Raw genomic sequence first — 70,414 nt, forward strand, 5'->3', positions numbered from 1 at the left:
AGCAGCAGGAGGCCCCATTAGCTAAAGTGGTGCTTCAGGTTAAGAACAGTTTCAGGTTAAGAGCAGACCTGCGGAACGAATTAAGTATGTAACCAGAGGTACCACTGTACAAGGCGCCATCCAACCGCCTTAGGGACTTCACTCTGGATTTGTGTAGGGTTTAAAGGTAAAGGTAAAGGGACCCCTGACCATTAGGTCCAGTCGTGGCTGACTCTGGGGTTGCGGCGCTCATCTCGCTTTACTGGCTGAGGGAGCCGGCGTACAGCTTCCGGGTCATGTGGCCAACAGGACTAAGCCGCTTCTGGCGAACCAGAGCAGCACACGGAAACGCCGTTTACCTTCCCGCTGGAGTGGTACCTATTTATCTACTTGCACTTTGAGGTGCTTTCAAACTGCTAGGTTGGCAGGAGCAGGGACCAAGCAACGGGAGCTCACCCCATCGCAGGGATTCGAACCACCGACCTTCTGATCAGCAAGTCCTAGGCTCTGTAGTTTACGCCTTAGCTTTTTCTTCTCCTAAATATATCCTGCAAGACAGCAGTGCTTTAGGAGTTTACCTTCTCCTAGACGGGCTACCTTCTCAGGTGAGCAAGCCCCATCTGCCCCAACTATCCCTCTAGAATTTTTTTTTTTATCTGCTTGGAGCCTTGTGTTTAATTTAAAGGGTTTAAAATTAAAACAAGGATTTTATTACGTATAGCATTTCCTGGTCTACTGCTTGCTAACAATAAAAAGCATTCCATTAAAAAATAATAATCTGTCATGGATGCTTTAGCTGAGATTCCTGCATAGCAGGGGGCTGGACTAGATGACCCTGGGCGTCCCCCCCAAACTGTACAGTCATGTGATTCTATGTGGTTTTATTTCTCAAACAAATATTGAGGCACGTGGTCATTCTGCGCTGTAAGTCCCTGGCTCATTTAAGACTATATTTATTCTTAGTAAGGACGAAATTCGCAAGTGAAAAATATTGTGTTTTTAAAAAATAAAATTGTAAACTGGATTTTGTATGAGTGAATATATTATTATTCTTTTGGAACTGTGCTGCAATTTCGCACGCGTCTTTCCAGGCTGTAACGCTTTATAGTTATTTCCCACCCACCCCTGGGTTGCCTTTCTTTTTGCCATGTTTGCACTTATATATATATATATAATGCTTTCGTATTTGAAACGTGCACCACTAAAATCGATCGGACAAAAATTAAAGGCTTTTGCTGTCGTCTGCTTCTCCATACGCGAGATCCTTTAACCGGCCCGGGTCTGACGTCGCACTCGCGTACGCCTCACGCCCGTTGCCCAGGCAACCAGGCCGCCATCTTCCCCGGGCGCTTCCTGTCCCCGCCCTCGAAACCTCTCCATTGGCCAAACCCGTCTTTCTGGACGGACGGAGACTTGGACCAATCGCAGCCGTCCACGAACACGGAGCTTCTCATTCCTCCTTGCCCGCCCTCTCCAGCGGAGGGAAGGTTGGCGGGGCGGGATAGCCAATGGAAGAAGAGCCGATGAGCTGAAGGCCTTGTCCGCGGAGGCGGGACAGAGGGAGAAGGGCGTGCGCAGGGGCCAATAAGAGAGGAGGGAGGAGGCTAAGGGACGGCCTGGCCTTCCAATGGGCGGAGACGAAGTAAAGGAACTGGAGGTTGGATTGGAGGGAGAGGAAGCGATGCGCCAGGGACGACAGGAGGGAGGTAGGAGGCGGGGGGTGGCTTTGGGGGAGGGGGGGCTTTTGGGGGGAAGAGTATTTGGGGTTTTAGGGGGAAGGGGTCGAAATGTGGGAAGGGGATTTGAGGAAGGGGGTTAAAATAGTTATTTAAAAAAATATGGGGGTGAGCAGTGGGGCTGCCCCTGTTTGTGTGTCGGGGAGGGAGGGGGAAAGTGGGGCAGACTTGGGGGTCAGGAAAGGGAAGAGAGTGTTGTGTGGGGCGAATCGGTCTCGTTTGAGGGGAAGAGGGGCAGGAGGGAGGGGGCCTCGGGCTTCGCTGGTGGTCGGGGGGGGGGTCCCCCATTCGTTTGGGAGAAGGTAAAGTGGGGCGTGTTGGAGGGAAAGCTAGGGAGGGAGCAGAACTGGGAGAATGAATTTTTTTTTTGGGGGGGGTGCCAGGCTGGGTCTTGGTTGAGAAGGTCAAAAGAGGGAAGAGTACTGTATATTTTTTGGGGGTGTGTGTGTGTCTCTAGTGGTGGGTAAGTAGGTGGGTGAAGTTGGTGGAGAAGGGGAAGGTTGGACGTGAAGAGAAGAGAGAGATCAGGCCATCTCTCATGGATGCTTCAGCTGCAGTTCCTGCACTGGAGAGGGTTGGACTAGATGACCCTCGCGATCCCTCACAACTCTAATAATAATAATAATTTTTATTTATACCCCGCCCTCCCCAGCCAAGACCGGGCTCAGGGCAGCTAACAAGCAATAATAAAAACAAGTTGAATGAATACAACTTAAAAACTAGATTAAAATACAACATTAAAATATTTAAATATTTAAATGCAGCCTCATCACAGGAGGAGAAAGGAAAAAGAAACAGTCCTATGATTCGGTAGTGGCAGTAGGGAGATCGAGGGTGGTTCTTGGTGGCTCTGCCCTAGCTTGATGTTCACGGTTGGTTGGATGGATAAGTGTGTTTGGTATTTGGTTTTTTTTAACTGAACACTTTATAAATTTGCCACTGGGCTGGTTTGCATACTGAGCCTTCAGACTTCCTGCCTGCAGAGAAACAGAATGGCTTCCAGGTGAGCAGGCTCAGGTGCTGTTCAGGTGGGCAAGTAAACTGTACAACTTCTGTGGGTTTGCTCGCCAAGCTAAGTTAAGGCTGACCTGTCACAAGCAGGGACAGCTGGCATTGGACGGCCTCTAGAGGCGAAGACCTGTTTTGCATGTTTAGGTATGAAGGTCCTGAAGTGGTAGACTGGACTGTACCACTTTGGTTGGTTCATTTTAAAATGCTCCCCTGTCTAAAGAGCTCTGTGCCAGATGATCGTAGTCATCTAGTCCAAACCCCTGCAATGCAGGAATCTCAATCTAAAGCATCCACAACAGATGGCCATCCACACTCTGCTTAAAAATCTCCAAATAAGGAGAGTCCACCATGTCTCGTGGGAGTCTATTTCCCTGTCGAACAGTTCTTATAACCATAAAGTTCTGTATATTCTTAGATGTTTGTAACTGAGAATTGTAGAGTTGGAAGGGGTCCCAGGGGTCATCTAGTTCAACTTGAATCCATTGTTTTGGGTTTTACCCTCCAGAGCAGGAGAAAACAAGCTTGCCCCATCTTCATGTGACAGACCTTTAGATACCTGAAGATGGCTATCATATGTCCTCTCAGTCTCATCTTCTCCAGGCTAAACATACCCAAGGCCGCGGGATCACATTCACCCAGTGCTTTACCAACTGCACTGGCTGCCGGTGGAGTGCAGGGTCAGGTTTAAGGTGCTGGTTTTGACCTTTAAAGCCCTATGCGGCCTAGGACCCACGTACCTACGGGACCGCCTCTCCTGGTATGCCCCGTGGAGGACCTTAAGGTCCGCAAATGACAACATTTTGGAGGTCCCAAGTCGCAAGGTGGTTAGATTGGTCTCAACTAGGCCAGGGCCTTTCCAGTACTGGCCCCGACTTGGTGGAACGCTCTGTCACAAGAGACTAGGGCCCTGTGGGACTTGACATCTTTCCGCAGGGCCTGCAAGACAGAGCTGTTCCGCCTGGCCTTTGTTTGGACTTGGTCTGACCCTTATGTTTCCCTCCCCTTATGGTTTTGATTTATGGGCTACTTTTAAAATGAGGCTGCATTTTAACCTGTATTTTAAATTGGTCCCCCCCCCATTATGTTTTTACTGTAATTTTACTGGTGTTAGCTGCCCTGAGCCCAGCTCTGGCCAGGGAGGGCAGGGTATTAATAAATTATCATCATCATCATCTTTATTATTAACTGTTCCTCATAAGGCTTGGTTTCCAGACCCTTGACCATCTTGGTCATCCTCCTCTGCAGATTTTCCAGCTTGTCAGTATACTTCTTATATTGTGGCGCCCAGAACTTGACACAGTACCCCAGGTGTGGTACAATCCATTCTACCACCTCATTATTGTTCATGGGTAGGCCTACTCTAAAAGTGCCATGAACATTGGACACTACAGCCTAAGAAAATGGGAAAAGGGGGATTCGAATGGCTGGACAAGACAGGTGGCGATTGCTTTTAAATTGTAATTTGCCTAGCAGGTTGTAGAATCATAGAATTGTAGAGTTGGAAAGAATCAATCTAAGTGACTTCCAATCAGGTTTAAAAACATTCAAAAATGTTTTTTAAAAACCGAAAACAAATGGCAACAACCACAGACTCCACAGAAAACAGAGAAAAACAAGCAATCGCTCAAAATAACACTAATGAAGCTATGACACAGTAGGATCATATTCAGTCAAATATCAGGGAGAGGAGAAATGTTTTAACCTGGTCCGTGTTGGTGTCAGGCAAGCTTCACTTTGGAGAGGGTTCCACAGGTGAGGACCCACATCCAAAAAGGTCCTCTTCCTTTTTTATTTCCTCTGAGCCTCTTTCTGAGGGAAAACTCAGGGAAAGGTCTCTGGGGGATGATCTTGGGGTGTGAATAGAGTCATGCTGAAGGATGGTATTTGGGTTCAGAGAGAAAGAGGGTAGCAAGAGGGCCACCCGCATGATGCTTCTTTGGCAACTTACCTATTTCCATTCCTAGGTGAGGCCCGCAAGAGAAGGAATGTGCCTCTTGCCCTTCCCTGAGGCCAGATGAACCTTGTATCGATGGCAGCTGTGGTGGCAGTGGCAGAGCCAGAGCTGAAATGGGTGTCCCTGTGGCTCCGTGTCCGCTGGGCAGCGGTGCTGGTGGTCCTGCTGGCTGCACTCCTCATGTTGCTGCTCCCGTTGACATCCGTGGAAGACCAGTACCATGCCTTTTACAAGAGCTTGTCTTTGCTGAAGAGCAAGCTGGGATTGGGCTACACAGGGATCACCACGTACACAGGGCAGACGACGGACCTCAGCGTGACCTCAGGTGGATTGCAGCTGCTGGTGTTGAAGCCCAAAGCCTCCCAAGGTATGGAAGGGGGAAGGGGAGTTTCTAGGCTCCAATAAATCTCTGTGTTGATAGCAGTTCAAGTCCACACAACAGGGTGAGCTGCTGTTGGTCTGTCCCGGCTCCTGCCAACCTAGCAGTTCAAAAGCATACCAGCGCAAGTAGATAAATAGGCACCGCTGCAGCGGGAAGGTAAACAGTGTTTCCATGCGCTCTGGTTTCCGTCATGGAGTCCCGTTGCACCAGAAGCGGTTTAGTCCTGCTGGCCACATGACCCAGGAAGCTGTCTGGACAAACGCCGACTCCCTCGGCCTGAAAGCAAAATGAGTGCCACAACCCCATAGGCACCTTTGACTGGACCTAACCATCCAGGGGTCCTTTACCTTTTTTTTAACCTTACTAATTACTATTATTATTATTATTATTACAATTATTTTATTAATCACCTCCTAAACTGCTACAGTGGAACCTCAGTTGTTGAATGCCTCCATAGTTGAGAATTTCGGCTTTCAAACGCCGAAAACCTGGAAGTAACTGTTCCGGTTTTCGAACGATTTTCGGAAGCTGAACGTGCTGCGTGGCTTCCATTTTGAGTTGCCCTATTGTATTGAGGGTTCCGTATTGAGTTTTCGGTTTTTGAACGTTTCGGAAGTCGGTCTTCTGGAACGGATTACATTCGAAAACTGAGGTTCCACTGTATCTCAAGGTGATTTATATATAAAATAAGTAAGAACAGTTTAAAAACAATGCATTTCAAATAAGACTCAAGGCAACAAATGGACATTCATGGTAAAGACCCCTTTATCCAGCTGGGACAAAAATGCCTTTCAACTCTTTCTGGAGCAGGTGCCTGTCATATCTCAACAGGAATGCTGTTCTACAGATCAGGGGCCACCACACTAAAGGTCCTGTGGAGTGGGCTTCTGAGTTCTTAGGAACTTGCAGAAGAAACACTCTCACAGTGATCTACTGGGTGTGTACGGGATAAGTAACCTGGTCCCGAGCTATATAGGGACTTAAAACAGCACCTTGAACTTGTCCTAGAAGCAAATTGACAGCCAGTGCAAATCCCACAAGCAAGGTGGTTTATTTGTAATATTCTGTGGTATATTTCTATCCCTGTATTTGATATTTGAAAAGCAATAGCTCATGCGTTAATAGTATAGTGCAACTTCAAAATACAATTTCGCCCCACAGAGGTTAAGGAAGTTGGAGTGAGTTGAAAAAGAGTACATCAGATGCTAAGACAAGAACGCTCTTGCAATAATCCAAGAATCAAACATCACATAAAGAACAGCAGTTCCAGCATCCATACTTCCATACAAAAAGAGCTGAGTCTTTGAATAACCAGGTAGACAGGAGGGTAATGTAGCAGGCTGGAATTCCTTTATCACAGCTCTCATCATCCTTAACTGTTGGCCATTCTGGCTGGCAGCGATAGGAGCTGGAGGAAAACAGCAGCTGCAAGAGCCATGGGTACCCCACCTCTGCTCCATAGCACACCTTTCTGCAATGCTAACCCTGGTTGCTTTGTTTCAGAGGTCAGGTTAGAAGCCAGAGCAGCCCTGAACCAGGCCCTGGAGATGAAGAGGCAAGGTAAACGGGAGAAAGCTCACAAGCTTTTCTTGCACGCCCTCAAGATGGACCCTGATTACGTTGATGCCTTGACCGAGTTTGGCCTCTTCTCTGAAGAAGAGAAGGACATAATTCAGGCTGACTACTTGTATTCCAAAGCCCTGACCATCTCCCCCCGTAACGAGAAGGCTCTGATCAATCGCGACCGGACTTTGCCCCTCGTTGAAGAGATTGACCAGAGGTACTTCAGCATCATTGACAGCAAAGTCCAAAAGGTCATGTCCATCCCGAAAGGCAGCTCGGCTCTCCGCAGGGTGATGGAAGAGTCTTACTACCACCACATCTACCACACGGTGGCCATCGAAGGGAACACCTTGACGCTTTCTGAAATACGGCACATCATCGAGACGCGGTACGCCGTTCCCGGCAAGAGTCTGGTGGAGCAGAACGAGGTCATCGGCATGCATGCCGCCATGAAGTACGTCAACACCACACTGGTGTCCAGAATTGGGTCTGTGACCCTCACGGACATCTTGGAGATTCACAGGAGAGTGCTTGGCTATGTGGACCCAGTAGAGGCTGGGAGGTTTCGGACTACCCAGGTCTTTGTAGGGCACCACATCCCCCCGCACCCTTGCGACGTCGAAAAGCAAGTGCTTGAGTTTGTACAGTGGATCAACTCCGAAGACGCCATGAGCCTGCACCCGGTTGAATTTGCCGCCTTGGCTCATTACAAACTGGTCTACATCCACCCCTTCGTAGACGGCAACGGCAGGACTTCCCGCCTCTTGATGAACCTCATTCTCATGCAGGCAGGCTACCCGCCCATCACCATCCGCAAGGAACAGCGGGCGGAGTACTACCACGTCTTGGAAGTGGCCAACGAAGGCGACGTCAGGCCCTTCATCCGTTTCATTGCCAAATGCACCGAGACCACTTTGGACATGCTGCTCATAGCCACAACTGAGTATTCCGTTGGGTTGCCCGAAGCACATGGCAGCACCACGGTTTGCAAGCAGACCATCCCCGTCAAAACCCGAACATGAATGCCAGTGCCGGGGTCGGAACCCGCTTGGCATTATCAAACACATGACTACTGGCACTTTCTTTTAAGCATTTCATTTATTTAAATAAGTTTTAAGTTAAATCTGGGGAGGGGGGCAAGAATATTTCAATATTTATTATTCCCGAGATATATATATTTTTCAGTTTCACCGGCTTTATTATGGAGAGGGGAGCAGGGCAGCGCCCTGAGGTGGATTCAGCCAAGGACATCTTTGCAAATTGACATCGCTGTGTTTAAGGGAAACTGTTCTGCAATGGACTTCTCAGCCAGCGCTCATTGGACAAGAAAAACCTGTTGTTTGTTTGCCTAGGACATTCTGGCTGAGGGGTCCCTTCCAACAAAGCAGTTCAGTTTGGCTTGAAGGCATGGTGATGCCCAAATTCAGTGGCGGAGTGGGGGCTGCATTTGATTGAATTCACCCCAGGCTGTATTTCAGATCAGGGAGTGGCTAACCAGTGGTCTCTAGGTGTTGTTAGACTCCAACTCCCATCAGCTCCAGCCAGGACATCCCATGGCCAGGAACGATGGGAGCTGTAGTTGACCCACAGAGCCACAGGTTAGCTACCTCTGCTTTTGACTGCCTTTTGCTTTACCCCATTTTTGTGTCAGTTTGTATTCCAAACCTGAAACCCAACATATTTCCTCTTTACCCCGTAACTGTGGGACCTAAGTTGTTCTTTCTTCATAACACAGGCTTGCCTATTTAGCCTTCCCTGCCCTTCAAAAATTGGGGGGGGGGGGAATACAACACTCCTGTGAGACATTTTGATTGGGGCACTGAAAGGATACCACAAGTAATTCTGCCAGTGCTGGAGCCTGTTTGGAAAACACAATTTGATGATGCAGCAGGGAAAACATGGGATATGTGGGGGATAAGGAAGGTTTGTTGTTCAAAAGGTGGACCCCCTGTGTACATACATGTACATGTATGTAAGAGCCCTGCTTTGGTACTGTTCACTTGTACAGAGTTGATTTCATGACCTGGCGCATATCCACTATTTTTTTAAAAAAGGTATCTAAAGAAAATTTGAACAGATAACAGATCTGTTATCACCCCTTTTTGATAGCACTTTACAAATTCACTTGACTTGCCAATAAAGAAATGGTGCTAAGCATTGCACCCGATTTGCGAAAGACAAATTTGTCCATGAGTGATATGGCTAATATCCAGCACTTAGACATACATGCAGTATTAGCGGCAGAAGAGTGGAGTCTGAAAGCGTTTGCCCTTTTCTCCATCTCACACCTCATTCTCTGCTCCTCTATCTACTGTCCTAGTCTTCCCACTGAAAAACGTGATCATACAAAGCACTACGAAATAAATGTATTAGAATTGAATGGATCAAATTTAAGAAATCAAATTTAAGAACTATACTGGGGATGCAGGTGGCGTGGTGGGTTAAACCACAGAGCCTAGGACTTGCCGATAGAAGGTCGGTGGTTCGAATCCCCGTGACGGGGTGAGGTCCCTTTGCTCAGTCCCTGCTCCTGCCAACCTAGCAGTTCGAAAGCACATCAAAGTGCAAGTAGATAAATAGGTACCACTCTGGCGGGAAGGTAAATGGCGTTTCCGTGCGCTGCTCTGGTTTGCCAGAAGTGGCTTAGTCATGGTGGCCACATGACCCGGAAGCTGTACGCCGGCTCCCTCGGCCAATAAAGTGAGATGAGCGCTGCAACCCCAGTCGGCCACGACTGGACCTAATGGTCAAGGGTCCCTTTACCTTTTACCTTACCAGCCTGAGGTCTGCCAGATGTTTTAGGCTGCAACTTTAATTCCAGAACTCTTAAATGCAATAAGGTTGATAAAACTTTTAATAACAAATATGAACTATACTATGCTTGGATAGGCTTGCTGAAATAAGGTTTTCAGCAGACACAACTTCTGGCTGGCTGGGGCTGATGGAAGTTGTAGTGCAGAACATCTGGAGGGCCCTACATTGGCAAGAGCTGCTATATGGCATTGTGAATTAAGCATTCTCTGTTGCACAACTCTTTTTGAATAGTACTGGAGTGCTATGCACTATGGCAAAGATGGGCAGAAGGAAGATTGAGATCTGGTAGAGCTCTGGCTGTTCTGCAGATGGGCAAGGTCTCTGTCTTCCAATAATAGGGACAATGATTTTTGCACCAAAATAAGGCTTCTGAAATTAAGAAAACTAATAGTGAACTGTTCAGTTCAGTTCTAGTACTAAAAATGAATTCTTTATTTCAAATTGTGCTCAGTTGCATTGTTCTAACTGTATGACTTTTGCACCTGGTTCTGGTTCGATCTTGGAGCCCTAGTTTTAAAAAAATCAAATCTGAAGTCTGCCCATGCCTGCACTATGGTATCTGGTTTTACACAAAGCACTGTGTGACTGTAGCTGAGAGTACGATCCTAATCACATTTATGGAGGTTGCCTCATTGACTTCAGTGGGCTTATGCAACAGTAAGCATGCAAAGATGTGAATTAGGGAGGAATCTTCAGTTGTGCAGAGTCTCCAAAAAAAACAAGGCAGTTAAAGAATTGAAGTTCCATTTATAAGGGGGCCTGCCTTTTATAACCCCCCCTGAGGAGTGTTTTCTGTTGATGGTGGGGGCATGAGTACTACCAGAGAACAAGAGTAGGCGAATTTGAAAGACCTAGCATACACACACACAGTTGAATGGATGAAAATTCTACACTTTGGCTATCTGTTAAGATAAAGATGAGAGATAAGGAGATACACTTCAATAATTCTTGACAGTGATTAACCAGGCTGAGGTGCAGAAGTTGTCGTCAGAACCTGGCCTTGAGAGACTTGCAGCCTGCTCTCACATATATTTCAGAGTCAATTCCACTGCTTTTAAGGGATTTTATGCTCAAGAGCTGAAGATCCCGGCCTTAAGAATCAAGTTGCCTTCCTTTACCTCCATAAGAGATTCCATTTAGGGGTAATTAGCCACTGACATACATAACGTGAAAATCATGACCCGCAAGTCAGGAGAAAGCAACATTCTGGAAAACACTTAGAACGTGAAATTGTGACCCACAGGTTTAGGAGGACGTGAAATTATGAAAAAACATGTGAAATCACTTCTGGGTGTTTTTAACTTTTTTTCTGGGCCTCTGTTTTCTTTTACAATGCTGTCTGTTGCATTTAGGCTGCTTCCCATTCTTTTTAAGTGGACAGGAGCGGGTGGCTGGTACTTAAATGAGGCAAGCCAGGCAAATATGGAGGAGGGTGGCCCCTGTTGCATTTACACACATTCTCCTTTTTTTTTACCCTATCCTTGTTTTGGGCACGACCAGCCCTTCCACACGAGGCAGCAAATTCCGAGGGGCGGAAATTGACTCAAAATGTGTGTCACCTGCCCTGCCCTGCAGACCCTAAGCTCCCTTGCTGCCCGCAGGGTGTAATGTAGGACCCCATTTAGTCACGATTTTGTGCAGAACGGGGAATGCAACATCCCAGGGATGTCCAACAGGTCGATTGCGATCTACTGGTAGATCCCCTTCATTTTGGTAGACCACAGTCGATCTCTGGCTCCCTTTTCTCTGCGTTGGTAAATCGGACTCCTGTCCCACCCTCCATTGTTTGAACTCAGGAAGGGAAGACGGACCTCCCTCTGTGTGGCTGTTTTCATCCATAGCGATGTTTTTGTGAATGACTTAACCCCAACTTCCCTTGCCTTCCTTCCCCCTCAAAAACGGAAGTCCCCTCCCCCAAAAAGGCCTGCTCCTTAACCACCCCAAAAAACAGGGCTTTCATCCTCCCAAAAAAGCTCAACAAATTTGAGCTGCTGAATCCCTAAAAAAAGGGGGTAGATCACTGCCAGATTTTAGTTCTGAAAGTAGATCGCAGTCTCTTGGGAGTTGGCCACCCCTGTAACATCTTGTCCTTTGCCTCTGGCGGCAAAATGTCTTGGGCCGCTCTTCGTTGTGGGAGCACAGGGTGGGGTGGTGGGCTGTCCTTGCCTCAGCTCACCGTTCTGCCTGGACACTGAGGTCCAGCACTGAGGGCCTTCTGGTGGTTCCCTCGCTATGAGAAGCCGAGTTACAGAGAACCAGGCAGAGGACCTTCTCGGTAGTGGCGCCCGCCCTGTGGAACACCCTACCACCAGATGTCAAAGAGAAAAATAACTACCAAACTTTTAGAAGACATCTGAAGGCAGCCCTGTTTAGGGAAGCTTTTAATGTTTAATAGGTTATTGTATTTTAGTGTTTTGTTGGAAGCCGCCCAGAGTGGCTGGGGAAACCCAGCCAGATGGGCGGGGTATAAATATTATTATTATTATTATTATTATTATTATTATTATTATTATTATTATTATTATTATTCCCTTTCTGGTACATGCCTGTCCTTGATTTGCAGCTGCCTGAGACACCACCACAGAACCTGAGCCAAACCCCCCAGTGCCTCTGTCCCTCAGCCACTTCCACACGGCAAGCAATTCTGTCTTACACCCTTCTTTCCAGGGCTCCGTTTTGAATACCGTGCTGTTACAACTTCACCCTGCCACGACATCACCCCTTCCTCCTATCCTCTTGTTCCTTGGAGGGGGCGGAAATCATAACACTCTGATTTTCAAAATGGGAGACCCTCCAGGAAGGCACAAGAGAGCCAGGATGAGAGCCCAAGGGCAGGTGGGTGTGATGGCAGCTTCTAATCAACCTCCAGCTGCCGCCCATCTCAGGTGCTTCGCTGAAGCAAACCGTTTCGCTTTGCTTTGTGGGTGTACCATCCGGAGGGAGGCAGAGACCTGGCTGAGCCCAACAGAGCAACTTTTTCCTTCCTCAATTCTTTGCCTCTAGAGCTGGGTTTTCTTTTCGCAGTTTTATAGCCAAATTTAGCTTTCTTCTCCACTGCACCGCTGCTTTCAAGCATTGTGGGTGCAGCTGCACGTCTTATGTTTTTCCCAAGGGTGGCTCTAAGCTATTAGCTTCCCTCTGAAAGTCTGTGAACTAATCACAAAGCAGGATGAGTATCTTTTAAAGGAAGAACAGAATTGCCCAGAAAATATCATCTGTTTATTGTGAGACTCGTTCATAACCGTACAGAACTGGGTTCTCTCACTCTCAGCACATCCATCCTTTCAAGTAACCTTTTTCATTTTTCTTGCGGAGTGGGTGATCTTGGGGTAAGGATGGGGGAGATAGCCCTATTGCAAATCACACACACACACACACACACACAGCCCAGATGAGCTTTCTCATTTTGAGGCTGGTGCAGATTGCTACAATTTCCAGTAATTCTGGCATGGAGGAGGGACACATGACAGCGTCCAAATCACAGGGGGCTCCATTCTCCTTGCAACTCTGTCCACAGGAAATACGGACACTTGGGCAAGTACAGGCGGCACCATTGCTCTCCTTTCAACAGAGGAAATGGGACCAGCACATCTGGGCCAATCAAAGAGGGAAAGAACTACCTGATTCCTAACACCCCACCCACCCCCTCCACAGGAAGATGCTCCAGGGCACTAGTGGGGGTCTCAATGCGTCAAGATGGACCAGTGGCATAGTGTTTGGTTTCTGGCACCCGGGGCGGTCTGTGTACACCGGATGGGCAGGGGGCACATGCGTGCCAGGCGAAGGGGCAACCCAGCCCTCACCACCCACGCCGCTGGAGTGACCCCACCTCTACTGGGGCAAAGCAGAGCCACGCTGAGCTGTCTGCCCACCTGGCTGATGCAGGACGGCTGGCCTGGGCTGGGGTCGCCTGGTTTGCGCCCCCACAAAAGTTGTACCAGTCAAGGCCTCCTCTTTGGAATTCTTCCAGAGCTGTAAGGAACCTCAGCCGGAATCCAGTTGCCAACCAGGCTCAAAAACAAAGCCCAGAATGGCTGGCAGGAAACACGCCGGTCCCCTCATGGCAATGTGGCATAGCCTGCCCCCATCTCGCGCCAGGAGACGGACCAAGCCAAATCTAGCCCATCTGCAAGCTTTCAACTCAGGTGAGGTACAACTCTTCCCACTCCCAGACAGGTCTCAGATTTTAGAGCTGATGGCTGGCAAGGGGGGGGGCACTTCTCTTTCTATGGAGGGGCACCTGACCGACTCCTGCCTCCACCTTGGCAGCAGGTAACACAAGGACTTTAAATGGAGGAGTGTGGAGTGTCGTTTCCGGGGTCTTTTGCCAAGCGGGCAGCAGCGGAATGAAGGACAGTGTAGTGACCAGTGGAAATAAATAAAATGGTCCCGTACCAAGGGAAAGCGCAGAAGAGGCGCCTCCGTCTTTCATGTCCACACAGGCATGTGTGTCTGCGCCCAGCGTCACCTCAGGACAGGGGTGATTTGGGTGGCAGCGGCGGTGGCAAAGATGGGTTCGTGGAGCGGAGGCCACAAGGGCTGCTGCTGGCTCAGCTCCTTCTCCAGCCGTTTGAAGAGCTTCTTTGGCGACTTTTTCCCACACAGGTTCCGGAGGCCGTTGAGAAGCCCGTAGTCCAGGCAGGTCTGGAGAGGGCGGAAGAGAGAGAGAGAGAGAGACCCTGAGAGGCTGGCCGCCCTGCCATGCCCACTGCACCCAACAGCAGCTCCCACCACAGAGGCTTCTCTGGCGAGGCTGCAAGGCAGCAGCTCCCTCTCTGTGGCCTGCTCCCAACCTGGCACACAGGGGTAGACTGCCCCTTAACATGCAGGTTCAAGGATCATGGTTATTAGCTGCAGGTGGGCCCTTCCTCTCAGATTTGCCTAACCCTTTTTAGAAAGCCAACTTTCATCAGGAGCCGTCGCTTGTCATCTGAAGGACCAGGTGTGCAGCCTGGGAGTCATTCTGGACTTACAGCTGTCCATGGAGGCACAGGTCAGTTCTGTGTCCAGGGCAGCTGTTTACCAGCTCCATCTGGTACGCAGGCTGAGACCCTATCTGCCCGCGGACTGTCTCGCCTGAGTGGTGCATGCTCTAGTTATCTCCCGCTTGGACTACTGCAATGCGCTCTACGTGGGGCCACCTTTGAAGGTGACCCAGAAACTACAACTAATCCAGAATGCGGCAGCTAGACTGGTGACTGGGAGCGGCCGCAGAGACCACGTAACACCGGTCTTGAAAGACCTACATTGGCTCCCAGTACGTTTCCGAGCACAATTCAAAGTGTTGGTGCTGACCTTTAAAGCCCTAAACGGCCTCGGTCCAGTATACCTGAAGGAGCGTCTCCACCCCAATCATTCTGCCCGGACGCTGAGGTCCAGCTCCGAGGGCCTTCTGGCGGTTCCCTCACTGCGAGAAGCCAAGTTACAGGAAACCAGGCAGAGGGCCTTCTCGGTAGTGGCGCCCGCCCTGTGGAACGCCCTCCCATCAGATGTCAAAGAGAAAAATAACTACCAGACTTTTAGAAGACATCTGAAGGCAGCCCTCTTTAGGGAAGCTTTTAATGTTTAATAGGTTATTGTATTTTAGTGTTTTGTTGGAAGCCACCCAGAGTGGCTGGGGAAACCCAGCCAGATGGGCGGGGTATAAATTATTGTTGTTGTTGTTATCTGAGGTGCTTCTCTCCCATCCCAGAGAGGTTCAGAGGGTGGCAACAAGAGAACAGGCCTTTTCTGTGGTGGCTCCCTGACTGTGGAATGCTCTCCCTAGAGAGGCCCGCCTAGCGCCATCACTACATGTCTTCAGGTGCCAGGCAAAAACATTCCTCTTCACCCAGGCCTATGGCTATTAAATAATCTATGGCCTGTGAAAGTGTGCGGGAGAAGACAGTTATTATGGTGATTATTTTACTATGAGGCTATCTGTCATTATGGGGGGTTTTTTACGTTTCTATCACTGAGGTTCTGTAATGTGTTTTTTAAATGTTAACCCTGATAAAGTATATCAATTGAATAAATTAACAACAACATGGCTCCTCTGCCTTACTGTTCCCTGACTGCCAATGGTTACACTCACTCTGGCAATTCCCTCACTGCGAGTAGCCAAGTTACAGGCAACCAGGCAGAGGGCCTTCTCAGCAGTGGTGCCCGCCCTGTGGAACGCCCTCCCACCAGATGTCAAGGAATTAAACAACTATCTGACTTTTAGGAGACATCTGAAGGCAGCCCTGTTTAGGGAAGCTTTTAATGACTGGTGTTTTAATGTATTTTTAATGTTTGTTGGAAGCCACTCAGAGTGGCTGGGGAAACCCAGCCAGATGGGCGGGGTATAAATAATAATTTGTAGTTGTTGTTGTTATTCAAGTGTTTAGGGAAGGAGAGCAGGAGGAGGAAAAGGAAGAGGAGCAAACTCCCTTCTCCCTGTTCCTCCCCCCTCCATCCTTTTCTCAGACACCATGTCCCTGGCCTCCCTCTTGGCCATGACTTGTAACTCTCTCCCCCTGCCCACCCAGTACCTCCAGCATGAAGGCTGTGAAGAAGTGGAGAGCAGCCATCCCCAGGAGAGCGAGCTTGAAGTTCAGGTCATCGATGGCCTTCAGTTTCAAGAGGTATCTCATGAAGCCCAGCGGGTAAAGGGTTAACCAGATCATGAGGCCGAAAAGGATGATTAAGGCTATCAAGAACACCACTGCGGGGCGGAGGGGAACAAGGAGAAAGTATTGAGAGGCACGGGAAAGGATGAGCACTTACAACATGCTGGGAGGCAGGCAGGCAGACACATATGCCGCAAGTCTAACTGGATGGCTCAGTTGGTAAAAGCGCGAGACTCTTAAATCTCAGGCTCAGGGTTCGAGCCCCATGTTGGGCAAAAGATTTCTGCATTGCAGAGGCTTGGACTAGATGTCTCTCGTGGTCCCTCCCGACTCTACAATTCTATGACTCTTAAGGTAGAGCTTTCCAAGTGGGTGATCCACTTTTTAGACATTTCGCGAGACAGCAGTTCCCTTTTGCTAGCCAACTGGAGGTTAAGCTACCGCCTTCCCAACCCTGGGGAGCGTTCGTGTGACACACCTACACACTAACATGTCACGAGGCTCCGTTCTAAGGCTGACGATGTAAAAATGGGCACTTTCAAGAGCATGAGCCCCTTGTGGGTCTCCCCCTTCCACAAGCCACAGACAGCCCATAGGTGTATTCCAACCCCTCCAGCTCAGACAATCAGGGCCAAGAAGATGCCCCTGCTGCACCCACGCCTCTGGCAGGGAAGGTGCTTGTGTTTGGTGCTCTCTTCTGCTTGCAATGGTTTTTACCTTTTTTTAAAAAAAATTAAACCGATTACTCTGGTTTTGTAGCTGGGCATATTACAGTATATTGTTCTAACTGTGACCTTAGAGCATAGCTGTCGTTTCCCTTTTTTTAAGGGAAATTCCCTTATTCCAAATAGGATTCCTCGAAAGAAAAGGGAAAAGTTGACAGCTATGCCTTAGAGTGAAGGCTAGGTAACAGATTTTGTGAGGGAAATAATAAAAATAAATAAAAGTACCAGCGTCAGAATGGGCATGAGCTGGGCAGCTTCTGCAAATGGAAGCGAAGGTCAGTGAAAAGCCTCAAGGCATAGGGAAGCTGGCAAGAGTCAATGGCTGTTTGGGGAAGCCCAAACAGGAAGAGAAAGAGAGTGGGGGATGGACTGAGATTCACTTCTCCCTTAGGCTTAGCAGAGAAGATGGAGGACGGTGTCAAGGAAGCTCTTGGGGAGGGGGCAGACTCACCGTTCGTGTAGAGGGGCTTGCGGAAGGGCTGCCCTTTGGACATGGCTACTGCCAGGATGAGGTACTGGAACCCGGAAATGCAGAAGACGACGGTGTTTTCGTAATTCGGGAGGTTCTGAGGGGCTGCCACCGTACTGTTCAATGGGACATACCTGGGGCAGAGGTAGGAGGGGCAGATGTTGGTGACACACAGAGACTCAACCACGCATCCCTGGGCCCTGATGGCCGGAGAAAAGGGGTCCTCTTTGTCCAGCAGGTTGGAACTGGCAGGGTAGCCAAATCAAATTGGAAAATGCCAGCCTGAGAGCTTGCCATGGCCAACACCACCTCCTCCTCAACTTCCCATCATGCTGATTTCACCCCCTGTGCCCATTGCTCACCACAGCTGAGAGACAGTGATGTAGTAGCTGGTGACCTGGATGGCAATGAAGAGGCTGGTCTGGAGGGCGAGGCTGCTCAGGACGATGATGTTGATGAGGGCTCCTTGCGGGCGCTTGGGGCCCAGGTCCTTCGCCGGCGCCGTCCTGCCCATCAGAGCAGCCACCGTGGTGGTGATGATCAGGTCAAAGAACAAAAACTGCAGATCGCTCAGATTGGTGTTGATCTGGGTTGGGGTGGGAAGACGATCAATGTGCCCGCTTTCAAGAAACAGAGCCTCCACAGTTCAGGAGCAGTCTACCTTTAACTCTGCCACCTACACACCCCTCCCATTTGAGATTACAGCGGCACAGTATGAGCCTCTCCTGAAGACAGGAAAACGGGCTGGACAGGTCAGAGCTTTTGCGCTGCAATTGCTATGCACATCCTAACCTGTGGGACTCATTGCCACGGGATGCTCGTGTGGCCTAATAGCATGCACAGGTTTATGCAAAAGATTAGAAGCAGTTGGAGAGGAGGACGGGCCTCCCCACCACAAAAGGGAGAAGAACTTGAGGAAATAATCAACTGTGATCATATGAGCAAGTATTTAGTATTCTGAATCCAGAGGGACCTATCAAATACAGGATCCCATTTGTCTTGAAGTCCACCGTGCTGTCTTTGGCATATGGGCCTATAACTGTGCAAACATCTCTCACTGATGGCTGCAAAATACAGTGCTCTGGAGTCCCCTCAAACTTGCAAATGCACAATAGTGGAACTTCAATAGAACCACCAGCATCCATGTCTTGACCCTCAAGGTGCTGACAGCAGCAATGAGCATGGAAACAAGAGAGCAGGAAGGAAACTCAAGGCAAAAGCTTTTCTTTTTCACACAATCCTTACCGTGTAGAGCAGGAGCACAGAGACAAACTGCACCAGGCTGTAGAGTGCCATGTATTTGAAGACCGCAAAGGAGGTGACCAGAGAACATCTCCCTTCCCTAAAGGGCCAAGATTGCCAGGAAAAATTAACGTCGGGGAATGTGTCAGGGTGGGGAAGACCCAGTGAAACTTAAGAAACGTTGCTCATCCACAATCTACACTGGGATCACTCCAAAGTAAGCACAACTAGGCATCAGAAACAGTTTGGTGTTTTTTCCCCCCTAAAAGAAAAGAACATTTTAACGTGCCCTGTTGTGGCTTCAGCTTCTTTCCCTGCCTGCATTTCCTTAAAGGTAAAGGGATCAGACCCCTGACCATTAGGTCCAGTCGTGGCCGACTCTGGTGTTGCGGCGCTCATCTCGCTTTATTGGCCGAGGGAGCTTCCAGGTCATGTGGCCAGCATGACTAAGCCGCTTCTGGTGAACCAGAGCAGCGTACGGAAGCGCCGTTTACCTTCCCGCCGGAGCGGTACCTATTTATCTACTTGCACTTGACGTGCTTTCGAACTGCTAGGTTGGCAGGAGCAGGGACCGAGCAACGGGAGCTCACCCCGTCGCCGGGATTTGAACCGCCACCTTCTGACCGGCAAGTCCTAGGCTCTGTGGTTTAAACCACAGGGCCACCTTACTTAGATATAATGGGTGCCCCCCCAATACTGAATGCACATCAATTCTAATGAGATCCCACACAAACCAGGGGCCCAAAACTTGGGACACCCACCCTGAGGTTTCTTTTTTGTTTTAAGGAGGTAGTGATGCACGTGGGCAGGAAGACTCGGAAGGGTTTGCTTCTGTAAGGGACAAACTTTTCCCTTTCTGCCAACTGCTGTTCTTACAAGGTATTTTCATCAAAATTTACCATAGTGGCTAGCATGTGTGAAGTCCATGCCACTAAGTTCACAACTTTTTTTTTTTAAGGGAAGTAACTGATTTTCCAAAAGCACCTCTCTTGCTCTTTAAGGTAAAGGTAAAGGACCCCTGACAGTTAAGTGCAGTCGCGAACCACTCTGGGGTTGCGGCGCTCATCTGGCTTTATTGGCCGAGGGAATCGACGTTTGTCCGCAGACGTTTGTCCGCCAACATGACTAAGCCGCTTCTCGCAAAAACTTAGCAGTGCACAGAAACGCCATTTACCCTCCCGCTGGAGTGGTACCTATTTATCTACTTGCACTTTGACGTGCTTTCGAACTGCTAGGTGGACAGGAGCTGGGACTGAGCAATGGGCGCTCACCCAGTTGCAGGGATTCGAACCGCTGACCTTCTGATCAGCAAGCCCCAGGCTCAGTGGTTTAGACCACAGCGCCACCCACATTCCCTGCTCTTTTAGAGGAGCCTCCAAAAAGATTTCTAGTTCCAATTAAAGAGGAGGAGCTACATTTTTTGAGACGATGGTGGGAAAGAGGATCATCTACTACAAGCTCAGCGTCCCAGAAAGGTCGATTCTCCCCAGACCTACCGGATGGCGATGGGGACACACTCGATGTTGGCTATCTTGGAACTGAATGGCGACGCCACGGAGGCTTCTGCTTCGGAGAGCGAGATGCCCACATCGGCTGCCTTCAGAGCTCCACAGTCGTTGGCACCATCCCCACACATCCCCACGCAGTAGCTGTGAACCGAAACATGGGAGAGGAGAGTTGGAGCCTCATTTCCCCACTTCCACCAGGGGCCAACACGCTGGAAGGCCCTGGTGTCAATTCTGCCCAACACCCCCTACCCCCCACCAAACCCACCCCCTTCTCTCCAACTTTATCAACGAGGAAAGCCAAAGTGTCTGGAGCAATGGCAGCCCCGCAGCCATAGTTCAAGGTTCTTCCCTCTGCCCGTAAGGATTTCCATTGCTTTCGCCCACAGAAGTGAGAAAGCCATCTCTTCCTGCGGTTCTGGAACAAATCCCTCGCCCATCACACGCCTTTGCGACTCCCCCCACAATATCCCAGCAGTGGGGTGGGGGTGGGCAGTGGAGCGCCCCCCCTAAAAATGCCAGAGACTTACTTCAGGTCTCGCAAGTTCTGAACCAGGAGAGTTTTCTGGTCGGGCGACATCCGGGCAAAAATGGTGGCCCGGACCAGTATCTGCAGAAGGCAGAGAGAGAAGAAGAAGAGTTTGGATTTGGTATCCCGCTTTATCACTTCCCGAAGGAGTCTCAAAGCGGCTAACAATCTCCTTTCCCTTCCTCCACCACAACAAACACTCTGTGAGTGGGGCTGAGAGACTTCAAAGAAGTGTGACTAGCCCAAGGTCACCCAGCAGCTGCATGTGGAGGAGCGGGGAAGCGAACCCGGTTCACCAGATTACGAGTCCACCGCTCTTAACCACTACACCACACTGGCTCTCTAGAATCCGTTTCAGAGCTGCCACTGCCTTGAGAATCACAATACGTCCAAGGCAGCTCACACAAGGTGACTTAGTGGGGTGGCAGGGCCTCCTCCGAGGAACGGCGGCAGCAGCGGAGGTCTGCAGCTCTTGGGATTTGTGTGCAAAAGTTCCTTGGCAACACCTGCAGGTGAGGCTGGGAAATTCCCCTCCCTACTGGGGAGATGCTGAACCAGGGTTGGGGAACCTGAAACCCTCCACAAGATGCTGACTACAGTTTCCATCATCCTTGACCACTGGATGGGCTGGCAGAGGCTGATGGGAGCCGGAGGCTAGAAAGACGTGGAATAAGGCACCTCCCTTGTTTCCTGGGATAGGGGGCGCTTGTGGCACAAAGCATCGACCATCTTTAATTGACACGAGTGGATTTCTGGCCAATTTTGTTTAATGCCCCTCTCCTCCTCCCCAGCCAAGGGAAAGCTCTGGGGCATCTGACTTTGGGGAGCCATGTGACTCCTTGCAGCAGCATTGCACGTGATGCCACGTAAGAGTCGGGTGAATGTAGCACCCTTTAACGTCCCTGCGAACATTCATCAGCTCTAAGAGGTGCGCAAGAAGCCAATCAATCACCTTACTGACGAATAATCATCAATAATAGCAAGCAATCGTGCCAGCTTTGAAGAGACGCCCCCATGAGGTGCAGAATTTTTGAATGGCTCCCGCTGTCATGGCTCTTGGTGGGGAAGAGGAGGGGTCTTCACCTCCTCCTGCTACCGGACCCTTTTCCACTGGAGATTGTCCCCGGGGGCTTCTGCAGGGCAGCCCCCTCCTCCCTCCCTCAAAAGACAGCATCGACTCTAGAAGGACATGTCAGGGGGGAAACAAGCCAGCAGCTTCCATTCTGATGCCGTCAGTCAGATCTTTGAGGGCTTGCACAGGAACAAAGAAAGCTGCCTTATACCACATCAGACCACTGGGTCCATCTGGCTCAATGCTGCCTACACTGACCGGCAGTGGCTCCCTCCAGGGTTTTAGGCAGGGGTCCCTCCCAGCCAGTGATGCGTGGGCATTGGACTAGGGGGACTAAGCTAGCCCCCTTAATGTTCCCAATAAATTAGAGTATTAAAGTATTAAAGCCTGGTGCCTCCTTCCCAAAGCCGGGAAGCTTCTGCCCAGCTTAGGGAGGGAGCAGCAATGCTTTGATGGGGTCCCTAGCTTAGGGGGGGAGGCCTGATGCTAGCATGTGGGATATCATGCACACACCCCAATTGCCTTCACAAAAATTTCACTGCACCCCACTGCTCCCAGCCCTACATGGAGACGCTAGTTGGAAATTGAACACGAGACCTTCTGGATGCAAAGCAGGTGCTCTAACCACTGAGCGATGCAGTCTTTTCCCTACAGACTTGCATCTGTTCAGCGCATCTGGGGACTGTGAGCAGAGAAAGCCCTTTGCCAGAGGATGGGGTGAGGTTTGGGGGGATGGACAGCTGGGCAGAAGCAGCAACAGCAGTAAGCTCTGTCTCTCATCCTGCACGGCTCCTGCATCCAGCATTACCTTTGGCAGGAGGTCTGGAAAGTGATCGCAAAGCACCGCGAATGATTGCCCATTGACGGCCAAGTGGTACGGGTGCTGCTGCTCCAGGAAGTAGCTCTCCCGTTGGTACGAACCCTGCAAAAACCCAGCAGTTGACATTCAGGCCTCTTCCCAATGCCCCTACCTTCCCAAGCCTTGCCCCAGTGCCTGGGCCGGTCTCAAGGCCACGCAGGAATGTGATGGAAAGGTTGCAGCTGGCACAGAGAGGGAGGAGGTGGGCACAGCGACCCCACTGACTGTAAGATGCACAGCAGGCCAGCAACCAGGAAGGGAGCAAAGTGGAGCGAGGTCTCTCTAAGGAAAACTGGCATCACCTGCCCCATAGCTGGTCACATTCAGGTCTTTTCATGGACAGGGGCAGCCCAGGGTGACCACATTGGGCAAGATGCCCCAGGAGTCTTTAAGGTGGCATTCCCCACCTCTTCTCCTCCCAAATCCTAGAAGCGGCAAGGCGTGCCACCTCCCTGGAAGCCACGAGGGCACTTGATGTGCCAGGCTGCCCACAGAGGAAGTTTGGGTAGGGAAGGACTTGCATCGGGCTGCTCCAGGTGATGCTCGGAAGGGACGAATCTGAGGGCAGCTGGCTCATCCCGGCCGCGAGGAGGGGCGGCGTGGACGAAGAGAACTCGCTCCTTGGCATTCACCATCCGGCAGCTCCTGGCCACATTCACAGCAGTCAGTATGTTGTCTCCTGGTGGGGAGAAGGAGAGAGGGAGAGGAACAGGAACAGAGGTGCTGGGCTTCACCACACCTAGATGGCAACAAACGCGAAACACAGAAAGAAGCGGGCATCCCCTGTCCTCCTCCCTGTCTGATACCTGTGACCATCACGGTTCGGATGTCTGCGTTGTGCAGTAAGTGGATCACTGGAGCAGTCTCGGGCTTAAGAACGTTCTTCATCACCAGGAACCCCAGGAAGACCATCCCGCTCTCCACATCGTCCCTGCCGGCCCAAGGAGAAACCCCCGTTATCAGTGGGCCTCTGGGCAGAGCAGGGGAGCCCAGGCCGGAGAGGAAGCCGCTGCCAGGTTCCCAGGCACCTTGTCATGTCCTGGGCCTCTTCGAATGTCCCAATGGCAGCGAGGGGCTTGAAAGCCAGCCCAAGGACCCGGAACCCGTCGCTGGTGAAATGGCGCAAAGTCTGGGTGAAATCCGCAGGGACTGCAATGCCAAGAGAGGGGGTTGGTTGGTTTAGGAATGCATCACTGCAAAAGGCAAGAAGGAAGACCTCTCCCAAGAGCCCCACATGCCAAAGATGGCTGCTGAGGGTTCCTTTCCCCACTCCTTCTGAAGGACCCTAGGCAATTTCAGTGTAAATTAAACACTTTGTTGTTTTCAATTAACCATGTTGCTTCTAATTCAGATCAACATGCACCAGCAGACAGGCATTTGACTACTGTATTTCACCTCCAGGCTTGACTACTGTAATTCGCTCTACGCGGGGCTGCCCTTGAAGCTGTCCCAGAATGCTGCAGCGAGGCTCCTCACGGGGTCTCTGCCATGGGAGCATATTCACCCAGTGCTTTTCCAGCTGCACTGGCTCCCGGTGGAGTACAGGGTCAGATTAAAGGTGCTGCTTTTGACCTTTAAAGCCCTTCATGGCCTAGGACCCTCGTACCTACGGGACCGCCTCTCCTAGTATGCCACATGGAGAGCCTCAAGGTCCATAAATAGCAACACCCTAGAGGTCCTGGGCCCTAAGGAAGTTAGATTAGCCTCAACCAGAGCCAGGGCCTTCTCAAGACTGGCTCCGGCCTGGTGGAATGCTCTGTCTCATGAGACCAGGGCCCTGCGGGATCTGATCTCTTTCCGCAGGGCCTGTAAGACAGAGTTGTTCCACCTGGCCTTTGGCTTAGAATCAGTTTGATTCCCTCCCCCTCTTTCTTTTTTCTTTCTCCTCCTATGAAGAGACTGCATCCTAATGTTTTAATGTTTTATCTTAATCTTTTAAAGTGTATTTTAATCAACTTGTTTTTATTATTGCTTGTTAGCCGCCCTGAGCCCAGTCTTGGCTGGGGAGGGCGGGGTATAAATAAAAAATTATATTATTATTATTATTATTATTATTATTATTATTATTACTATTTCTGCCAATCCAAGGACTTCAGCCTTAACAACCTATTTTGTCAACAGCTACCGGATCTGGAGTGGCATGGCCCTGTGGCCCTGATCGCCTGGGGGCAGGGCTAGGCTATTATTTTTTACCCCTACAGGTCCATTGTGAGTTCCAGTTCTGGACAGCAGTCCAATCCGCTGTCCAGCATGGCCTGGCATCAGGACCTGAGCAATCCAACTCCAGACTTCCAACTAAGCCTACAGGAGATGCCAGTAAAACACCACCCGAGGGAGACATAGTGCCGCCAAATGCAGACCAGGAAAGAACCACGTCTAGTCACTTGGGGTGACACCAAAGCCCTTGTTGCCACCAGACAACAACAGCCTGAACAACCAGGGACATTATTTGCTGCCATATCTTTGCCCAGCTTACTGCAAACTATACAATGTGTTTCCTCATTTTTTCAACCTCCCGCCGTCCTCCGTTATTCCTACACCTTCCTCCATCATCAAAGTGATGCTAAGAACCCCATCACTGCTCAGCTACTCAGGAGGTGTTCCTGGGTGTTCCTGGGCCCAACACGCCCCTCCCTGGACCCCCAATGGCTCCAGCAAAAATAGAAGTGGCACGACACCCAGGAAGAAGAGAAACCAAGTACTGTATGTGGGTTAGTAGAGAGCAAGTAGGTAGATACACCTGGTGGGATGGAAGAGCCATGTTAGCCAATACCAGAAAGACGTGTAGACTGACCTGATTCCTTATCGCAGAGGCTGGCCACCATCTCTGGAGACCCCTTCATGTACGCCTGTAAAGGCCCCCCGCCGGTGGGCTTAACCAGAACACTCATTCGCTGCAGGGCTGAGGAAAACGGGAAGCGGCGGAGAATAGCCACGGGCGCCGGATGTTCCTGAGTCAGACACAGAATGGCAGAATGGTCTCTTGGCAAGGGGGAGGGTAGAGAAGCCAGAGTCTTCCACCCTGCAAGCTCACTTTTTAGCGTTGCCATCCCAGCATGCATTGGGAAGGGAGGGCTGATGAGGGAAAGGGGCCCAGTTCCTGTTCTCCCATGGGACCAAACACCCTCCAGCACTGCAAGGGAGTGATGTGAGCTGTTCCACAACACTCTACAACTAAAAGGTAAAGGGACCCCTGACCATTAGGTCCAGTCGTAGCCGACTCTGGGGTTGCGGCGCTCATCTCGCTTTATTGGCCGAGGGAGCCGGCGTACAGCTTCCGGGTTATGTGGCCAGCATGACTAAGCCGCTTCTGGCGAACCAGAGCAGCACACGGAAATGCCATTTACCTTCCCGCCGGAGCGGTACCTATTTATCTACTTGCACTTTGGCGTGCTTTCGAACTGCTAGGTTGGCAGGAGCAGGGACCGAGCAACGGGAGCTCACCCCGTCGCGGGGATTCGAACCACCGAGCTTCTGATCGGCAAGTCCTTGACTCTGTGGTTTAACCTACAACTACGTGCAGGCAAATGCCCCACAGCCTCACCTTGCCATGAAGCTGCTCTCCCACTGGTGGAGGCCTCATCACCGCCAGGGCTCTGGTCCCAAAAAGCTGGGTTGCTTGCGCCTCTGCCGCGTCCCCTTCAGTTTCCTCCTGGATCTAGAAGGAAGGAAGGAAGGCGTTAGAGGAAGCAGAGGCTTCCCCCTCCATTGCCCCCAGCCTGGGGTGCCCACCTTGCATTGTCAGACCACTGGGCCCATCTAGACCCTTGTTATCACCACCGCCATTATAACAGGGCCACTGCCCCCCAAGGAGATGACCCTCTAAATTTCAACGAAGGGAGGCACCCACAAAGGAAAGCGGCCTAACAGGAGGCGGGAGGAGACTAAGAAGGTCCCAACTCCTGACATCAGCTCTGGTTCCCCAAGGTCTGAATGGACAGAGAGGTCTTCCTCCACCTCTACAATCCAAGTTTCCTTTAAAACAGCAACCATGAAAGGCCCCCCGACTGGAAACGGGCCTAGAATCATCAGAATTCGCCACAATGGCTGCGTATCCCAGTTTTGGGGCTAGCCTCCCTTCTGTCTCCTCCAGCTGAGCTGCGGCCTCCTGTTCCTCTTTTCCTCAGCCGGGGTGACAAGATCCAGCCCCTCCTTTGGCTCTTGCAAACATGGCTCGGTGCAGCCAGAAACTCAGTGCCGTTTCCTCAGCAGAGCAGAGCTTGGATCGGTTCCCTTTCCTGCCTCTGCCTCTCTCTTACCCATCCAGTGGATTCCAGCAGCTTGAGGTCCACAGGGTCTCCAATGAGCTGCTCTCCAAGCCAAGAGAGGGTGTGGCAAGTGGCCAAGCAGCAGAGCAGCGGGCCGCTGTCCAAGCAGCGCAGCTCATGGACAAGGGGCAAGAAAGAGCCGTTCTCCAGGGGAACCACGCCCCAAATGTCCAGGCCGTCCTCTGTGAGGGTCCCTGTCTAGGGGAGACACAGGCTATGTCAGAGCATGGGCAAGGCAACAGGCTAGCAGCCCACTCCCACCCTGCCCTAGGACCCTCACCTTATCAAAGCAGACCAGGCGCACCTTCCCACAGAGGTTGATCCGCGGGGGGCTGATGCAGAAGATCCCTTGCTGCTTCAGCCTGTTCTGGGCATAAATGGTGCCCACCGTCATCGCAGCTGGCAAGGCCGGGGGCACAATCACCGTCACGACATCCAGGGCACGCAGAATGATCTGCCGGAGTGTTTCCTGTTGGGGCGAAGGATGCTGGGAGTCACGGGGGAGCTGCCTTGCCCTGGGTCAGCCCCTTGGCCACCTAGCTCAATACGTCCTACACTGGCTGGCAGCAGCAGCCCTCCAGGCAGAGGAAGCCCTACTTGGAGATGCTGCTGGGAACTGAACCGGCGACCTTCTGCAGGCAATGCCTTCTGCAGCCGCAGCCTATTCTCCAGAAGTCCCCATGGTTCACCAGCAGCCAGGTTCTCCACACCTGAAGGGTTCCCTGTAATATCCGAAATGCTACGTCAGCTGCACGGACGAGGCCTGACCCCGCTAAACAAAAGGGTGCTGCCTGGTTCTGAGACATCCAAGGAAACTATTCTCCTCTTCCTGAAGTGTGTGTGTGTGTGTGTTATTGGCCAGACAAGATGGAAGGACTCCTGGGAACACCTTGGCAGGAACCATCCCATGCCCAAGCATTCTTCCCATGGGGAGTCTCATTCTCAACCACCAACAATTCAGAGCGTTGGGCGCAATACTGGCAGCCCTATTAACACTCTAGGAATGGGATTCTTCCCGTTTGAGCCCTCCCCCCTTGCCATTGGAGAGCCTTTGTGACCCCCCCCCCGTGATGTCACTTCCTCTTGTTAGGAGAGCTCTCCCTGGTGTGCCGTTTCTTCATTACGCCAGGCTCCTTCACCTGGTGCTCTGGAATTTTAAAATTCCACTGCCTTGCTGCTGGCCTCAGTCCAGTATATCTGAAGGAGCGTCTCCACCCCCATCGTTCTACCCGGACACTGAGGCCGAGAGCCTTCTGGCAGTTCTCTCACTGCAAGAAGCGACGTTACAGAGAACCAGGCAGAGGGCCTTCTCGGTGGTGGCACCCACCCTGTGGAATGCTCTCCCATCAGATGTCAAAGAGAAGAATAACTACCAGACTTTTAGAAGACATCTGAAGGCAGCCCTGTTTAGGGAAGCTTTTAATGTTTGATGGATTACTGTATTTTACTATTTTGTTGGTTGCCGCCCAGAGTGGCTGGGGAGGCCCAGCCAGATGGGCAGGGTATTAATAATAATAATAATAATAATAATAATAATAATAATAATAATTACATGAGTCAATGACTTGCTTGTTTGTGCTTGGCTAGCATTCCCCGTGGCTCCTTCTCCCCATGCTTCGGCGAGGTTTTCCTGAGTTCCTGGGAGCTGCCTTAAACCCCTTGCTGGGCAAAAGTGCACAGCAAAAGTGCAGCTAAAACAAGCAAAGCAAAACACCCAAAGGGTGCCTTTCCTGCCAGGCTGGCTGGAAAAGCCGGGTTCAAAGTGCAAAGGGTTGTGGGGTCCAGTAGGCCTCCATGGGGCGGTGGCTTGCTCTGGAACAACTGTCAGGCACAACTCTCTTAAGTTGTGAGAAGCACCTCTCAAATTGGGGAATAGGGGTGCAGGATGCGGGGCTCAGAAGAACCCTCACCGCCCCCCGTGGAACTTCACTGACCTTGTTTCGATACAAGATGTAGATGCTGTAGCCGGTACCAATAGCCGCTGGAGGACAAAGGAGAGAGAAAGGAGATTTGACTGTCACAATCCCACAATGGAGAATAATCTCACAGTAACCCTGAATTCTAGCATTATGGGAGAGAGGGAAACTTTTTCCTATCCACATTTCTGTGTGCTGTGCATAATTTTATCATTCATTCATTTAATTCTTATTAGATTTTCTGTTATACAATTTAAAGTACTTGTTTTTACATCCTTAAGATATCAAGGACCTCCCTTCTTCTCTTTCCATGGTTCATTTTGCATATCATAAATCCCTGCATATTTTACAAAAACCACACCATTCAGTATTCCATTATTGCATCCATCAAAACTTATTTACACTGTTGAATTTATCTTAATGCTGACAGCGTTTTCAGTTGCACACTGAATATTCAATAAACGTTTTCCAGTCTTCTCTAAACATATGTTCTTCTTGTTCTCTTATTCTATATGTTAAGTCTGCAAGCTGCGCATATTCCATCAACTTAAGTTGCCGTTCTTCTTAAGTTGGGACCTTGCTTGTTTTCCATTTTGGAGCTAACAAAACACAGGCCGCAGTAGTGGCATACATAAATAGCCTGAAATAGGGAATTTCAGTCTGGATTATCCCCAACAGATAGGACTCTGGGTTGTGTTTTTTTGTTTTTGTTTTTTGAGAAAGTACTTTTGAACATTTTTTTCAATTCATTATGTATCATTTCCCAATACTATGCTGTGCATAATTTTATTAATTTTTTATCACAACACCTCTTACTCACCTTTCCCCTAAACTAAGAAGTCCCCAAACATCGCAAGCTTTCCCCATAAGGGAGCCACAACACCCTGATTGCTTTAGTTGCCCTTTTGCGGAACCTTTCCCAACAGTACAGTATCAACTAGGGCCAGGGCCTTTTCAGTACTGGCCCCGACTTGGTGGAACGCTCTGTCACAAGAGACTAGGGCCCTGCGGGACTTGACATCTTTCCGCAGTGCCTGCAAGACAGAACTGTTCCGCCTGGCCTTTGGTTTGGATTCAGTCTGACTCTTATGTTTCCCTCCCCTTATGGTTTTGATCTATGGGCTGCTATTAAAATGAGGCTGCATTTTAAATTGTATTTTAACCTGTATTTTAAATTGGTTCCCCCCCATTATGTTTTTACTGTCATTTTACTGGTGTTAGCCGCCCTGAGCCCGTCTCTGGCTGGGGAGGGCGGGGTATAAATAAAAATTATTATCTATTATTATTATTATATCCTTTGTGAGGTGCGGTGACCATAACTGCACACAGGACTCCTAAGGCAACCACACCATAGATTTGTGGCATTATGACACTAGCAGTTTTGTTTTCAATTCCCGCCCCCCCTCACAATCCCTGGGGGCATAAAGTTTGCCTTTTCCATGGCTGCCCACCAGCGGGCTGACATCTTCACAAACTTACCCAGGACTGTGAGAAAACCAACAAACTTCCATGCGTCTTTATAAAACCGAAAGCTGAGTGGCTTGGGGTGGAGGATGGAGCTGATGAGGTCTCCTTTGGCTGTGTAGAAGCCTGGCGAGAGAGGAGGGGATGGGGGTGAGGCAGGCAGAATCCCAAAATGTGCCAAGGGAAAAGTTCAAAGTGCCGCAGCAGCAGCAGCAGCAGCAGCAAACCACGAGGGATCAAAGCAGCAGCCACAGTCCCGGGTCTCTGGCAGGCAGCAGAGCCAACCCATGGGCAAGAGGCCCTCACTGCAGGCTCAGAATCGCTTTGCCCTGGGGGGCACCTTGTGAGTGTGCAGGGGGCAGAGACCACGAGGCTGCAGTTTCAGAAAATGCCATCTCAGCCGCAGGAGAGTAAGGGCACTCCAGGAACACAGGGGGTTGCTGAGCAGATTGCTGTCCAAAAGACGTTCAGCACCTTCAGCCAAGGGACTAAAACTAGGGGTGGGACGGGACGCACATCTCGCTTCATGAGGGTGGATAAAAATCAATGGTTTTTTTTTAAAAAACAGGTTTTTATTTTATTTTTTAAAAAATCAATTTTTTTTATTTAAATCAGATTTTTTTTTTTATTTAGATCGGATTTTTAAAATAAAATGCTTTATTTTTATTATGATGCTATAACTGATATTCTTTTCTTATTATTAACTCTACTTTGTTCTTTTTATTTTTATTTTCTTTATTCTTTGCTGTAACCATTTGTAATATATTTGTAAGATGATATTTTAAATCAATAAATATTATATCTTTAAATAAATAAATATAAAAAATGCTTTTGGAGGAAAAATCTTTCTAAATATAGTTTTCTGTTTAAGCTACAGTACAGTCCAAAGGCTATTCATCAGGAAATAAGCATCTGTTTTAAGTTTTAAATTTAAGTCTAAGGGTGTGGTTTTTTAAAAAAATTGTTTAACCACATCAGTTAACAAACATGGAAACATATGCTATAATGTTATTGTTTTAGTTAAATAAATTGTTTAAATTGTTATTAAGGAAATGATTGTTTTTCTCCTTCCAATAAAGTACAGCAGAAAAGTTGTTCAAATGTTAACTTATTAAACCTCACAATAATTTCATAATTTTCTGTCTATGTACTTCTAACAGTATACCCAAATCAGAAATTTTTGATAGAACTGTAAAAACTACTCTGAAAATTGTTTATTATTCCAACAATGAAACCTTCATCTGGTTGCAAATACAGTGATACCTCTAGTTGCGGACATGATCAGTTCCAGGGTGCCATTCGCACTCCGAAAAGTCCGCAACTAGAGTGGCGCTTCTGCGCAAGCACGGAGCATGATAGTGTTTCAGTGCATGTGCAAAGCGCACAGAACACTTCTGCGTGTGCTCCAAAACCCAGAAGTATACACTTCCAGGTTTGCCGCGTTCGCAAGCCAATAAGACGCAACATGAACCTAACGCAACACAAGGTATGACTGTATTAAGATTATACCAGCAAGAACAAGTCTTTCTGTAAAAAAAATATTTAAATCAAGTCTTACTGACTAGTGATTTAAATCGTGTTTGTTATGTACTGAAGTTCTCACCCTGGGCCAGCAGGGGGATACTGTAGATAGTTATGCAAATAAGGGATTGAAAGTGACGTTCAGTGATTGGATAGTTTTAGGAAATTGTTACAGTTACATTGTACTGGAGCTCTATATAAGCAGGTTGGCTGAACCCTTCAGTTCAGTTCAGTTCTGTTCTGGTCTGTGAATAAACAAGAGCTGTTTGAAGAATTGCTGTGTCGTCCGATATGTTCACCCACAACCTAACAGTGTTTTAAATCAATTTGATTTAATTGGATTTGATTTAAATCAAATCCGCTCTGTGCTTCATTAAGCTGACCTGTGCGAGTGACCACTGCCAGAACCTCAGGTCCCACGTAGGGTCTTGCCTGGATGACCTGCGTTCCGCAGAACAGCGTGTGGCGCTTGTGTTCCTCAGGGGAATAGATGGTGCTGGTCGCTTGGGGGCCTTCGGGCAAAGAGGTCTTCATCACTGGGATGCTCTCGCCTGGAGAGAAAGAGGACCACTGAGGATGAATGGCCAACACCCAGCCAAGCCCAGTGGCAAGCCCTAAAGCAGCTCATCCCCCAGCCAGCACCCTGCTCTGTCCTCACCGGTCAACATGCTCTCGTTCACCAGGCACTCGCCCGTCAGCAAGGCGGCATCGCACGGGACCTGAAGTCCATCCACGGGCACGACAATGCAGTCGCCAGGCACCAGGTCCATGGAACTCACTGTCACTATCTCTGTTCAACACCAGCCACCAAAAGAGAAAACGGGTCACACCTCTCCGGGAAGGAATAAGGCAAGAGTTCTCAGAAGTTTTAAAAAGAAAAAGAAAGAGGGGGAGGCTACAACTAGAGCTAAAGGGATAATTTCTAGAAAGGTCAGGTTCTCCCCTGCTTTTTTGTCATTGCCATTATTATTATTATTATTATTATTATTATTATTATTATTATTATACCTACTGTCAGGGAACTGACATCAGAGGGAAAGGAGGTGGTAGGGCTCCCAGAGACTGGGAGAGACTCAACAGCCAAAGCAGGGACCAGCAGGGGGAGCACGGGGTCTCTGGAGGGGAATCTCAGTAATACTGAGAGAGACGCAGCAACGCAGGCAGGAAGCAGGGGAGAGAAAGGGGTGAGAGACACGTCCAGCGAAAATAGTGGGGAGGTGTCAGAAGCAACTGCAGGGAGACCCATGCTTCGTCGGAAGCTGTCACGTCGTGAGTCCAGGAGACGTGTTTCCGTTAAGGAACTTCTTTGTTGGAGGCGTTTCCGCAAACAGCCACTGTCGGACTCCACCAGTGACTAGAGCAGACATGTCTGATGAGCTCTGTCACACACAGAGGCTTGTGGAGCCGCACAAACTCTGAAGGGGCACACTTTTAAGCACAAGCAGCTAATCAACCCCCTGACAGCAGTCCGACAGTCTTTGTACGCTGCCTGTGCAGGAGAAAGCATCATGAGAGACCCAGCAGGAGCCGGAGCAGGAGGAGCTGATCCAAGCTTGGAGGAAAGATACCGAGCATTGGAAGTCCAACTTGCGCTGCAGACGGCGAGGCTGGAGGAGAGGAGGGCGCAGGATGCTGACAAGAAGGGGAGAACCACTCAGTTCCCCAGAAAGGTACCAGGATTGGTGCAGAAGTTTGGGGGGGACCCCAAGGACTATCATGCCTTTAGGACAGAGATGCAATATGCCCTGAATGTGCAGTTTGATGAGTTCCCTGATGAGGAATCGCGAGTTGCTTTCGTAATTGGGCATCTTGAGAAGGGCGCGCGTGATTGGGTTCGGCCCCTGATGGCAACGCACAACGATATCCTAAAGGACACTATGAAATTCTTTCGTGCAATGGATATCATGTTTTCCAGCGATATTGAGGAAGGGTTGGTGCGCAGACAGCTGATGGCTTGCAAGCAGGGAAGCAGATCTGTCCGTGAGTACTGGACTGAATTTACCATGCTGATTCACAGATTGGGGTGGGATTTATCGGCAGCACCCATTCAGATGCTGTTTGAAGAAGGTCTTTCTTCAGCTGTGAAAGACGAGCTGTCCAGGAGCCCCAGGGCTGTGTCGATGGATCAGCTGACCAAGTCTGCGCTGACCATTGGAGCGCGCCAGGAGGCAAGAGCCTTGGAGAGGCGGGAAGGGAGAGGGGAACGTTGGAAGGAGTTACGCATTCCAGACATTCCTGAGCCAGCTTTCCCGCCGGCAGAGCCGATGGAAATCGGAACAGCCCGCGCGCGCGCAGTTTCAAAGCCCAGTGAGGGGGCGAAGAAGGAGGGAAAGGGAGCCCGGAAATGCTATCTCTGCCAACAGCCAGGCCACTTTGCCAGAGTCTGCCCCCAGAGGAAGGAATGGCAAGGGATGGTGGGCGCAGTGGAGGGAGGAGAGCAGGGAGAAACGGAGCAAGTAAAAGCCAACGCCTGGTTGCCGTCAGGGCACTGCAACCAGGCTCAAGAGCAGTGAAAGTGCCCGTACCAGAAGCTCCTCGACCTGCCCTAGTGATTGAAGTGTCGCTAGAGCTGCAAAATGGACACCCCCTACAAATAAAGGCGCTGTTGGATTCCGGCAGCTCTTGCAATTTTATGAGCAAGGAGTTTGCTGCTGAACATCAGATACAGACTATCCCTTTAAGCAACCCCCTGCAGGTGACCACAATCGATGGCAGGGAGCTGTTGGGAGGAGGAGTCAGCTTGCAGACCGTCCCAATGATAATGAGGGTGGCAAGGCACACAGAACTGATAGCGTTTAATGTGGCCACCTTGGGAGGCGCTCCCATTATTTTGGGAATGAGCTGGCTAGCCCTACATGATCCGCTGGTGGGCTGGCATCAAAGAGTGGTTTCCTTCGGTTCAGCACATTGCTTAGAACACTGCAGGGGGGAAAGGGGTTCAGCAGGGGCCCAAGCCACCCTGGCAGGGACTGAAGTAATGGAGAAAGGGAAGGTGCCACCACAGTATGCTGATTTCAACGATGTGTTCAGCGAGAAGGAAGCTGATCAACTACCCCCGCATAGGCCCTTTGATTGCCAGATTAATCTACTCCCTGGAGCCCAGCTTCCTGTAGGCAAGCTGTATGCCATGTCAGACAGGGAGATGCAGGAGTTGAGAGCGTTCATTGACAAGAACCTGAAGAGAGGCTTCATCAGGGAGTCTAAGGCAGCGGGGGGTAGCCCAGTGTTTTTTGTGGATAAAAAAAACACGGACAAGCCGAGGCTGGTATGTGACTTTCGACAGTTAAATGCAGTGACTGAGCCGGCGGCTTTTCCCATGCCCAGGATTGATGATATTTTGACCAGGGTGCGAAAAGGAAAGATTTTTACAAAGCTGGACCTGAGGGGGGCGTACAACCTTATACGTATAAGGAAAGGGGATGAATGGAAGACCACCATGTTCACCCCTTTGGGGGCATTTGAATATCTCGTGATGCCTTTTGGATTACAAACAGGCTCCGCGTGTTTTCAAAGTTTTATGAACCACGTGCTGGGGCCTTTGCTCTACAAGAATTGCGTGGCCTTCCTAGATGACGTGTTGGTGTATTCGGAGAACGAGGAGCAACATGTGAGAGACGTCAGGGAAGTGTTGAGCAGGCTGCAAGCCAACAGACTGTGGGTGAAACTGGAGAAGTGTCAGTTTCATACCAAGGAGGTGGAATTCCTGGGGTACCGCTTGTCCGATAAGGGGTTGGCTATGGACCCCAGCAAGGTTCAAGCGGTGCTGGAATGGAAAACACCCAAGACCAAGAAGGATGTGCAGAGGTTCCTAGGGTTTGGAAACTTTTATCGTAAGTTCATCCGGAACTTCGCCCACCTGACGGCGCCCATCACGGACTGTCTTAGCGGCAAAAGGAAGTTTGTTTGGACGGGGGAGGCGGAGAGAGCGTTTGATGAACTGAAAAAGGCCTTCGCCTCTGACGAACAACTTCTACATGTGGATTTACAAAAAAAGCATTAGGGTGGGGGACCAGGTGTGGCTGTCCACCCAAGGGTTACCGTTTAAAGGAGGTTGTAAGAAGTTAAGACCCAGAAGACTGGGTCCATTTGAAGTCACGCAACAGGTCAACCCAGTGGCTTTCAGACTCCGGTTACCGAACCACATGAAGTTGCACCCAGTGTTCCACAGATCGTTGCTGTCACCGTATATAGGGGACAGAGAGGGGAGGGTCAATAGGGGACCAGCGATGGAGGAAAAAGAACAAAGCTACCATGTAGCGGAGATTCTCGATTCCAGGTGGAAGGGAGAGCAAGTAGAGTACTTGGTAAGGTGGGAAGGGGAACCGGAGTCGGAAAACACCTGGGTCAGGGCAGAGGATGTAGATGACGAGGTTCTGATTGAAGCCTTTCATCAGAGATTCCCTCGAAAACCCCAGCCAGTGGCGAGGTTCCGGAGGGAATACTTCGCCACCACCGACGAAGAAGAAGAGTTGGAGGGGTTCGCTGATTCCGAGGTGGAGGAGGATTCAGCGAGTCGGAACGAAGACCGATGGAGGGAAATGTTCGAGACGTCTGAAGATGAAGAGGATTCGTTTCGGGGTTTCAGCTCCTCACCGCCCAGAGGAGAGGGAGGGGGCGGGGGGGAAGGGGGCCCTGGAGGGGAGGTGGATGTCAGGGAACTGACATCAGAGGGAAAGGAGGTGGTAGGGCTCCCAGAGACTGGGAGAGACTCAACAGCCAAAGCAGGGACCAGCAGGGGGAGCACGGGGTCTCTGGAGGGGAATCTCAGTAATACTGAGAGAGACGCAGCAACGCAGGCAGGAAGCAGGGGAGAGAAAGGGGTGAGAGACACGTCCAGCGAAAATAGTGGGGAGGTGTCAGAAGCAACTGCAGGGAGACCCATGCTTCGTCGGAAGCTGTCACGTCGTGAGTCCAGGAGACGTGTTTCCGTTAAGGAACTTCTTTGTTGGAGGCGTTTCCGCAAACAGCCACTGTCGGACTCCACCAGTGACTAGAGCAGACATGTCTGATGAGCTCTGTCACACACAGAGGCTTGTGGAGCCGCACAAACTCTGAAGGGGCACACTTTTAAGCACAAGCAGCTAATCAACCCCCTGACACCTACGTACCTACAGGACTGCCTCTCCTGGTATGTCCCACAGAGGAACTTACGGTCTTCAAACAAAAACATCTTGGAGGTCCCAGGCCACAGAGAGGTTAGGCTGGCCTCAACCAGAGCCAGGGCTTTTTCGACTGTGGCTCCGATCTGGTGGAACACTCTGTCACAAGAGACTAGGGCCCTGCGGGACTTGACATCTTTCCGCAGGGCCTGCAAGATGGAGCTGTTCCTTTGGCCAGGGCACAGCCTGACTCCTTTGGCAATCCTCGCAGAACTCTAGCCCAATGGTTGCCATTAATCTGATTTGAATTAATTTTATAATGAAATTATTTTAGAATGTTGTATTATTTTACTGTTGTTAGCCACTCTGAGCCCGGCTTCGGCTGGGGAGGATGGGATATAAATATTAACATATATATGCATAATAATAATAATAATAATAATAGTAATAATAATAATAAAGCATCAAACATTAAAAACTTCCCTAAACAGAGCTGACTTCAGATGTCTTCTAAAAGTCAGATAGTTGTTTATTTCCTTGACATCTGATGGGAGGGCGTTCCACAGGGCAGGCACCACCACCGAGAAGGCCCTCTGCTTCCCTTCTCTCAGGGAGGGAACCGCCAGAAGTCACCCCAAGAGATGGGAAAACCCAAGAGCAAACATCAGATTAAAAGTTACAGATGGGTAGCCGTGTTGGTCTGCCATAGTCAAAATAAAAAAAATTCCTTCCTGTAGCACCTTAAAGACCAACTAAGTTAGTTCTTGGTATAAGCTTTCGTGTGCATGCACACTTCTTCAGATACACAGAAGTGTGTATCTGAAGAAGTGTGCATGCACACGAAAGCTTATACCAAGAACTAACTTAGTTGGTCTTTAAGGTGCTACAGGAAGGAATTTTTTTTATTTTGATCAGATTAAAAGGTTGCTGAGGAATGAAACGATCCCGCGACGAGACAGAGAGGAACTCAACCAAATATACGACAGAGGCAACCCAAGGAAAGCTGAACGAATGGCCAAACTCTTTACGGGCTGAGATGAGCAAAGGAAGTGGGCGGTCAAGGCTAAGGAGAGAGAGCTGAACATGGGAGAATTCCCTTCCCAAGGGCTCATCGCTAAGAGGGAACGGCCTCAAGGACGGGGGAAGCTGTCAGCGGCTGCTCGCTTACCTCCGGAGGCTCTGCGGATTTGCAGGTTGACTGCCATCTTCACCATCTTCTGCAGGGTGATGCTTTGCTGCAGGGACCAAGCGTGACGGTAAAAGTGTCAGGAGGGGAAGGACTAGTACCAGCCGCCAGACCTCACTCTGGAGCTCAATGGGAGTCCCCTCCCCTGCTTTGCCCACATGCCCAAGAGGTGCCCGGCCTATATTAATGCCAAGCGAATTTGTAGCCAAGTAAGGGTGGCTGCTGCCCAGCACTGAAACACCACACCTGAGAAGCACTGGTGGGTGAGGATGCGTGGGAAAATCTGAACGTACGGGAACGGTTTCCCTTAAAAACAGCTCAAAAACATCAATTTTGCCATCAACCTTGTCCAAAAAGAAGCTCAACAACTCTTTGTGTCCGGATTTGAAATATGGCAACCCTACTCAAGGGCCGTCCCTCCTCGCCCTTGTGCAACCGAGGCTGAGCCCACCTTCCTCGTCTCGTAGAGAGAGATCCCGATGGAGACCGCAGAAATGAGGAAGATGCAGGCAGCATAATAATAGTACTCGTCGAAGCTCCACAAGACGATGCTGAAAATCTGGAAGATGTAAAACGGGTTCAAGACCTGGCGTGGGGAAGACAGCAGAAAGGGAGGGCAGAGTTAATAAAACGTTTATCAGAAGATGCAAGGCCACTTGCAGGAAGCTGGGGGGGGGGGCAGTCTGTGAGCTGGTGGCTGTCAGCACAGGGGGGAAACCCTCCCCAGATGTTCCCCAGCTAAAAGCATTTTGTGGACCACACTGGAGCTCAGCTTCCTGAAAACCTAAGCTCCTGCCCCACTGAAGTCTGTTCTGTGAGGGCAGGGGATGCCGTTCTCTATCAAATGACCCCCCCCCAGGCCAGAAAAGTATATCCGAATGGGCACTGCCAGCTTGTCTCGTCTAGGGACCCATTTTCCCAGGGAAGGAAAAGGTCTTCCCCTCCCCATGCCCAGCAAACCAGGGTGAGACGGGCTCGGTCCAGTATACCTGAAGGAGCGTCTCCACCTCCATCGTTCTGCCCGGACACTGAGGTCCAGCGCCGAGGGCCTTCTGGCGGTTACCTCACTGTGAGAAGCCAAGTTACAGGGAACCAGGCAGAGGGCCTTCTCAGTAGTGGCGCCCTCCCTGTGGAACACCCTCCCACCAGATGTCAAAGAGAACAACAACTACCAGACTTTTAGAAGACATCTGAAGGCAGCCCTGTTTAGGGAGGTTTTTAAATGTTTAATAGGTTATTGTATTTTAGTGTTTTGTTGGAAGCCACCCAGAGTGGCTGGGGAAACCCAGCCAGATGGGCGGGGTATAAATAATAAATTATTATTATTATTATTATTATTATTATTATTATTATTATTTCCATAAAGGCAAACCTCATCTCTCAGCAGCCTGAAGTAAGAATTTACAGGTACATCAATCAGGTTCCGCCCATAAATCTTTCTCCTGTCCAAGCAGAGGGTGAGGAGAGAAGAGAATGCACAGGTCAGCTTTGGCACAGGATCCAAAATATCACCAGATGTTCCGTGACTGGGCTGAGGGTCGCATCCGTTTGCATTTCTAGCCAACCCAACCTAGCTGGGGGAGCTGAGAGGCTCCAAGAAAACATCAACATCAAAGAGATATCAAGTGCTGCTTTTTAAAAAAACATGGAAGAGCAAAACAAAAGAAACTAATCTACACCCCTTCCTAGCTCAGGCTTTGCCACAGAGAACCAGATCAAATAGATTTTGCGGCCCTTCTGACGGAGGTGGAGGCTTGGGTTGGGTTGAGTTTTATTGCGTGTGCCAACAAATATTCAGTTAGTTGTTGTTTTATTGTGACTACAGCTTGCGTCAGATTTAGACATTTTGTAAGCCATTTTTATAAGAGTCAACAACACACACACCCCGCCCACCCCATGGTGGAATATACATCTGTAAAACAAAATAAAGGCCCTGTTTAAATTAGAGCATTAAGTGTGAATTGCTTATTTCATAGATTTAAGGAGGGATTTCAAAGAAATAGTTAGCGTTACTCAAGCCAAGATAAATCTGCCTTTATTAATTGATCCCTCTAACCATCCCTTTCATTTCATTGCTGGTGGAGGGAGCAAAAAGAGAATGCGGGCATTTGAACCAATAGCCTCTGAACCTTTTGGCAGAATCTGCTGTTTTCGCAGGATCCTCAGTTGTGCAAAATTAAGACTAAAATCCAGATTTCTGTGGTGCAAAAATCGGAGAAGTTTGGCAAACAAAAGACAGGTGGCAGCCCAGGGACAGCTTTATGACCTTTTGATAGGCATCAGTGCTGTTCACGCTCACCTGACAGCTTGTTCTTCAGCGCTTAGTCCACAGAGGGAGAGGTGGATATCTGAGAAGGTCCAGCTTTCATCCAACACACTGCAAAATACACAGAGAGACAAAGAGACAGCCTGCATCTGCCACCAACAGGTTAAAAACAGGCATTTCCTTATTTCGGAGCCCTGAGCTTCCATTGGCTAAGTTGCTGTGATGTCACAGAGGGTTGCATTCAATGCTTGGCTCTCTCAGATCAGACTCGCTGAAGACACAACTACTGTATTTTTTGCACCATAACACTCACTTTTTTCGTCCTAGAAAGTAAGGGGAAATGTCTGTGCGTGTTATGGAGCGAATGCCTATGGGTGGCGGGGGGGATCTACTGCTGTCGTGAGCAGAGGATCCATGGTTCCCCTTCCTTCCCTCCTTCGTGGCTCGCTTTGAAACACAGGTGTAAGCGGCTCCTGTCTGGTTGGCTGCTTTAAAGCAACTGTGCTCTGTGTCCCTCTCTCCTCCCCACTCAGCTCGCTAAACAGCAGCAAAGCTTTTCAGCTCTCTAAGCCGGGGAGGAGGGAGAGAAGCAGAGCCTGCTTGTTTTAAAGGAGCAAAGTGGGAGAGGAGAGGAGCCTTCTCCCCTTATACTCCTCTTCTGCATTATTAGCAGCATCCTTCTCCACCCACCCCATGCGTGCTCCTTGTCCCTTGAGTGCTTTTCCTTCCCTCCCCACTTAAAACGTGGTTACAAAGCATGGATCCACATGGATCCTCAGGATTTTTGCATTGGGCTACCCCAAACTCACCGTCAGATCACATGTCTGTGGCCACAGCATGAACCACAAAAATCATACACCCCTGTTTCATTTAGAATATTTTTTTTCTTGTTTTCCTCCTCTATAAACTACGTGCGTGTTATGGTCAGGTGCGTGTTATAGAGCGAAAAATACGGTAATTTAGGTTCTATAATTCCAATGGGTCTAATCAAAGTACAGTGGTAAAGGTAAAGGGACCCCTGACCATTAAGTCCAGGCGTGACCGACTCTGGAGTTGTGGCGTTCATCTCGCTTTATTGGCCGAGGGAGCCAGCGTACAGCTTCTGGGTCATGTGGCCAGCATGACTAAGCCGCTTCTGCCGAGCCAGAGCAGCACACGGAGCTGTGGTGGCACCGGAGCACGATTTCTGTTCTCATTCTGAACCAAAGTTCTTAACCAGAGGTACTATTTCTGGGTTAGCGGAGTCTGTAACCTGAAGCATATTTAACCTGAGGTACCACTGTATTGCTTAGCTGGATTCATTCCAGAGCATTCTGGCAACCAACGGCAAACAACCAGTCATGGGACAGAACGTGCTAGAAGCAAAATGAAAAGCTAGAGGAAACTGCTACATACAAATTGCAGGAATCAAATCTGGGGCGAGGAAAATTTGCACAGACCCATGCAAACTATACAATTTCAGCTGCTGGCAGCAGAAGAGGGAGCAAAGTCCCAGCCTAGTACACTCCGAAGGCAGAGGCTTACCTGGCCTTGCAGAAGGCACCCCACTTCTCAATCCAGACATAGCGCAAACCTTCAAACTGGTAGTAGCGAAGGACGTTCTTCTGAAAAGATTTTTTTAATGTTTTAAAAAAGGAAGGAGGAGTCAAACAGACACCGAAGGGTTAATCCAGAGAAAGAGCTATTTATTCTGCCTTCCGGGTAGCAGAAGGAGCTAGCGTGATAATTCACAAGCAAGCACAACTTTTACAGCCGTTGCACACACCATATATTCCCTCCAGTCCCCCCCCCTTTCTCCCCCTCCTCAGCGCCCTTCCCAGGACTCCTGGCGCCCTTCCCAGGAAAAAGGGGGTTGAGAAGCCTGTGTGTCAGCGTGTCCAAGATTTGTTGCAACTGGGTAAGATAAGACTCAGTTCTCAGGCCTGCTTCTGCTTGGCATTGACAGAGCCATTCATTATCTTTTGAAGCTTTCTTGCACTGATAAAAAGAACGCTTTGCTTATGCAGCAGCATCTGTGAGAAAAGCTAAATGAGAAAGTAATTTGAAAAGTCTTGAGGCCTGGTGGGGGGGGGGATGTCTACAGAGACCTAGATGGGGTAACCTGTCCCCTTCATGGTTTTATTTTGGAATTGTCTGCTTATTTTGGAGTTGTTTGTTGTAAAGAATGTATACTATGTGAATAAAATAAAATAAAATAAAAACTTCATTTTATGCTCTTCTGGTCTCCTTAGCAATGTACGAGTGGGATGTCATTGTTCCCCTTTTTCTGAATGGAACCCAGAAGAGAGAGGTGGGTGCAAAGGGGGTGCGTGGGGCAAAGGGGGCACACACACTGGCACAGAGGAGAAAGCAGGTCAAGAGTCAGGGGCTGCCAGCTGCAGGGAGCTCTGAGCAGCATTTGAAATTAGCCGGGCACCTGTTGCATTTTGCGACTGGCAACCAGCCTTTTGCGATTGGATGGATGAAGATGTCCAGGCACGACCCTTGGTGCGAAGCATCTCCACCTTCCTGGCTGCAGTCAGCTGATCTGACACGTCTTTTCTGCTGCCATGCTGACGTATGAATCAGATGTTGAGACTCCCCGATTCACCCGGCAGCAAATTTTTTATATATATATATTTTAAAAGGCGACTAGACATTCTGATTTGGCACCCACAACCCATTTGGCTCCTATCTTTTCTATCCCAGTTTCTAACACTGGGGTCTTTGGCATCTCAGGGGGCAGCCTTGGGCAAGTCTCTCTTGTTTCCCACTGCCGCTCTCAGACTAGACTACCTTGCAGGGTTCAAGCTGAGATAAGGGCATATTTAATGATGTATAGATGGTATATTACACCAGTGAAATTAGCTAAAATGTATAAGACAAATAATAAATGTTGGAAATGTAAAGAAAAAGAAGGAACATTTTATTATATGTGGTGGGAATGTAAAAAAGTAAAGAACTTCTGGGAAAAGATATATAATGAGATGAAAAAGATGTTGAAATAGACATTTTTTAAAAAACCAGAAGCATTTTTACTTGGTATTATAGATCAGGACATTAATAGGAAAGATGTTAAATTCTTTTTATATGCAACAACTGCAGCAAGAGTATTGTTGGCCCAGAAATGGAAACAAGAAGAAATTCCGACGAAAGAAGAATGGCAGATGAAATTAATGGACTATGCAGAATTGGACAAAATGACAGGAAGGATTCGAAACCTGCGGGACCAGAGATTTACAGAAGATTGGAAGAAGTACCGTATTTTTCGCCCCATAGGACGCACCGCCCCATAGGACGCACCTAATTTTTTTTGGGGGGGGGAATAAAGAAAAAAAAAATTTCCCTCCCCAGGCACGGGGCAGGCGCGGGGGAAGCCCGAGCTTCCCCCGACCCCAGCCCCCAGAACAGCCTGTTATCTGCAAGCCTAGGGAGCTGCGCCGGTCTCCCCAGGCTTGCAGAGAGGTGCGCGAAGCCCGGGGGCGCTCTTCAGCGCGCACCAGGCTTCAGAATGCAGGCAGCTCTGCGCTACCTTCCGGAGCCCTGCGTGTCTTCGCGCCAGGATCCAGAGGGTGGCGCAGAGCTGCAGGAAGCCCTGGAGCGCAGGCAGCTCCGCGCCACCCTCCAGAGCCCCGCGTGGCTTCGCCCCGGGATCCAGAGGGTGGCGCGGAGCTGCAAGAAGCCCTGGAGCGCAGGCAGCTCCGCGCCACCCTCCAGAGCCCCGCACGGCTTCGCCCCGGGATCCGGAGGGTGGCGCAGAGCTGCAGGAAGCCCGGGAAAGCCTGCATTCGCCCCATAAGACGCACCCAGAAATATACGAAGTGTTACAAAGTAGAAAAAGAGAGAGAGATATTGGTTATGAGTTTGAAATGTAATAGGGAAGATAAGAAATGCATACTGAGAGATTATACTGGAAACTTTTCAGACAGGATTGATGGAAGTCAAAAATTTGAATAAGATGTAAAAGTATGTTTAATTACTGTTGAAAACGATATGTTAAAAAAACTAATAAAAAATTACATATATACATATATATATATATGGGCATATTTAAATATAGAACCTAGAGGCACTTGGAAGCCCATCTGAGTTCTCTGGCTCACATGCATGCCTGTGAGGCGGTGCGGGTTGGGGTTCCAGGAAAACGTGGGAGGATACTTGGAGGTTTTCCAGGGATCTATGCAGCTGGGTCAGGCAGACCAAGAGGTTCTGGGTTCATGGGATGCAAGGGACTGAACTGACCTCCTCCTTCCGATGGAGCCCAATCGTGTCTCGACTTTCATCTTCATCCTCAAACACACCCACAGCGATGCTGTCTCCTCCACCGTCTCTTCCGTACTCAAGGCTTTGCAGGAAGAGGGAGGGAAAGAGGCAAAGGAAACAGCACAGAGCTTAGACCTCAGTTTGAATCTCATCCTCTTCAAAGAGGAGGGTTTAGCCCCCAAACACATTTTCTCCTGCGTAAGTCCCAGTCATGCTGAAGCATGCAAAGTTGTAACAAAAGAGAGAGTGCCTCTCTCAGTATGGGCTGAATGACTTCAACCTGGATCTGGACTCCGCGTTATCAATGTAAACAAGGCGTTGGCGGCGGGCTTCAATGGGGAGGCAGTGCTAAAAATTAGCTAGGCTCCAGGCACGTTTTGCAACTGGCACGGGTCCAACTGCAACCACGTGGAGATCTCTGGGTGCTGTGGGAATTTTCAGGGATGCAGGAGAGGATATATTGTCTGATTATATCCTTATCCAACTTGTGTTAACAAGTTCCACAATTTCAGCAGAGTAACATGCCCCTTAATTTTAAGTTTGCAACAGATGTGTTTTGCTCAGGCTCGCTAAAGCCTCTATAATAACTGTTCTGGTATTTCCCCCTTATTCCCTCATAAAATAAAAGAGACGACACAGTCTTCTACAAAAGTATAAAAAGAGTTTACTGACATTCTGTTCACAATCAGATCCCAGAAGGCAGACTTAATGAAGTAGCATACACTTGGAATCTATCTCTTAAGAAGACAGTCCCTTTGTCCTCTCTTGGCTGGAAGCCAAGAGGGCATCTTTGGCTCAGTAGATGTTGTTTCTTTGATGCATGTGGTGAAAGAGAGAGAGATGGCTGCCCTGCCCTGTGCTTTTGTCATTACCTGCACAGGTGAGGCCACACCCACCTCTAGTCACATGCAGAGGAAGTCTGTCCCAGCCCAGAAGGAAACAGGAAGTTTACCTGCTGGCTGGACAAACATCCCTCCCGATGTGTAAACATGTTCACTCTAGGAATGTTGTACTTGACTGCTCTTGTGTTTCACATCCTACAGATGCCAGGTTGCCAACTGGGGAAAGCAAAATGTCACTTAATCAAGGATCTGAAATATTTTCCTTGACGCGTGAATTTGTTTTATCCTTGCTTGTTTTAAACCACTTTGAGATTAGTTCTTTAAAATAGAAAGTGGTATAGAAATGATGATGATGATGATATCCCGGGGGGTGGGGGGGAGAACTAGGCAAACTAAGGCCCGGGGGCCGGATCCGGCCCAATTGCCTTCTAAATCCGACCCGCAGATGGTCCAGGAATCAGCATGTTTTTACATGAGTAGAATGTGTCCTTTTTAAAAAATGCATCTCTGGGTTATTTGTGGGGCATAGGAATTCATTCATCCCCCCCCCCAAATATAGTCCAGCCCCCCACAAGGTCTGAGGGACAGTGGACCGGCCCCCTGCTGAAAAAGTTTGCTGACCCCTGAACTAGACATTCCATTGTGGCAACCATAACCTAGGTTAAAGGTGCTATTTGGCAATTATGACTATATATCTGAGTTTCTAACACTGTGGAGAGGGTCTTTTACAGGGTGGGGTGAACCCACTGGAAGTTGGAACTGCTGCAATGCCATTTATACGTTTCAGGTCTGCATTTGCAAGGCCAAATTACAGGAAGAAAAAGGCGGACATTCAGCCCTTGTATATCAACGGGGAACGGGTGGAGAGGGTGGCGGAATTCAGGTTTTTGGGAGTGACTATGGATCAGGGCATGACTTGGAGCGCAAATACCACTGCTCTGGTGAAGAAGGCCCAGCAGAGAATTTATTTCCTCAGACTTTTAAAAAAGAACAATCTGAGTGAGAGACTGCTGGTGTCCTTCTACCGAGGCTCCATAGAGAGCATACTTACATACTGTATTTGTGCTTGGTTCTCCAGTTGTACAGCTAGGGAGAGGAAGGTGCTCCAGAAGGTCATAACCACAGCCCAAAGGATTATTGGTCACCCTCTCCCACCTTTGGAAGAACTGTACGGTTCCCGTTGCCTTAGGAAAGCAAACAACATCCTGCAGGATCCATCTCACCCGGGATACAGTCTGTTTGCACTACTGCCTTCTGGCAGGAGGTATAGAAACATCAAGTCAAGGACAAATAGACTAAAAAACAGTTTCTATCCAAGAGCTGTGGCCTTTTTGAATGCTGTAACTCGATAGTGAGACCTGGGAGTTTGATGGGTGTGGGTGTGGGTGTGGTTGGAAGGTGGTTTGTTTGGTTGTTGCTGTTGTTTTGCTTTTGTTGTTTTTAAGGGATGGCATCCAATTTCGTTGCACTTGTGCAATGTTGCACTAGTGTAATGACAATAAAGAATCTATCTATCTATCTATCTATCTATCTATCTATCAAAGGCCCACAGTTTGGACACTTATTGTGGGGCACACCTCTGACCCACAAACAGTTTGCATGTCCCCCAGCCCCTTTCTGATTCATTCATGTCTTCTGCAAATTCAAGACCAGGCAAGAGTGACCCCCATCGCCTCACTCACCTGCCTTCTACCATCTGCTCTGTTCGGACACAGGCTGTGAAATACTGGCCAAACTGGTCCTGGAAGAGAAGCACAGAGGGCACTTGGCTCAGCTGTGGGGAAAGAGTTTGGCTCACAGAATCAAAGAAAGGAGAACAGGATTGAAGTGCTGGCCTTTATCCTGATCAAACAGCTAGCCAGTTCTTTCCTGGGGGGGGGGCTGGACACCTGCATCTTTAAACCTCCCAGACACCTGAAATCGTAGAATGGCAGAGTTGGAAGGGACCTCAAAGGTCATTTAGTCCAACCCCATGTTGGAGGGCATCAATCTGCAACTCACCAAACCAAACACAGATCACAGGACATGTACAGAGTGTTGACACCCCTCACCACAAAAAAAATCTTCAATTTCCAGAGAGGCAGCAAAGAATTGCTTGTAATATGTGGTTTTTTTAATGGGTTTTAGTACCTTTTTGAATATTTTTGAATAGCATGGATTAAATCTGCTTTATTGTGCTTTTTAAATTTGGGTTTTTTGTTGAAAGGCAGAGTACAACTCCCTCAAACAAAGGAAGCTCAGAATTGTTGAGCCCCTCAAGGGCCACATTCCGCATGGAGAGGGGTCAAGACTTGGACAAGCCTGACTGAACTGCCTTGAGGCTTCAGGGTTTTCAAATGTGGCCCTCAAAGGAGGTTACCATCTTGCCATGGAACAAAAGGCTCAATCTGCAGCATGCCACCATTGTGGGAAATTGCAGTCAAGCATAACTAGCAAGTATAGGGCTAGTTAGTACATGGAGGGGTTAAGACAATAGAGCTGTGTTCCTAGACTCAACTAGGTCACGCGCCCTCAGAAATGAAGCTTTCTACTTCCTTTCTCTCTCTTTCTGCACCATGTAACCAATGAAGGAGAACATGTGTAAGTTTGCCCAAGCTTAGAGCACGTTTGGAACCATTTTCTGTATTTTCTACTCAAGAGTATTTGGCTGATGTTCTCCTTGAAGCTGCATGGAACAACACGTGTTTCAGACCTTTGAATCTGTAAGTAAGACATTTTAAACTTACTTAGTGTGGTCTGTTCCCTGAAAAGGGGGTAGAAAAAGGGGAGCATCATGAATGGGATAAAAGGGTCCAATGACCTATATTCCTGACACTGTACTGCTGCGCAAGTTGTGACTTGATTTTAAACTCTGCTGGGGCTTTCTGTGTGCTAGCCCCACGTTTTGAATCTAGGCACCCAGCCAATTCTTTTGTTATTTACCCCCACACTTGAGTCCACGGGGATTCATATATTTAATTCCCCTATAACCAGCACGCTTGGTCATTTCTGAAAATGTGACATTTGGGGTACAAATGGTGAAAGTGTGCCTGCACACCTGCTCCATCACACCACCCCTTCTTTCCCCAGCCTTTTCCCCTCGCCACCCGCCAATTCCACTCACACGGATGACCACCCAGTCAGCTTGATGGAGAGGGCAGCGGCTGCATTTGGCCCGGACTTTGAAGTGTGGCTTCCAGTGGAAAACTATCAGTGGGATTCCCACCATCAGCAGAGAGAAAAAGTGGCAGAGGATGATCTTCCATGTTTTGCTTTGGTAGCCTGTGACTTCCTGGGGGTAGAACAAAAACAGGCGTTTTTATTTAGTTATTTTTCTCTTTGACATCTGGTGGGAGGGCGTTCCACAGGGCGGGTGCCACTACTGAGAAGGCCCTCTGCCTGGTTCCCTGTAACTTGGCTTCTCGCAGCGAGGGAACCGCCAGAAGGCCCTCAGCGCTGGACCTCAGTGTCTGGGCAGAACAATGGAGGTGGAGATGCTCCTTCAGGTATACAGGACTGAGGCCATTTAGGGCTTTAAAGGTCAGCACCAACACTTTGAATTGTACTCAGAAACATACTGGGAGCCAGTATAGGTCTTTCAAGACCGGTGTTATATGGTCTCGGCGGTCGATCCCAGTCACCAGTCTAGCTGCCGCATTCTGGATTAGTTGTAGTTTCCGGGTCCCCTTCAAAGGTAGCCCCACATAGAGCGCATTGCAGTAGTCCAAGCGAGAGATAACTAGAGCATGCACCACTCCTGTGAGAAAGTCTGTGGGCAGGTAGGGTCTCAGCCTGGGTACCAGATGGCCAGATGGAGCTGGTAGACAGCTGCCCTGGACACAGAATTGACCTATGCCTCCATGGACAGCTGTGAGTCCAAAATGACTCCCAGGCTGCGCACCTGGTCCTTCAGGGGCACAATTACCCCATTCAGGACCAGGGAATCCTCCACACCCGCCTGCCTCCTGTCTCCCAAAAACACTACTTCTGTCTTGTCAGGATTCAACCTCAATCTGTTAGCCACCATCCATCCTCTAACCGCCTCCAGACAGGGTTTAAGGACCTTTAAGAATGACGCAGCAGAGGCAAATGAGCTCTGCCCTTGATTCTCTCTCCCATAACCGACAGGCCTCACCCCCCCACACACATACCCTGTACTTACCATGCAGGTATTAGGGGGGCTCTGGTTGAGGGTGCAGTAGCCGAGTCGCCGGCCTCCCAGCAGCCTCCTGGTGTCTGCAATCAGAAAGAGAATGAGATCAGTACAAAATTATGTTCCTAAATGCGGGACAAAGGCATAAAGGTGCTTCATCCTGCTGTGGCAATGGACCAAAGAGTAGGTTGAAATCCCAGCCAGAACGGCTCTGGGGTCTTTCATTCTGGGAAAGGTAAAGAGTAAAGGGACCCCTGGCCATTAGGTCCAGTCATGACTGACTCTGGGGTTGCGGTGCTCATCTCGCTTTATTGGCCGTGGGAGCCAGCGTACAGCTTCCGGGTCATGTGGCCAGCATGACTAAGCCGCTTCTGGTGAACCAGAGCAGCGCACTGAAACACCGTTTACCTTCCTGCCAGAGTGGTACCTATTTATCTACTTGCACTTTGAGGTGCTTTCAAACTGCTAGGTTGGCAGGAGCAGGGACCAAGCAGCGGGAGCTCACCCCGTAGTGGGGATTAAAACCCCGACCTTCTGATCAGCAAGTCCTAGGCTCTGTGGTTTAACCCACACCGGCACCCGCATTCCTCTCATTCTGGTAAGTGGTATGTAATTTTTGCTTGCTTGTTTATTGAAAGCTGCCCCTGCTCCCTCTCCCTGGTAAAGGAACCAAAGTCTCGGGAGAGCTGTAAAATAAATGAGTTATGAAGGAGAATGAGTGGGTCTGAATGAACAGGGAGAAGAGCAAAGATCTTGAAAGCCCCGTTTCAATTAGCTTGGAGAGCAGCTGAGGTCTTGCAAAGCCCTTGAAGCCAATCACACATACTCTGCTCGTGCAAAGACACCCTGTTACTCAGAAAACTTGCAGCAAAGGCAATGCTAGTCCACATTTTCTTTTCTTTCTTTCTTTTTTCCAATTTTTATAAACAAACAAACCAAGAAAAATCCTAACTATAATTATTCCGCTATTATTAACATTGTTAAGTGACTTCCTCGAATCCCCCTGGCTGAATTTCAATGTACCGAATTTTTTACTCTATAAGACTCACTTTTCCCCTGCAAAAAAGTAAGGGGAAATATGTGTGTGTCTTATGGAGCAAATGCAGGCTGCGCAGCTATCCCAGAAGCCAATACAGCAAGTGGGATCGCTGTGCAGCGATCCCTCTTGTTGTTCTGGCTTCTGAGATTCACAATATTTTTTTTCTTGTTTTCCTCCTCCCAAAAGTAGGTGCGTCTTATGGTCTGGTGCATCTTACAGAGCGAAAAATACGGTATATCACTGTAAGTTTTCCAAAACTAATTTCTCATAAAATTTACTTAATCAATTAACATTTTTCTTACTTTTCATATTATCTTTAAACATATTATTCTATAGCATCACATATTTAAATCCTATGCCAATCTGGTATTTGCAAGTATTTCTATTTGCAAATCTTAACATATTTAACTAAATATTCTTTAAATTTCATCCATTCCTCCTGGCACTCCTCCTCCTTCTGGTCGCGGACACTTCCAGTCAGGTCAGCTAGCTCCGAAAAGTCCATCATCTTCATCTGCCATAGTCCACATTTTCTCTAATTCCTTCATTGACTATTACTTCTTATTTCAGAAGGTGGGGTCTTGGGACAAAGGCGGGAGAGCTTGAGTGAAGCTGCCTGGCCTTCCAGCCAGTCTTGACCCAGCAGCACCTCCACCTTTCACCAGCTCTCATCCTCTTGCAAAAAGGCCGCTGGGATACAAGGAAGCAGTTGGAGGCTCTTACCTTCTTTGGGGGCTGACCTGCTCCCACCCCAAATCCCTGCTTACTTGTTTCTCCTGGGGTTCTGTCCTGTTATTCCAAGGGAAGACGTGGCCAAACTGTACCTGAGGCTGTGCTACCTATCCGCCACCATTCCCACCCCTTTCCCAAACACGGCTGCAGGAAGCAGCAGGCTGGCACCAGGCCAGGGGAGCGCCAAGTTGCTCCGCAGATTATCTTTGCCATTTGCTGTCGACAGCTGGCTGGCTGGCTGGCTTGCCCTGCTAAGGAAGCTTGCACACCTGACGCACCCACAGAGCAGGAAGCTCAGGTCAAAAGCCACACGGCTGACCGGGCACGACACCGCCAGCCAGCCCCATAAATGCTACAGCAGTGACCAAACCGGTTTCATCAGGTGGAATTTTCCAAATGAGCAAAATGGGCAGCCGGTGTTATGTGCAAAGCAGTGATGTGTACCCAGGGAGAGAGGAAAGAGCAGGTAGGAGGAGGGGTTTGGAGGAGAGTCTTTGGCAGGGGCAGCTGGCCCTTTCAGAAATGCCCTCTTCTGATAAAGGTAAGCAGGTGCGCCTCCAGAATTTGGTGGTGTGTGGGAACACAACAGGGGACTGAAGTGGCCCCATGCTTGTCACAGTCTTTTTCTTCCTCAGCACTAAAAAAACCCCTCCAGAGCCGTGTTTCTCCAAACGTGGGTCTCCAGCTGTTTCGGGGCTACAACTCCCATCATCCCCTAGCTAACAGGAGCAGCAGTCTGGGATTATGGGAACTGTAGCCCCAAAACAGCTGATGACCCAAAGTTTGGGAAACACTGCTCTGGGGCAAAAGGAGGCAACCAGCCGTAAGGGCAGGGGGCAGAACTGCAAAAGCAAGCGGAGCCAGGAAGATTCTCCGCACACATGTGCCTGTTTACCAGCCAATTAATCTTATTAAAACATTATGAATCCCTGCTGAGCTGCAACAGGCGTCCACTATTTGTACTTTCAGGAAACAATTGAAGACATTGTTGGTTCAACAAGCTTTTCCAGCTAAGTAAAAAGGTCTCTGGTGTAGGTGCTCTTATTTTTTTTGCTATTGTTTTAAAACCTACATTTGGTTGTCTTTTGTACTAGGTTTTAAATTACTTTGGGTTGCTGTTTTAGGAGATTCCTAAATTAATAAATCATTAATTTATTAATAAATTATTATTAATCATTATCTTTTAAATTGTATTTTAATCAACTTGTTTTTATTATTGGTTGTTAGCCGCCCTGAGCCCGGTCTTGGCTGGGGTGGGTGGGGTATAAATAAAATTTTTTATTTTTATTTTTATTTTTATTATTATCATCATCCGGAAGCTTGGCTCAAGTCTTTATACTTTATTAACATTTGTTATCTTTTAGGTGGAAGCAAAGTCTCGCTGCAGATTCACATTCACATGGATGTCCACAATATAGATTTGGGTGGATTTTTTAAAAGCAACATTCTCCCCTGAAACATGGTCAGAGGACATCTCTCCCTCCAATTCCTCCCCTCCCCTCAGCTTCAAAAGGGAAGTGAGCTGGAGAGCCACCATGGTATTGTCTGCCAGCTAGGTCCCCAGCCCCTCTCCCCCCTCCTACAAAAGCTGTGACAGGGTGCAGAAAAGGGGTCTGGAAGCCCCCTGCACAATTCCACCAACACACTGGGGCTGGGGACTTGTTTGCTGAAGATGCCTTGCCAGGAAGCTGTACCCTTTTGCTAGTAGACTGCCTTTATTCAGACCTATCTCAAACTACAGTACTTTGGATACCTGAAGGTATTTCTGTCTTCGATATTTAGGCATTCATTCAAAACTGAGTTCCCACATTTGATGCCAGTCAAACTGTTTCAGAGGCACAGAGTCTAAAACACTGAGAATGTGAGGTTCTTAGTTTTGAAGTGCCACATCAAAATTTGAATTTCCCATTGGAAATCTGGGTGTTCTGCATGTTGTTCAGTGAGGACCATGTGCTGATTTAATAGCTATGAATATTATTGATGGGGAAAACCACAGCTGAAGGAGAAACCGGTTTGCTCACTGAGGCAGTGTTTTTGCTTATGAATTGCTGGTGGCAGATTCCTGAGACCCTGGAAGGTGGGCTGAATGAAGTTAGCTCCTTCTTTCATTACTGTCACCATGCCTGTTAGGGAGGAAGAGGGCAGGGAAGCACTGACAGCCCACTGAATATGGCTTCCTGCAAAAAGCAGCTGCCCCTTTTGAAAGAGCATGTTCCTAGCCCTCATGATTTGCTTGAAAGGGCAGCATCAATCATTGCTGGAATCGCAGGAGTTGGTGCAAAGGGCCTTTACGGGGTCTCCAGCAGTTTTAGAGGCGACAGAAAGTTCTTAGTGAGGAGCAGTGTTTGGCCAAGTGAAGATGCTGGGGAGCCAGGATGGCACCTGATATCTCCACCATCTGGGGATCATTGGATCTGGACTGTTTTCACACACTAACACCCCATCCTGTAGAATTCCATCAGTTATGTTTTATTTGCACGATTGGAATGAATTTCTGGAACCAAAATGCTTTTTCTGTGCAGCCTGAGCAGGAGCAGTCACCGTTAAGAAAAAGAGGTCAGAACAGGCCAATAGATATGTGGGCTGTCCCTGGATCAAGGGACTTTTCTTTCAAACTTCAAAGCTCTTAACCTAGCTTAAGGATCTCATCTGAACTAACCAGACATTTAACTGAGAATCATTCGTAGTCAGCCCATCATTTGAAAAGCAAGAGTTTAGAGCCGTCTTGGTCAAAAATGGCAACTAGACATCCAGTTTTGGCAACGGCATTTGCTCAACACATTTTCTTTTCCAGGACAGAGTTTGTAACACACAGCTGGGCCCAACACAAACAACTTTCTTTCCCCCTTTCTCCCTCAAGCCAAGATGGTCTGTGACATTCTCTGCTATGCAGCCTTATACAATCCCAGTCACAAGACCCACTTTCCACCCTGCTCAAGGCATAAAATGGCCCAGAACCTTCCACAAAACAGTCTCTCTCATGTCTATCCTGCAGGGACTGTCCCAGAGGCCCTTCTGGGTGGGAATTGGAGGGGCCAAAGCCCCAAACGCCAACTTGCCATTGCCTCAGCAAGACTCTCTGTGGTTTCCACTTCTACCTTCAGAATGGCAACTGGGGCCTCCCCATTAAAGAAGACTGATTTGGGAGCCTGTGTCTGTGGTGGTGGGGAGATGATGCTCAGGCCCTGCCACTCGCCACTGGGGCATCTGAATGGCCACAGCGGGAACACAATTACTGAATTATTATTTATTAAATTTATATACCACCTTTGGTCCAAAGATCACAGGCGTCATCTAGTCCAACAAAGATCACAGGCGTCCAATCTAGTCTTTTACTCAACGTGGGGCATAAAACACAAAACGCATATAACCACCACCAGACCAGAGGGGGGTCCTTGGGCCTGATCCAGCAGCTCTCTGTGCTCCCAACTGTAAACCTCCTCCCCCCCAATAGAAAAACTATAATTATTTTTTAAAAATCTTCATCCTTTATAAACTCGGCCCCCCACCCCCCGCGGTTCAGTCCTTGGCTCCCTGGAAGCCCCACTTTGAGTAACTTCAGAAACTTTCCCTTTCTCCCCCTCCCCCTCAAAAAAAAATCGCTCACTGAGGCGAAAGAAAATGAAAGAAAGAGGAAAGTCAGCAGTTTCGGGGGACGTGGGAGGACGTGGGGCAGCCCAGGCTGGTCCGGGGGTGGGTGGGGGGCACGCCTGTGTCTGCCTCACCATGTGCCCCCCTTCTCGGCTCGGGCGGCCCTCTCCGCTGAGCCCCCCCGACCCCGTCAACAGCAGCAGCAGCAGCAGCAGCTGTCCCTTCCTGGGCCGACCTTGCAAGGAGCGCCCCGCACCTGCTCCCTTCCGTGGCGCCCCCCCCCAGGGAGCCCCCCTCAATCGCAGGGAAAGGGCGAGACCCCCCTTCTTCCCCCCCTTTCCCTGCCTCGCCGGGAGGCTCACCTGAGCTCATGGCCCCCCTCCACAAGGAGGAAGTGGAAGTGGAGCAGCGCCACAGCGGCAGCCGCCTCCTTCCCGCGCGCTGCCCGCCAGCGCGAAGCAGCTGCAGCTGACGGTCCGGGGCCGGGCAGCTGGAGGGGCGGGGCCTAGCGCAAAGGCTGCCGGGAGTCGTAGTTCCTCCCCTCAGGGGCTGAAGTGGCGCCCCTTCCCCAGGTTCCCCCCTGGTATCGGGACCAGGAGGGCCCAAGAACACCAGTCGCGTATTCCACATTCCTTGCATCGTTTTTAAATAAATTCCACCACCCCCAACACACACATATTTATTAAAAAAGAGGGTAATTTAAGCTGCAGTTTTTTCCAGGTCCAGAGGCGCCAAGCCACGGCAGAGAGTAAAAAAGTGCTATAAATAAAAAGGGCAGCGCGGCTTGTTTGTAGGGGGGCAGGTTGTTGGGTCAGGGTAACCCATCTTGATTCGCATGCCGTCAACTGAACACAACGAACCTTCCCATCTCTCACAGGGCCAATACAAACAAATTATAAATAAAGGACTGACCCAGAGGACGCTGATGCAAAGACACTATGCAACAGAATGGAAGGATCAATAATCCTCCCTAAACAACCTCTCCCCCCCCCTTCAATGTCTAGGACAATAGCGTCTGTGAAAACGGACTGTGAAAAAGACTATGAATTGAAAGTGGATACTATATGTACCTTTCCTTGCTCATTTATTTTATTTTATTTTATTTTTTGTAGCACAAAAAATCTTGGATAAAAACTAATTCCTAGAGAAAAAAACAATCCTTCACCATTCAAAAATTATAAAATATTCCCTGAAAAAAAGACACTTTCTTTGTGTTATGGCTAAAATCTGGGTGCGGGGTTACTCTGCCACCCAGCTCATCGGACTAAGTCCGTGGGTCCCTGCCAAAGAAAAATGAGCTCAGCCAGACGCAGGAGCAAACTGCAGAAGATCCAAGTTTATTGCGCAACAGGTTCAAGGCGAGATTGAACAGCCAGAAAGGGGTGACATGAACTTTTGAAATTTCCCTCCATATCCCAGAATACAGTGCAAAATACATCCCAGTTACATCATGAATACATTAAGAGGTTGGGTTACACAGATTAACATATGGAGGAGGGAGGGGTGAATATGCAGAGGGCTGGAGATATGCACAGATAAGCACATCCTGAGAAGACAATGGTCCATGTACACGTAGTCTGTCACCTGGCATTGCCCGGAGGAAAGGTTTGGCAGAGTGATTTTGTAGCACCCTGCTTGTGGTTAACGCTTAGCTGGAATGAAATATTCAACGCAGCAACAGAAAAATTAAAATAATAATTTATTTGTCAGACAAATAAATGAGAGGCACAGTGGTATATGGTTACCAAGCTCTGGCCTGGCCTCCTGCCATTATGGCCAGCACTTATATTCCCTTAATCCAGCCCCCTTTGCTCCTCCTGTGGCTGCCTCTGTTCAATCAGCCTGGTTGAATTTCCTATTGGCTGATTGCTATAACCAATTCTAAAAGATACACCCATATCCTCCTGTCCTTATATGGAACACAAAGAGCTATATATTGTTACATCTATAAATGACAAATAAGTAGTAATATATCTTACATGTGTCTCAACAAGGAATCTTAATTACCAGCTCACCTCTTGCCTTCCTTGCCCTCCAAAACAGATGGTTAATAATTTTAAAATTTTATCTTGAACAGATGTCAGAGACCTTGGGTTCATATTCTCATGCATCATCAATGAAATATCTCCTTTTGGAGGTCTTTAAACAAAGGCCTGACAGCCATTTGTCATGAGTGCTCGATTGGCGTCTCCTGTCTGACAGGGGGGCTAGGCTGATGGCTGACTTAATTTCAGGATAAATACAACTCTTACAACTATATGAAATAAGAATCTAGCATTTCTTAATAATTACATTTAAGCCAGCATATTTCATACATTATCATAGATAGCTTTTTAGAAGGATAAACTTCCTCAAAGTAAAAAGGAAGAAACAGTTTACAGCCTCAAAATAAAATAGGAAAAAAGCCTCTTCCCCTGTTTACACTCCCCCCCTTCTCCAGCCAGTTGCTTTGTTTTCCATGTGCTCTTGGCCTTTTGTCCTGTGGCTCAAGTTTAACGGTTTTATTTTACTATTTACCCATTCCTAATTATGTTTGGTCTATGTAACCTTGTTCTTAACCTGTAATTCCCTTTTTACGACTTTGAGAATTGTTTTCTGCTATAAATCAAGGGGCCCCTTTGTCTAGGAGGAAAACATTGCCAAGATCCTCTAAGCAGCTGATCTGCCTCGCATGAAACTTTTGAAAATCTAAGCCCATTTAATGCAGTCTATATTCAGATGCCACAATTTTGACAGGATTACTTGAGAGATTATGGAGGACAGGGGAGGGGTGATGGAGTCCTAGAGAAACTGAGCAAATATATTGTAGTGAAGAAGACATGCCCCCCCCTTCCATAACAGTCCCCCATTCGGAGATAGATTTGCATTAAAGTTCTGTAAGAACTTGCAAATCTTTTCTCCGCACCCTAAATCTCGGTGAATGGGATGTGTGGCTTTATGCAAACCTGAAAGGGACTTGCAAGCCATGCCTCTTACGGTCATTTGCAAGTATAGCAGTGCAGGTAGCTGCATATAGGGTATTATATAAAAGAACATCTGTTGTATTTTGTTACTAAATTACTTGTGGCACCCTAGCTCTTGGGAGAAACATTTTCAATAGTGGTGTATGCTTTACATTTTAGCAGGAAGGTCCACTACTGACTGAAAAAAAATGCAGTTTGCTTTTTAGCCCCACCGTTTTTGTGTTTTCAGGTGCCAAGCTAGCTCTTCTGCGGTCTCACACCGGCATAGTGGTACAGCAACACATCCTGTCTGTTGAATCCCCTCAGGGCTTTCAATTTACCATGTCGCCTGGCATTCACCATAGCTGGCACAGGTTTGGACCTCTCGTGAGGGAGAGGTCTTCGCCTTGGCCTTTAGCTATGGGATTTTTCATTATTGCAGGCTCTGGTCTCACACTCATGGAAAGTTGTCCACTTGCTCTTAAAGGACCAAAAGCTAGTTGCAGCCTGGATACACATGTCCAATTCCAGTAAAGTCCAATTTGAATTTATCTTGCCCCGTGGTTCTCAACTTTTCAAAACCAATATGTTAAAACCAAAGCCATTCTTTAAGGGGGCATTTGTCCAAATGAGTCAATTTAACTCTATAAGGGACCATTCTTGCTACATCAAGGCATATACACGTTTCTTGTTATCAATAATAATATAACATATGGTAGTCGTGTCCTCAAATAAATAAAATTTGGGACATGATCTACACCCAATTTCATCTGGCATCCTAATCAAACATCTCAAATAATAATAAGGAGCGTTGCTTCAAATCTACCTGATAAAATATGGTTCCGATAATAATACTTGGTTGTGGTTAGATTAATTTCACAGCTATACGGGAAAACCAAGATTAATAAGTAAATAAATACAGAACAATTGCTACTTGAAGACAGTACTGAATCTGCAAGAGATGCAGAGAAGTCATAGAAAAGATTTGAAATAGTTTTCTGGAACAGAAAGAAAGAAATAGTAAAAATCTGGGAACTTCATGTATAGAAAAACATTAAATACATAAATAAATAGGTAGGGAAGGTTGGCACTCTGCAGAGTGCCAGGTGGGACAAGGAAATATGATCATCAGTTGACTTAATCTAAATATAGTCTGCTCTATTGGAAAGCATTGTAATATATGGGAATCCTCCATGGAAAACTTGGGGTGTAAGCTGTATCCTTCTGCTGTTCATAGTTATGTATGTTACATTATACAGAATTTTTCCTTTTGTGGAGATAACACATTATCAGACACACTTCAGCATTCCTACATAATAACACATAACACACAAAATGTACAAATTATTAATTCTACACTATATCTTGAGGCAATAATGTGATCTTGAGGCAATTCTTGCTGCTTTTACATGTATTTCCAAACTTGGCACAAGGGCATTTCCTTCAAAATCCAATTAGTCAGTTTCTCAAGTCTTTTATGGGAAGAAATTGTTGTGGCCACTGTGATGCATTGGCAGGTTGCTTAGCTGGTGAGGAGATGGTCTTAGTATTTTGGTCTCCCGCAAAGCATCCTTTGGAAATAGGCCTGTAGGATCTGAAGACATAATTAGTTGTGGTTTTTTCCTTCTTTTCTTTTTAAGGAGGAAGATAATAGTCAAGAAAGGAGAGAATATTCTAAAATTTTCTTCTTGGGAGGCTGTAAATACAAACTCATAGTTAAGCATTTTATCCGTTTGAATATTATAATCATTTACATTTAATTTCCTTCACTTAGTTTGGCTGTGGAAGAAACGAAGGGACAAAACCTTTGTTAATTTGAACACAATTGGCAAATTGTTAAACATTTTGCTTATGTGGGTCCGAATTCTCTTCACTATCCTGTTTGAAAGGGAATTTTTTGATTTCCTGTGAAAATCTGTCAGGAATGCTGTTCCTATAATGCATAGGTATATAGTGCTCACAAAACCAAACGAGATAAAAGACAAGCTCAGTGGGAAAACTGTGAAAAGAATTTTGCATGTTAGATTGGGGAACTGCTCAAGAGAGGAACTCACAGTGGGAGTGCTTTGATATTTACCTGTGAAAAGAATTTGGCATGTTAAGATTTGAAACTTGGCAACCTCTTGACTTTTGATGGTCCAGTACCTACTCTTTTGTCTTACCTAGCTCCGGGAGGGTGATTTCCCTCAATGGTTCTAAGTTTTTTACATAAGGAAATTTGGATAGGTTTCACCCCCCTCCTTTTTCTCACTCTCTCTTTTTCGTAAGCTGGTCTAGCCTCTGTGCATGTGCAGAGTTCATGTCTCAGCAAACCTTTTATACCATTGAAAATGTTGCATCTTTTGGCTAAATTAGAATAAGGAAGGGAAGGGTAAGGAGTAGATTTTTAAAAATAGGGTTATTCAGCCCAAGCAAAAGGGACTGCTTCCTTTATGTACAGGAAAGGGCTATCATTATTGGTCATTTTATCTGGTCATTCGCGGAACAATCAACCGCTCTCTTATTTATGAGTAAAAATGGCCAGTCAGAATTCATAGGATTTTTAACATTCTCAGTCATTTCAGCCTTACCATTTGCAGACAAATTTTTCTTCCCTTTATTTACAGGATTGGTCAAGGCTAATTCTACTTGATTATATGAATTTTTATGTGCTTAAACTTTGAGTAGACTTTTAAGTCTGATTTTTGTAAATAATAGACAAAACGATAAACACTGTAATCACTTAAATGCCTGATATCACCAGTTCTGCTTCAAACATCATGGCTTCATCTCACAGCTTTTAAAAAAACAAAGAGCAAATCTGGGCTGAATTTCAACACATCACCCCACCAGAATTTAAGAATTACCCTCCAATGCTGGCAGACACATGGCCTTCCACACAGCCACAAATTGGGAGAGTTGAAAGGGACCCTGGGGGCATTTTCTAAGAAAAGAGGCCAGGACGTCTTATAGAGACTGATATCAGGAGCCTTACAATAAGTCTTCTGTCCAACCAAATCAAAGTTAAAACTGGACTCACATAATTTTCTTATAAGGAACACCATACTTTCATAGGCATATACACTGCATTTTAGCTTGAGAGAGCAGTTGGCTCAACTAGGCTTTTGCAGCAGAAACATTAGGTTATCAGCACCTTCCAAAATAAGACTGTAGACTCACAATCTCAAAAGTTGGGGGAAAGCAAGATGTGGGGTAAACATTTGCACACTTCATTCTCATTTTCTCTTATTTAGGACTGCTAAGATCCAGCATGGCTTCCTTAGATTTAAATTTTGAAGCAAGCTTGCAGTTTAAACTATGCACACTCAAGAAAGGCAGTCTGCCAGAGACAGAAGGAACAGACAACACACATAACAGACAACATGTAAACATACATATTCTCATATATGTATTAACAGACAACACACATAACAGACAACATGTAAACATATATATTCTCATCCTTTAGTTGGTTATTGCAAGGAGTTGGGCCACTACCTTTGGCTTCATTAAGTGAAATTAGTAGGAAGGTCCCACATGGTTTTATGAGCCTCCTTGCCTCTTCAAACACACCACCAGTTAATTAAACTGGTAGGGCTCACAACGCTTGGTTGACTGGGTACCCCTTTATAGATGCATGTGTTGCTGTTGTTGCTTTTTTTTTGCTTTTTCCTTTTTTTGGGGGGGGGGTGTCTGGGATAGAGAAGGGGGAAAGAGAGGGGTTGATTAGGATTGGTATGTCTAGGGGTTTGGTATGCTTAGTACAGGGACGTATAGTAAAGAGGAGAAGGGGCTTCTAGTTGCCTGGCAACTTCCTTAGTGGGTTTTAGAGAGCTCTAGCTATCCGGTTCCTTGCGTTCCATTTCCTATTTCCTTATTTCCTTATTTCCTTATTTCCTATAACCTGGGGTCTCTTTCCACTCTGCCGGTCCTGCCCAATTCCTCATGGGCTATCCCTCCTGGCAACCTCCTACCTATCGTCACATCTCAGGAAAAGGGGCCCTACTGGACGCCCGCGCCATGCAGTGCCAGATCGGGTGGTCCCTGGATAGAATTTCGAACTGAAAATCCCCCTTGCTTTTGGAAGCGGGCTCACGCACGGTTACGTGGCACCGACCAGTGCGGCTGGGATTGGGATAGAAAGCAAGACCACTTCCCGCCCCCTTGCCGGGCGCTAGAGAAGTTCGGAAAGAGAGCCCCAACCCCTTGCTTTCAACTGGGATGTCCGTTGCGGAGAGTCGGCTATCTTTCAAGTCGGCTCTCTCCGTCTTACTTTCGGACTCCCAATTGGTGCGGCTGGCTGGGGGGTTCAGAGAAAGAGATAGAGCTCAGAGCCCCCCCTTTTCGGGCTGAGCAGTGGTCCACGGTCTCTCTCGTTAACCGGACCAAGAGAAAGGTAAGAAGGAGCGATAGGGAGGAGGGCAGAGATTCAGTTGCCAGGAGATTCCACCCCCTTCCCACCAGTGCACTGGATTTTCCTTTTTCCTTATACTCACGCGTCTTCTATGATGATCCCGGGATCGATGAATAAGCCGGCTGGATCCCTCTTTTGCTCCCCGGCTGAACTCCTAGGGCTTTCGATTACCGCCCGGAAGATGGCTGGGGGTCCCAAAGGATCTTCCCAGGCAAAATGTGTTGGTTTCTGCTCTCTTCACTGTGCAGCAGAAGTGCTTGTCACGAGACAATGTTTACATTCCACAGTCAGAGTACTGTTGGGTTTTCCCACGGGAATGGGAAGCTGGATGTGACGTACACTTGTTTCCTGTTTTTTCACTGTTTCTCTCGGTGTTCGTTATTCCGAGGAGAAGGACGGTTGCTTCTCTGCTCCAGCAGAGGCAAGATGCATGTTTGTAATTTCTCAACAATGAACTGAAAATAAAGCAACTTTAAGCATGTGGCACGTACTGTTCGTCATTCCGTTGTGCAAAGGACTCTGCAATATCAACATTTTGGTTATCGGGCCCAGAAAGACGTAAATCAAACTGAAGAATGCCGGCAGAGGTACAGAGGAACGGACCGCGTTATCTGCTCTGCGCGTCAAGTTTGATTGATGAAGGTATGTGCTCATGCTGCCCGGAGCAGCCTGGCAGCCTGCCAGTTTCTAATTTATGGCTTTATGGCTGGACTTTGTACTTTTAAAGCCGTTTTGCCGCGATACAGTTTAAGGCGATGGCTGGGGAAAACGAAAGTACTTTTCACAAGTGCTTTTGGAAGTAGTACTGTGACACAGCTTGTTTAAAGCAGCAATGATGGCTGATGCAAAGCTGGTTGATGCTTTTGGGATTCCTAAGCTCAATAAGAAAAGTTACGCGAACTGGGTGCTATATGCAGAGGCAATTCTGCGGAAAGAAGGTCTGTTTAATGTTATTACAGACAACCCCCCAGCTCCAATTACAGCTGAATGGACTGCTAAGGATTCCAAAGCACGGGGAACGCTTACGTTGATAGTATCCCCAGAAGAGCTCTGTCTGTTGCGTGGCAAGACCACAGCCAAAGACATTTGGAACTCTTTAAGAGAGGCTCACTTGAGGACAGAAGCTGGTTCCTCAATGTACTACTATGCCAAGCTGCATGGTATGGCTCTTGCTGAAGGTGGAGATGTGCGTACACATCTGATGGAGATGCAGAATCTGAGACATGAGCTGCAACAGAGAGGACTCAACTTTCCAGAGGCTGTGTATTCCTTCATGATACTACATTCTTTGGGACCAAGTTGGGAGTCTGTTGCCACTCAGATTGCTGTTCAACCAACTGCTCAGCTCACAGTAGCCTATGTTACTGCCGTGATCCAGAATGAAGCAGATCGCCGGGGTGCTAGCTGCATGGGTAAGGGGGAGTCTTCACAGACGTCATCCCAGAATGCAGTGGAACCACCAGAGGGCGCCAAAGCTTTGAAGGCAGTGAAATGCTACTCGTGTGGACGTCTAGGCAATATGAAGAGGGAATGCAGATATCCCAGGGCCAAGACAGAGCAGCGCAGCGGAAATTCATCGCGTGGAAAAGGCCAAAGCAAAGGCAAAGGTCCGGTGTCCAGGACAACGCAGCACAAGGCAATGGTCTCACGCTTCACTCCAAAGGTTGCAAAGGTCCAGAAGACGTCTAGATCTTTCTTCGTTGTTGATTCAGCAGCTACCCACCACATGTGCAACGATAAGAGACTGTTCGTGTCTTTTACACCGCAGGAAGGTGCGATTCACCAGGCGGATGACCACACAATCCCCAGTCAAGGCTACGGAACTGTTGTTCTTCACAGTTTGGACTTAGAGATACAGGATGTACTTTATGTTCCAGATGCCACACACAATCTTCTCAGTGTGATGCAGCTGAATGAACGGAACATTGACGTTTCCTTCAAGAACAAGAAATGCACCATCACAAAGAAAGACGATTATGTATTGCATGCTGAATGTGTTGATCGTTTGTTTGTTTTGTATTATGATGATGTTGTGCAGAATGATACTTGTTGCATTGCAGGTTCTAACAAAAGTTTGCATGCAGGATGTATTCATGATTTTCACAGGAAATTTGGTCATTTGCATTTTGAGGCAGTATCTAAAATGCCTACCTTGGTTGAAGGTATGACTATTAAACCCTGCAGGTACCACATGAAGTGCAAAGCATGCGCAGCAAACAAGGTGAAAATGGCTGCGAAAGGTAAGGTGTCTAGTAGGCAAGCTACAGAACCATACCAGGTTGTTCATGCTGATTTAGTTGGTCCACTATCGCCCTCTTTGGGTGGCAATAGGTTCTTCATGGTTCTCATTGATGCATTTTCCAGGTATATTTATATGTACAATCTCAAGCAGAAATCAGAGGCTTTTCCAAGGTTCAAGGAATTCTGTGCTTGGTTGGAAAATGTGCATGGTAAGAAGATAAAAATTCTTTTCACAGATCGCGGGGGAGAATTCACTTCTCAGCAGTTTGAAGCTTTTCTGACTGAGAAAGGAATTCAACACGATTTGTCCAGTCCTCGCTCGCCATGGCAGAATGGGCTTTGCGAAAGGGCAAATCAAACATTGCTTCAAGGTTTAAAAACCTTGCTGCATGATGCAAATCTTCCAGAGAGTTATTGGGCCGAATCTCTCTCGTGTTTTGTTTACAGTTACAATCGCAGGTTATCTTCAGCGATTGGTTGTACCCCGTATGAGAAGATGTTTGGCAAGAAACCGTACATCAAACACATGAAAATTTTTGGTTCTGACATGTGGATTCACTCACCACAAAGCTCCAAGTTAGGCAAGCGTGGTTTGCATGGTATCTTTCTAGGTTATCAGAAAGGTTCTTACAGAATAATGATGACTGACTCTAAGACAATTAAGCTCACAAGAAGTGTTGAGTACAATGCCAAGTGGGGGGAGAATGTGGGAATTTTCCAATGTTATCCTGATGACAGTGATGAGACTGAGGATAAGCAACAACAACCCACACCCACTGATGAAGGTTCTGATTCTGAGTCTGAAACTGAATCGGATAATTCAGAGGATTTCAAGAGTGCGAAAGCCTCTATGCGACCCTCTGAAAGCTCTGATCAGGAATTGGAAGAACCATTGTTCACAATAGGTCACTTTTCTCCTAAGAAGGAAGAGGAGAGTGTTGAAGACCAAAGGCTGATTCGCAGGTCACAAAGAGCCACAAAAGGCAGACCTCCAAAGAGATTTGCTGATGAATTTGCTAAGACAGCAGTAGCAGCTGTTAAAAGCTCCAAGAAGGTATTTGAACCTTCAAGTTTCCAAGAAATCCAGGATTTGGATTCTAAGGAAGCTGAGCCATGGTTAAATGCCATGAAGGCTGAGCTTGATTCCTTAGAAAAGAACAAAACTTGGGAGCTAGTTCCAGTAGTTCCAGGAATGAAACTGCTTGGAAGCAAATGGGTCTTCAAAGCGAAGACTGATCAAAATGGCAAGATAGTCAGACACAAAGCCAGATTGGTAGCCAGAGGTTTTGCACAGGTACCAGGTGAAGACTATCACGAGACCTACTCACCCACGGTGAGATATGAGAGCATAAGGCTTATGCTCAAGCTAGCTGCAGAGGAGAATCTACACATTAGTCACCACGATGTGAATACAGCGTTTTTGTATGGATCTCTAGGTGAATCACTATATATGCTTCCACCTGATGGCGTACAGGTAAAACAGGGATTTGTTTGTGCTCTAAAGAAGTCCCTTTATGGTCTCAAACAAAGTGCACGGTGTTGGCACACAAAACTCACTGAAGCATTGTTTTCTCTAGGTTTTCAGCAAGGGAAAGCTGATCCATGTGTGTTTGTCAAAGAGGAGGGGCAAAAGAAGTTGTACTGTTTGTTTTATGTTGATGATATTTTATTCTTTTGGAAAGATGTCACGATGTACAATAACGCCCTAGCTCAACTGAAAGAGCACTTTGACATGAAAGATCTCGGTGAGGTAAACAACTACCTATCTCTGGAAATAGAGAAAGATCAAAGTGGTAACATTCTAGTACACCAGTCAAGAAAAATTGCTGATGTGTTGAGCAAACTAAACCTGATGGATGCTAACCCTGTAGACACACCGATGACAACAGGTTATCAGGTAGAAGACACTGAAGAAGCATTTTCTGACACTACACTGTACAGAAGTGTGCTAGGCAAGCTAAACTTCATTGCCAGATGTTCAAGACCTGACATTGCTGTTAGCTGTAATTTGCTAAGCAGACAAGTTAACAATCCTACTGTTAAGGATTGGAAAGCTCTGAAACGCATAGCACGCTATTTGAAAGGCACTATGCATTACAGACTAAGATTTAACAATCAGAAGTCTGGTGGTCTTGAGATCTTTGCAGATGCAAGTTTTGGAAGTGACACTACAGACAGGAAAAGTACGTCTGGAGTTTGCTACATGTACAATCAGGGTCTATTTGATTGGTCATGCAAGAAGCAAACAACAATTAGCTTAAGTACTTGTGAAGCTGAATTGAATGCACTGTCTTATTCACTTAAGGATTGTGAATGGTTGTTACAATTGTGCAAAGACATGAAAATTCCGGTCAAATGTCCAATCCAGGTTTATCAGGACAACAAAGCATGTTTGGCTTTGCTGAATTCGGAAGGTTGTAAGCAAAGCACGAAGCACTTGCAGTTGAAGGTGCAACATGCTAGGGAACATATTCAAAAGGGACTCGTAACGGTGTCCTATATGCCAGGTAATGAAATTCCTGCTGATGTATTGTCCAAGATTGTATCAAGGGATCAACACTGTACCTATGTACAGAAGTTGGGTTTGTACTGATATTGTACGAACACGCTGCCCAGTGATGTTCACGGAAAGGGGGAGGATGTTGGTTTCTGCTCTCTTCACTGTGCAGCAGAAGTGCTTGTCACGAGACAATGTTTACATTCCACAGTCAGAGTACTGTTGGGTTTTCCCACGGGAATGGGAAGCTGGATGTGACGTACACTTGTTTCCTGTTTTTTCACTGTTTCTCTCGGTGTTCGTTATTCCGAGGAGAAGGACGGTTGCTTCTCTGCTCCAGCAGAGGCAAGATGCATGTTTGTAATTTCTCAACAATGAACTGAAAATAAAGCAACTTTAAGCATGTGGCACGTACTGTTCGTCATTCCGTTGTGCAAAGGACTCTGCAATATCAACAAAATGGCCCGGAGCCGGCTGAAGATTTCGGGGCCCCCAGTCAGCAGCTCGGGAGAACCACAAGCCCCACGTTGGGCAGCCAACTGTTACGGCTAAAATCTGGGTGTGGGGTTACTCTGCCACCCAGCTCATCGGACTAAGTCCGTGGGTCCCTGCGGAAGAAAATGAGCTCAGCCGGACGCAGGAGCAAACTGCAGAAGATCCAAGTTTATTGCGCAACAGGTTCAAGGCGAGATTGAACCCAGAGAAAGGGGTGACATGAACTTTTGAAATTTCCCTCCATATCCCAGAATACAGTGCAAAATACATCCCAGTTACATCATGAATACATTAAGAAGAGGTTGGGTTACACAGATTAACATATGGAGGAGGGAGGGGTGAATATGCAGAGAGCCGGATGGAGGAGGGAGGGGGAATATGCAGAGCTGGAGATATGCGCAGATAAGCACATCCTGAGAAGACAATGGTCCATGTACACATAGTCTGTCACCTGGCATTGCCCAGAGGAAAGGTTTGGCAGAGTGATTTTGACAGGATTACTTGAGAGATTATGGAGGCCAGGGGAGGGGTGATGGAGTCCTAGAGAAATTGAGCAAATATATTGTAGTGAAGAAGACATGCCCCCCCCCTTCCGTAACAGTGACAAACTTTAATATGCAGGACTCTCTATTTACGGCTGAATACTGGGATGCTAAAAACACGTATGTCTCACTAGAACCACGTAAACTTCCAAACTGCTGTGGACTATTTCGTGAAAGATTACATTATGCATAGCCTCCAATACTTTGAAGCCAAAATCCGGAACACAACCTTCCTGTTTTTTCTTGCAAGAGCACAGTGGTCATTTTGGTTGTCATAATCTCATGTGATTTCAAGCTGCCTTTTCCTCAAAAAAGCACTTTTGGGGGGACCACACAAGATCACACCCTGAAAAAACACTCTTTGGGAGGAGAATCACACTGTGAAATTGCACAAGATCACAACCATTCTCTCATGACAAAAAAACAGGATGTCTAGGACACTTGTGGGGTATGCATTATGCTAATATGGCAGACATGGATTTTATTTAGTTTTTAGCATGGGAAGCATGGGAACCTCGGCTCTCCAGATGTTTTTGGCTTACATCTCCCATGATCCCTAGCTAGCAGGACCAGTGGTCAGGGATGTTGGGAATTGTAGTCTCAAAACAGCCAAGGTTGAGGAAGCCTGAAATATACTAAAATAAATGATAGGATCATCAGGGTATCCAACACAGCAACAGTCTCTAATCTACTTTATGCTGATCCTTAACCAGTCGACTGGAGGCAATGTTAATCAAGGCAGGATATGTGGCACTGGCCTGTTTAATATCAGCAACCATGCTCTCTCATTCAACACTCTTCCCCATATTTCAGGCCCATGTCCAATATTCTTTTCCTTAGTTTGCAGGTTTATTTAGACCCATTTTTATTTCTAAAATAAGTTTAACTGAGCTTTAAGTTCTATGCAACTTCATTTCAAATAATTTCTAGAACATGTCAACAAAAATATGTGGATGAAAATAATTAAAACACAATAGAGTAGAGGCACACATTTTTAAATGTAATCATTTTTCGGGGAGAGGGGGTTTGCAAGATTTGATGACATTTATGTGGCAATATTGAATAACTGCTGACAATTAGCTGGAAGACAGAGCAGAGGTTTTGTAAGAAGATTATTCCCTCATGACAAAAGATTGAAAATTCAATTATATTCTGTTTATTACATGCCTACTCCATTAACCATATTCATAATCAGGTCCTTGATAATATACAAATTAATGGGAGCACAGGGGGATGCCTTAGTAACTTTTTCCTCATGATAGTCTCCTTCAATATTAAAATTTTAAATATGTCCTTAGCTTTGTCTAAACCAGGGGTGTCAAACTCAAATTCATCGGGGGCCGCATCTGCAGTTTGGTCACCCTCAAAGGGCCGGTTGTATCTGTAGGACTATGTGTCCACTCTTTATTATCATAAATTATTGTCACTGCATTCAATTATTACTGTTTTTTGTAATAATGTAGTCAGTCCAGAAGGATGTTATGGTCGATTGTATCAAAGGCCGCTGAGAGATCCAGCAGAACTAGGAAACAAAGTTGTTACAAAGAATGAGCCCTAATGAGACAATTGCCGCAATCCTATGTGCATTTACTTGAAACTCCTGTGGAAGAAAGTGAGGCTGGCTTCTGAGTAAACATACACGGCATGGGGCTGCCTGTAAATAAAATGGGGGGGGGGAGAGAGAGCTCTGACAGGAAAGCATCAACATCCTTGTGCACTCTCCTTGGCTAATTCCCCTGCCCCTCGCCATCTCGGGGTGCCATTGCATAGTGCAAAAGGGGAAAGAGCTCGAGCGCGCTGCCTGCAACTGGATCTCCGGCTTCTTCCTTTCCTTCCCCGAGGCGGGAGGGAGAGATCAAGGTGGAGCTGCTGGCAGGGCGGAGAGCGAGCCACCCAATTGTGTGACCGAGTGATGGAAGGGCTGCAAGGAACCGCGTCCGATCTCCTCCCAGGAATGTGCCAGCGGGACTGACATGTGCCGGAAGGTGGGGAGAACCGCCCAGCGCCGCTGCGCGGGCACGGAGTCCAACTTGTGGAGCTGAGATAGAGAGCCGGGCGCCAGATCGCCTTCCTCGCTTGGCTTGCCGCGAAATTGCAAGAGGAGGAGGAAGAGGAGGAGGAGGAGGAGGAGGAGGAGGAGGAGGAAGGCGGCGTTGGGGGGAGGGGAGCGGAGGGGGTGCCAGGGAACACAGCCCCCTCCCATCACGGCCATCATCATTGCCGCCCCCACTCTACATTTATTTTAAGGGTGTTTGGGGTGTGTGCGCGTGCCTCTCTCTCTCTCCCACTCATCCCCCCCAGCCACCCCATATTCCCAAAGAACAACTTGATCACGGGCGTCCTGGAAAGGCTGGCTGTGCAAAGATGGAGAGGGAGGCGAAATGAAGAGGAAGGGAAGCCCCAGGCTGGTGATATCCAGTGCGGAGGAGAAGAGGACGCCTCCCGCAGGGCAAGTTTGCACCCCGGAGAAGATCCAAGGCTGGAATAAAAAAGTTTCTCCGAGGAGAAAGACTCCCCCTCCGCGGCAAGGAGAGACCTGACCTTCCGCTTGCTCTTTTTGAGCAGTGAGCAGGAGA

The 70,414-nt window shown here is 48.1% G+C and overlaps 2 protein-coding genes across 6 annotated transcripts; one reads left to right on the forward strand and one right to left on the reverse strand.

Annotated features, from left to right (window-relative positions):
* Positions 1–1,584: 1,584 nt before the first annotated feature.
* FICD (FIC domain protein adenylyltransferase) lies at positions 1,585–8,807 on the forward strand. Of its 3 annotated transcripts, none has more exons than XM_082230231.1 (3): positions 1,585–1,685; positions 4,691–5,047; positions 6,566–8,807. In XM_082230231.1, exons 2-3 carry the CDS (start codon positions 4,741–4,743, stop codon positions 7,645–7,647), a joined length of 1,389 nt encoding a protein of 462 aa, XP_082086357.1. In that variant the 5' UTR covers positions 1,585–1,685; positions 4,691–4,740; the 3' UTR covers positions 7,648–8,807. The 3 variants fall into 3 exon arrangements, with proteins under 3 accessions (XP_082086357.1, XP_082086359.1, XP_082086358.1); XM_082230233.1 differs by lacking the exon at positions 1,585–1,685 and adding an exon at positions 1,961–2,017; XM_082230232.1 differs by lacking the exon at positions 1,585–1,685 and adding an exon at positions 4,069–4,478.
* A 3,829-nt stretch (positions 8,808–12,636) lies between these two features.
* LOC309536067 (polyamine-transporting ATPase 13A2-like) lies at positions 12,637–55,171 on the reverse strand. 3 transcript variants are annotated; one of them, XM_082229832.1, is made up of 29 exons: positions 55,091–55,171; positions 49,376–49,449; positions 48,338–48,505; positions 46,917–46,975; positions 44,372–44,474; positions 41,675–41,751; positions 40,184–40,261; positions 39,257–39,326; positions 38,336–38,470; positions 37,867–37,933; positions 32,258–32,389; positions 31,983–32,150; positions 30,094–30,204; positions 28,633–28,679; positions 26,979–27,167; positions 26,690–26,896; positions 25,975–26,088; positions 25,225–25,381; positions 23,459–23,579; positions 23,237–23,361; positions 22,952–23,109; positions 22,380–22,493; positions 20,501–20,580; positions 19,962–20,114; positions 18,469–18,565; positions 17,586–17,809; positions 17,206–17,357; positions 15,952–16,124; positions 12,637–14,083 (listed from the first exon to the last, which is right to left on the reverse strand). In XM_082229832.1, exons 1-29 carry the CDS (start codon positions 55,098–55,100, stop codon positions 13,904–13,906), a joined length of 3,543 nt encoding a protein of 1,180 aa, XP_082085958.1. In that variant the 5' UTR covers positions 55,101–55,171; the 3' UTR covers positions 12,637–13,903. The 3 variants fall into 3 exon arrangements, with proteins under 3 accessions (XP_082085958.1, XP_082085957.1, XP_082085959.1); XM_082229831.1 differs by having other exon boundaries at positions 41,675–41,754; positions 55,091–55,169; XM_082229833.1 differs by lacking the exon at positions 55,091–55,171 and adding an exon at positions 51,173–51,253 and having other exon boundaries at positions 41,675–41,754.
* Between the last annotated feature and the right edge of the window lie 15,243 nt (positions 55,172–70,414).

The sequence above is a fragment of the Podarcis vaucheri genome, assembly GCF_965113315.1.
Source record: "Podarcis vaucheri genome assembly, chromosome: 7".
NCBI classification, from domain to species: Eukaryota; Metazoa; Chordata; class Lepidosauria; order Squamata; family Lacertidae; genus Podarcis; species Podarcis vaucheri.

Bases quoted from the DNA above. Each gene is read 5' to 3' on its own strand.
- FICD (XM_082230231.1), top strand. From the start codon at position 4,741: ATGAACCTTGTATCGATGGCAGCTGTGGTGGCAGTGGCAGAGCCAGAG. The intron at 5,048-6,565 runs GTATGGAAGGGG...GCTTTGTTTCAG, and splicing joins GAAGCCCAAAGCCTCCCAAG to AGGTCAGGTTAGAAGCCAGA.
- LOC309536067 (XM_082229831.1), bottom strand. The intron at 46,976-48,337 runs GTGAGTGGAATT...CTTCTCTTCCAG, and splicing joins CTGACTGGGTGGTCATCCGT to GACCAGTTTGGCCAGTATTT. The intron at 30,205-31,982 runs GTCAGCTTAATG...CTCTCTCGCCAG, and splicing joins GGCAGTGGTCACTCGCACAG to GCTTCTACACAGCCAAAGGA.